Source organism: Piliocolobus tephrosceles, chromosome 9, assembly GCF_002776525.5.
Source record: "Piliocolobus tephrosceles isolate RC106 chromosome 9, ASM277652v3, whole genome shotgun sequence".
NCBI lineage: Eukaryota > Metazoa > Chordata > Mammalia > Primates > Cercopithecidae > Piliocolobus > Piliocolobus tephrosceles.
In genome coordinates, this window is record NC_045442.1 from 17,122,092 (window position 1) to 17,194,180 (window position 72,089).

At 39.5% G+C, this 72,089-nt stretch overlaps 1 protein-coding gene and 1 pseudogene across 1 annotated transcript; both read right to left on the reverse strand.

Moving 5' to 3' along the window:
* Window positions 1-14,217: 14,217 nt before the first annotated feature.
* On the reverse strand, window positions 14,218-36,812 carry PNLIP (pancreatic lipase). Its single transcript, XM_023224322.2, has 13 exons — window positions 36,788-36,812; window positions 36,608-36,653; window positions 35,006-35,160; window positions 34,250-34,372; window positions 31,488-31,622; window positions 28,369-28,480; window positions 26,862-26,981; window positions 26,652-26,771; window positions 26,041-26,159; window positions 23,011-23,140; window positions 21,751-21,859; window positions 20,647-20,811; window positions 14,218-14,336 (listed from the first exon to the last, which is right to left on the reverse strand). Exons 2-13 carry the CDS (start codon window positions 36,651-36,653, stop codon window positions 14,273-14,275), a joined length of 1,398 nt encoding a protein of 465 aa, XP_023080090.1. The 5' UTR covers window positions 36,788-36,812; the 3' UTR covers window positions 14,218-14,272.
* A 7,471-nt stretch (window positions 36,813-44,283) lies between these two features.
* On the reverse strand, window positions 44,284-44,375 carry LOC111550827 (annotated as a pseudogene).
* Between the last annotated feature and the right edge of the window lie 27,714 nt (window positions 44,376-72,089).

Sequence of the window (72,089 nt, forward strand, 5' to 3'; positions counted from 1 at the left end):
TCTTTTCTTGAAAGAGAATTCAAAGAGCAATGTGTATGGGTTTTTGTACAACTTGAGGATAATTACTTGAAGAACATCAACAAAATATGCCACTTCTGCTTCTACAATCCAGATGTTTTGTGAGGCTTGTGTGTATCCAGTTTGGGAGCCACTTTTCCAGTCCACACAGATACAATTCACACTTTCCACCTGGAACAGATTCTGGTTAAAAAGCCAATAAATGGATATATAATTTGGGATCTTTATTAATGACTAGTTAACACATTTGCAGATCAGGATAAATTCTCTTCTCGGCCTACACAATATCATTTTAACCCCAAAGCAGTTGACAAAACTTGTAGTCTTTTATGGATATGGAATCCCTCTTAAAGTTTAACATTGGCTCTAAGCTAGAGGTTTGACCACAATGGGAACTGGAATCTTGAGATTTCTATTGTAACAGATACATAGACATTTACTTCAAACAATGTACAAAACGTGGTATAATGGGTTGTTCCTCAGGTCATCTTAAATGTCACAAGACATTGTCCCTTACTAGGATGCAACTAAGGACATTGTTTGCCTTGTTCACTGCTATATCCAATTCTTATAACAGATTCTTGCATACAGTAGGTGCTCAGTAAATATTTACTGAATGAATAAAATATTATTTTAGGTTCTCTTATATAAACATACTGAAGGTACGGAAATAAGCTTTTCGATGATTGAGACTAAGCAAAGCTTTTGGATGAATGTATTTTATTGTACATCACTAAAGAGTTATTTCAATAGAAAATATAACCTACTATATGTCTACTGGAAGACTTGTTTGATGAGGGTCAGTTATAGTTTCATGAATGTTTCTTTGGTCAGGAGTTTTGTTTATCTGACTATGTGTTTATATATATCCTCATTTTTTTCCAAAAATAATTTGGAAATGATAAAGCAAGCTTGGAAATGATCTCCAACTTTTTCATTTTACAGCAGGAAATATCCAAAGCAAGGAAATGATTCTCTTGAATCCAGTTTGGCTACTCTTGAATGACAACATAAAAGTGTGCATCGGGCACAGCACTTCTAATATCCTGGACTGAGTTTGATTTTACTAATATCATGGTTGGCTAAGGAGAGAATCAGAATGGGGATCTAGGACCTTTATGCTTCTAGTTTAACCTCCTTGTTTCTTCATCTAAATACAACAGTGTTGTCAAAGCCAAACCAAATACAAGAAAAATATAACTGCTTTTGGGATCTCAGAAATAAATTGTATTCGCTATCTAACAAAGCTATATTCCTTTTGAGCTAAGAATCACATTTCATTTTTCACTGTTCTATAAAAATCTATTACTTCCTCCAGTAATCATCAGCTTTAAATTATTCTGGAAGACAAATTGTGGTTTTACTGCTTGTGTTTAAACTTGCAAAATGTATGAACTCTAGGGTGCTCATCTGTCTTCAGGATCAATGGATATGCTCTGGAGTTGACTCATTCTGCCCTTGGTTTGAGCCACAGGCAGACCTGAGATTGTATGGGTTTAGAAGGACTTTTGTGTCTTTCTTCTTGACACCTGAAGAAAGGGCTACTCCCTTTGTGCCACAGTAGGTCAAAGAAATTTGATGAATACATGAATAAACACTTGAATAAATGAATCAATAATAATGTTCCTCAAGCACTAGCAGTTACTAGGAAAATTTATTGTATTTGATTTTCTTTCTTTTCATTCTTTATAATAGGCACATAGCCAAAGGTAAATTAAAGAAAATAGGATCACTGCTGTTGAAACAACAGAAGCCAAAACTGAAAACCTACACAGTTTCCCAAGATATTGCTATCAGAGGAGATCAAAGAGTAGCAAGTGAAAATCTAGGAAAAGAATTCGTTCAGGCAAGATGAGATCTCTTAGTGCATCACATGAAAATTGAAAAGTAATGAAAGAGAGGCAGGTGCAATGGCTCCGGCCTGTAATCCCCGCTATGGGAGAATATCCCTTAAGACCAGGAGTTCAAGACAAGCTGGAGACAACATAAGGAAAGCCTGTCTTAAAAAAAGAATTTTTTATTTTTTATTTTTTTTTTAATTAAGCAGGTATGGTGGTGTGCACCAGTAGTCCCAACTACTTGGGAGGCTGAGGTTGGAGCATCTCTTGAGCCCAGGAGTTTGAGGCTGCATTGAGCTTTGTGGCACTGCACTCCAGCCTGTGCATAAGAGCGAGACTCCGTCTTTATTTTATTTTTATTATTTATTTATTTATTGAGACGGAGTCCCGCTCTGTTGCCCAGGCTGGAGGGCAGTGGCACAATCTCTGCTCACTGCAACCTCTACCTCCCGGGTTCAAGCGATTCTCCTGCCTCAGCCTCCTGAGTAGCTGGGATCACAGGCGGGCGCCACGATGCCCAACTAATTTTTATATTTTTAGTAGAAACAGGGTTTCACCATGTTGGTCAGGCTGGTCTCGAACTCCTGACCTTGTGATCTGCCCGCCTTGGTCTCCCAAAGCCCTGGGATTACCGGCGTGAGTTACCGCACCTGGCCAATTTTTCTTTTTCTTTCTTTCTTTCTTCTTTCTTTTTCTTTTCTTTTCTTTTTTTTTTTTTTTTTTTGAGATGTTTCGCTCTCGTTGCCCAGGCTGGAGTGCAATGGCACCATCTTGGCTCATTTCAACCTCCGCCTCCTGGGTTCAGATGATTTTCCTGCCTCCCCCTCCCCCTCCCCAGTAGCTGGGATTACAGGCATGTGCCACCACGCTTGGCTAATTTTTGTTTTTTGAGACGGAGTCTCACTCTGTCGCCTAGGCTGGAGTGCAGTGGCGCGATCTCAGCTCACTGCAAGCTCCGCCTCCCGGGTTCACGCCATTCTCCTGTCTCAGCCTCCAGAGTAGCTGGGACTACAGGCGCCCGCCACCACGCCCGGCTAATTTTTTTGTATTTTTAGTAGAGACGGGGTTTCACCGTGTTAGCCAAGACGGTCTCGATCTCCTGACCTCGTGATCCACCCTCCTCGGCCTCCCAAAGTGCTGGGATTATAGGCGTGAGCCATCGCGCACGGCCAATTTTTGTATTTTTTTTAAGTAGAGACAGGGTTTCTCCATGTTGGTCACGCTGGTCTCGAACTCCCAACCTCAGGTGCTCCGCCCACCTCAGCCTCCCAAAGTGCTGGGATTACAGGCATGAACCACTGTGCCTGGCCCACCGTGTGTCCAAAAAAAAAAAAAAAAAAAAAAGAAAAAAGAAAAAAAGTAGTGAAAAACAGGGTCCTGGGACATGCTGTAATGCATCAGTATGGTAGGAACTTTTGCTGAAATTTTGAAACATCTTAGTATTAGTTATTAAATAACCACTGCCTGGACCCAGGAAATGCCTGATAGTTGATGGATCTGCAGTGAGTTCCTGTTTAGGCAGAAAAGTGTTTCTTGTCAGTTTCTTATAGTAGCCAACAGAGCCATTTGTACATGGAGAGAGGCGGTAAGTAGAAGAGTGCTACCATTCAGGGATCCTTCTGAATAATGATTCTCCCATTACAACCACGCTATTCTCAATCATCACTATGTTGCTATTTCCTGGTCATCAGAACATGTTTGCATTTGTTCAACTTGGGATAACTTATCTGTTATAATCTTGGTGGTAAGGATCTTCTCTTCACACAATGGAAGGCTTTGTGCGTTTGTGTGTATGTGTGTGTGTATCTATATATATCTGTACTCTACTCATCTAATATAGAGATACATATATATATATAATTGGGAGATTATATAAACATATAATATTGGGAATTTTTACTAGGTATAGAGTAAATATATATATGTATAGAGTATAAATCTCCTCATACTATGTATAGAGTAAAATATATATAAATTTCCTCATACTTAGGTACCTCACGGTACCATTTGTTAAATGGTGATCTTATGGGGTAGATTTTAGAAACAGTAGCCTGTATGTAACAGTGGCATTTTCTGTGAGTGTTTGGCTAAGAGGGTGTTTGGGGAAACAGAGGAGGAAAATCTGCCACAAAATGTAAATTAACTCACATTTTGGCAGACAGGCTATTAAAAAGAGTGTTCTGGTTAAACTAATACCCTTGAAACACATCTAGGAGACTGCAGGAACAGAAATCTGTTACCCAAGACTCGGCTGCTTCAGCAATGATGCCCCGTGGTCAGGAATTATGGAAAGACCTCTCAAAATATTGCCCTGGGCTCCAGATCACCTCCCTTTCCTTGTGTCTCTGTCCAGTCCCAATCTGAGACTCCTTTTAGCCTCTAAACTCAAATGTTTTCTTTGGCCCTTGGTACTTTGGACTTTGGGCCCATACAACTTTGGGCTTTGAATGGAGAGCTTAAGTTTTATGGAAAGGTCGCAAAACCCGTGTGTCTCCATCCTTGCTGTACTGAAGGTCATCTCCATTCCTGTGATGAAGAAGCTGTTCACAAACAACCAAACAAAAAAAAATCCATAGTTTAACACAACTCTAGGCTTGAATGTCACTCCATAAAGGAACAATCTAAAGAAGGGTTCTCTTTCCTGAGTAGGATAAATCTAGATTAATGGTAGGAGTAAGAGTAGTAGCTGTTGTGGGCGCTGCTTTTCTCAAAATCTTACCATGTGCCAGGTGCTAGGCAAGATGGTTTACTAATCTGACCTAATTCTCACATCGTGGGAGAGGGGGAATCCTATTCTTTACATTTTACAGACAAAGATTCTGAAGCACAGAGGGGTTAATGATTTTGCTCAGGATAATCAAGTTGTAGGTGGCAGAACCTGGGTTCAAACCCCTCACTTGACCCTAAGCTAAAGTGGCTAGATTTAACAACAACAATAAATATATTCAAATTTCACTTGCATATATATATTTGAATTTCAAATAAGCAATAACATGTTCAATATAAATATATCACATGTTTGTGGGAAACAGTTGGCATTTATCTGAAATGCAAATTTAACTAGGTGTCTTAGATTTTATCTGACAACCCTACTCCAAGCACCGGTGCTGTTAGCCATGCATCTCCCTCTCTTCACTTGTCATCCACATCATGGCTTGAATTCAGCTGCCGTAACCCTCTTGACTGTTGAACAGTGAATCTTTCCCAGGTCCATATTCATATTTTTCTTACCTGCTACTGCTCCCAGCAGCAGTGAAAGAGTCCAGAGTAGCAGCATCTACACAAAATTAAAAACATGATTGAATCTGGCTAAGTTTTTTTTTTTTTTTTTACAAGATTGGCATAATTCATATTCATTTAGCCCTCTCTGGGAAAATGGGTACATCCTGATAAGTTAGGCCCGGAAAGCATGTCCCTGACTCACCATGGCAGTTCTGTCAGGTTCTACACACAACCAGATAGCAACGAAAAGTCCTTTTGTAGGTAAAGCTTATCTTTTTGAGGAGTACCATGGAAAAGTGGCATGCAAAGAGAGAAAGTTCCAAGAATGTATTTCTAATTTTAATTGTGGGTAAACCAAGGTTAACAGAGTAGGCAGTGTTTTCCACAGCAGTTGTGAGAAGGTGAGAAAGGCGGTGGATATGTGATTATGTAATGCTAAGAATCACTATAATTTCCTTGTAGTGAAGGTTCTAGTTTCCCTGCCCATTTTTAGTTTACAATTCTCTGTGCAGGTCTGTGGGCATTGTTTTTACAGATGTGATGACAATAGCCTTATGAACAAATACCAAGAGCCTACCAGGTCGTGCAGTTTTTGTATAACCTTGCTTTTCCCTCAAAAACAGTGAAATAAAAGCAATCCTTCAAGAGTTTATTCCTTCTAGAAAAGCAGTTGATATGTTACTTTGATAGTCTGTAGAACTAATTTATTTCTCAGCAGTATCATGGAGGAAAGAATAAACAAGCTAACAAAAGGAACTGGGCGGGGGGTGGGGGGTCTAGCCAAAAGCGCAGAGGAGGAATCAGCGACCCCACCATCTGATGGAGTTATCAATAAGAAAGGAAAATATGATTCAACTTGGAAAAAATGGTCTAGAAAAAATAGTCTGAAAGGGAAATGTTTGATAGAAGGAACTAGGATGATTTTGTTATATATTGCTTCCAATACATTTTTAAAAGACAACAAAATGATACTATACTTTACAAGACCAGAGTCATTTAGCCTGACAATGTCATAGATACAGGTCGAATCATTGAAACTGCCATGTTTGTAGGTCAAAAGTGGTCAAAAATAATTTAGTCCCCTGCTCAAGTTTACAGGTACAGAGAAAATCAACAAAATTATTGGTGTACAAGGAAAGTTCCAAGAAAGTTTGGCAAGGGAATTGTTAAAATAAGGAAAGAATGCATAAGAGACAAGGGAGGAATTCCAATGGATAGACACCATGGCAAATTCCCATACACTCCTTCACGTCTCAGCCCTGATTAGATTGGTAACCCTGTTCCCTCGAAGAAAGCCTTCTCTTTGAGCTTCCCTCCCTTGAGACCATCACCATCATTTGTGGGTCATAAACTCAGAGAAATCTGGAATTTTCTGGGCCTCATTGTGACACGTTAGCATCTTCCCCAGTGGTTGGTACGTTGGCTCTCATCACATTCGTGTTGAATGGATAAACAAACAACTGAAGGAGTGAATATGAAAAGCATAACCAAGAAGTTGGACAATCCAAATCAGGATAAATCCAATGAAAATCACACAAAGGCAAAAAATAAGTCCAATGATAAAAAAAAATTATCAAAGTTTGACAGAGAGACCAAAAGATACATTACCTACAGGAAAAAGAAGATAAGAATAACCTCAGACTTCTCAATGGAGACAGAAGACAATAGAATAGCTTATTTAAAGTGCTGAAAGTCGTAGGTCTAAATGTAAAGAGCAACCCAAAATCTTCTAATAGAAAACATAAGAGAAAAATCTTTGTTACCTTAGAGTAGACAAGGATTTCAAAGCAGGACATAAAATTTACTCTATAAAAGTATGATAAACTGGGTTTTATGAACATTAAAACTCTAGTCTTCAAAACACATTGTTAAGGAAATAAAAGGCAAGATACAGACTGGGAAAAAGTGTCTGCAATAAGCACATTAACAAAGGACTTATATTCAGACTATGAAAAGAACCCTCAGAACTTAATAAAACAAACAGCCTAATAAAAGTAAGGCAAAAATTTTAATCAATCACTTCACCCAAAAAATTTATGAATGGCCAATAAGCATGCAAACAGATGCTCAATATCTTTAGTCATCAGAGAAATGTACAATCAAATCACAAGGAAATATCATTACAGGCAAGTAAAAATGGCAAAAATTGACAATACTGAAGATGTGGAACAATTGGAACTTTTATAAACTGCTAGTGGGAGTATCAAATTAACAATCACTTTGGAAATAAGTTGGCAGTTTCCTATAAAATTAAAGAATCACTTACATATTAACCAGCAATTTCATACTTAGGTATTTGCCCGAGAGATATAAGCATGTGTCAACACAAAGACTTTTATGTGAATATTTGTAGCAGTTGCTATGGTTTGTATGTATCCCTGAAAGTTTATGTGATGGAAATATAAATCCCCAATGCAACAGATGGAATCTTAGATAGGTGATTAGGTCATGAGAGCTCTGCCCTCATGAATAGATTAATGTCTTTGTTGTGGGAATAGGATTGTCTTTTTGAGATTAGGTTTGTTATGAAAGCAAGTTCACCCATCTCTTTTGTCTTGCATGCTCTCTTGCCATGTGACACACTCCACTGTGTTAGGATACAGCAAGAATGCCCTCATCAGATGCAGCCACTTGATCTTGAACTTCCCAGCCTACAGAACCATGGGCCAGATACATTTCTATTGTTTCTATATTACCCAGTTTGCAGTATTCTGTTATAGCAACACAAGATGAACTAAGACAGCAGCTTTATTCATAGTAGCCCCAAGATGGAAGAAATGCAAATGTCCACTGACTGGTGAAGGGAAAAAAGCTATGCTATATTAATACAATAGAATACCACTCATATATAAAGAAAAGAACTATGAATAAATGCAGCAACATGGATGTATCTCAGGGATCTTAAACTAAATAAAAGAAACACAATAACAAAGTATGCATACCACATTATTATCCTTACATGACATTCTAGAACAGGCAAAACTAATCTATAATGACAGGGAGCAGGTCAGCGTCTGCTTGGGTTGGGGGTGAATTAGAGGAATGTTTTCAGAAAATAATGGAAATGTTTAATTGTACACGTAGACATATACATTTTTCAAGAGTTTGATTGTATACATGGATATATACATTTTTCAAAACTCATTGAATCTTACTCTTAAATTGGGTGCATTTTCTTGTATGTAAAATTCATTTCAATAAAACTGAAAAAATTTTACACGCCTGGCCCATGCTAAGTGCTCAGAAACTATTCATTGAATTGAATTCTGTTAAGGGTGGCTGACAACTGGATGACTCTATCAATTCACCTTCTCTTGATATTTTGATCCTGGTAATTCATTCATTCACTCATGCCTTGTTTCATTGTCAGTTGTATATTTTCTGCATGACTCCTAGTTGCTGTCATAGGTCCTGTGAATAATTAAGACTCGGAACTCTTTCATGCTAGCAGCAGAAATAATAAGAATTGCCCAAATTCCAGATATATTTTGAAGATAGGACTGACAGGATTTGGACGGGAGTTGGGGAAATGGAGATGAGTTAAGGATGACCCCCCAAATTTTGGTTTGAGCAACTAGAATGCTGAAATTGCATTAACTAAGATGGGGAAGGCTGCATGTCAGTGGAGCAGGTTTGGGGTAGAGATCCAGAGTTCAGTTTTGGGAATGGTTAAAATGAAATGTCTTCTTATAGTCTAAGTGGAGATTGAGAGTAGGCAGTTATTCTGTAGTTCAGAAGAGAGGTCCAGGTAAGAAATATCAACTTGGGGTTCATCCGTCTCACATAAAGCCATTAGTCTAGATGAGGTTTAAGTACTAAACCCTAAGGCCCTAAAATGTTACAAGCACAGGGAAATGAGGAAGACTTGAAAAGGAGCAGCCAGTGAAGATGGAGGAGAACCAAGGGAAAGTGGTATCCTGGAGACAAAGAGAAGAAAATATTTCAAGGAGATGAGATGATCAGTAGTCTCTGAGGTAAGAATGGAGGTGACCATAAGAATGGAGAAAATGAGTGAAAACAATGATTTGGCTAGGTAGAGGCTAAGAGAGATTTCTATTGAAGTTACCATTTTCACTCTTCCAACATTTTTTTTTTTTTTTTTTTTTTTTTTAGATGGAGTCTTGCTCTGTTGCCCAGGCTGGAGTGCAGTGGCGTGATCTTGGCTCACTGCAAGCTCCACCTCCTGGGTTCATGCCATTCTCCTGCCTCAGCCTCCAGAGTAACTGGGACTATAGGCTTCCGCCACCACACCTGGCTAATTTTTTTTTGTATTTTTAGTGGAGATGGGGTTTCATCATCTTCGCCAGGATGGTCTCAATCTCCTGACCTCGTGATACACCCGCCTCGGCCTCCCAAAGTGCTGGGATTACAGGCATGAACCACCGTGCCCGGCCTCTTTCAACATTTTATTAGGAACATGCAGCATTTAGCTGATCACCCAGCAGTTATTCTCTGAAATTTAGAATTCTTTGCCACCTTTTATATCTTAACAGCCACACTCTTCCCTGATGCAAACACAGTTGCGGTTCTAACCCTGTAGATCCCAGTGCCTTGTTTTTGGTTTGTGTTATGGCTCACAAAACAATGTTCAATGAAAATTAAGTGATCAAGTAGACAAAAAAAATGAAATGTGTAAAGCACTCTTCCTTGTGCCTTGTGTGCCGGGAACCAATTCCAAGTCTGCACATGAATGGGGCCATCCGACTGTAATGTGAGACATCTCTCCAGCACACTCCAGATAGTAAACAATATGCCAGTGATACTATGTAACATCTAAGGTGGTCATCTGATAAGGGAATTTGGCTGATAGCATATTCTTCGTTTTCTCCCCCAGTATAACAGGTATCATTATCATTTTGGCTTGTTTTTGGGCTTCTGTGTGACTGTGTGATTTGCAAGAGTTTTTACTACAAGAAATGTAATTTTGAATAATGGCTATAGCTGTGGGTTTATTTCTACCTTTAATTACAAAATTAATTGATTTCATCCTGGAAAGCATTATTTGTTGCTTGTTTTAGAAAAAGATAAATTATTTATCTGAGCATACAAAGATATTATTTGAAAATATTACGAAAACAGCAACATCATCAACTCTACTTAGGGCAAATATTCATGACTAAAAGCAATGAAGACAGGGAGTTGGGTACAGGATACTGTATAGGAAAATGATCTCGGATCTAGCATCAGCCAAGTCTAGCTGATCGTTGCTGTGTATCCCATTAGCAACACCACATTTTCCACTTGTTTCAAGATACAAGGATTGATAGGGAGGAGTTTCATATGAGTCTTATCCACTATTTCAGTTACGATCTTACTCTGAGATATTGTATTTGTGTTAGTATTTTCATTGCTGTTTTTTCACTTCAATGAACCACTTGAAGCCATTGATTTTTTTTCACATCTCAAAATGAGAATATAACTTAATAGAATGGGAATAATATAAAATGCACATTTAACACATTAGAGTAAGCAACTACTTGCAAATGATGTGAAAATATATTCGCCCACAAGAAATGTTTTCTCGATCAAGGAAATGATGCTGAGGCAAAATGTCAAGGGCCTCTGCACCACATATGACCACAATTCAAGAAAGGAAATGAATTTCTGTGGAAGTATTAATAGATTTTATAACTCAAATTTGTCAAAAGTGAGAGAAAGAAATGTTTCCATCACATTCCTTACTAAAACTGAGAAATCCCCTAGACTGATTACAAAAATGGTCCCAGTTCCCTACCACTCTCCCTAGCAATGCCTTTTGCAATATGACTTTTTAGCTCCTCTCATCAATTTTTGTATTCATCTTTGAATTTGTGCTTACTTTGTGACTTGCTTTGTTCAATAGAATGTGGGGAAAATGATATTTTGCTATTTCTGAGCCTAGCCCTCAAGCAATCTTCCTTGCTTATGCTCATTTCCTTGGTCCCTTGGGAGTTCAAGTTCAGTAGCACAGGCTAGCATGCTGAAGAATGAGAGATCATGTGGAGGAAAGTCAATGCACACAGGCCCTACTAAACCATCCAGCCCTCTGCCAACCTACAAGCTGACCACCAATACATGAGTGAGACCAAGCAAGATCAGCCAACTCCGGCCGAGATCAGCAGCTCTGTCTGTTGGCCCACAGGCCCATAATACATGATTATTGTTTTTAAGTTACTGAGTTTTGGGGCGATTTGCTGTGCAGTGCTAGTCAACTAATTCATCACCTGTCTTCTCTTAGGTGGATCACAATTTGAGAAACATCAAATAAGACAGAAAACTCCATGAGGGTAGGGATGATACCTTTATTTTCAACTTTAGTTCTCTGATATTAGACTAGGGGTTGGCACATTGTCAACACTCTCTAAGCACTTATTGAATTGACAAATTCATCAATTCTCTGCCATTGTCTCCACTACGATCTTACATCATGCATTCTGAACATTATCAGCATCCTTTCACAAGTGTTCATCTCTAAGGGGAAGAGAAATTTGATTTAGGGTTCTAAAAGTAGTATTTTCAAAAAATTCACTAAGTTTAGAAATATGTAAATAATTTGAGTAAACCATTCATTTGAAATGATTAAACTAACTTGGAAACAGCTTCATTATGATGAAAATGGATATCTTTCTTAACAAAAGGTTTTTAACTGATTTTGAAAAATTAAACTCCTTTGTTTCATCTTATTAAATGAGTAAATTTGCACATAATCCTATTGTTTCATGGATTTTTATTATTTATTATCATCATTAATGTTTAGGAAAATTTCATGAGGTCCTTATAGTAATTACAAGTGTAAACATTTATTAAGCACTCACATGTGATAAACATTGCATTATTCTCTTTGCAGAGAAGTGCAGTGCTTAAAAATGACATCTATAGACTAAAGATGCCAAAGTTTGTATGTCTCATCCAGATTTCTGTCCTCACCTCTGTGCTTATATATCCAAATGCCTGCATTCCATGGCCAGTTGCATGGCTGATGAGCTTCTCAAATTTGACATGACTAAAACTGACCTTCTGACCTGCCTCTTCAAAATAGTGCCTCTCAAAGCATGTCCATTTCAGGCAATGGCAACTCCATCCTTCCAGTTGCAATGATGACCCACGAGTCATTCTTAATTCCCTTTTTCATTTAGATATCAATTCCTTCTCTATATAGTTCATGTACATTGAGGATGCTGGCCTCGTCAAAGATTGACAAAGATTGTCCAGGAGTGTTCACTGATTTACTTAAGACAATCAACACATTCTACTTCCCTGGTCAGAGGCCCGTAAGAGTGAATCTCACAAGTTTTGTGAGGAAAAAAATAGGAAAGGAGATGCACTTTCTCTCCTTGTATGTGAAAGAAATGTTTATAGCCTCAATCGTGGGAGACAGCCTTTCTTCAACAGAGAAGGAAGCCAGAGTTGGTGTAAAACTAGCACCATAGATATCAGAAGACAGAAAAAGAAAGTGGTTCTGAAGAGGTCATTGAGTGACTGGGTCATCAAAACCTGAAGCTTCCTCCACCTCTGAACTTTCCAATCACGTGAGTCAAATATTGCCTTTTTGTTTAAGCAACTTTGAGTTGGAGCTTTTACTTCATGCAAGTGAAAGCATCTTAATTAATATAAATGGATGGCCCTTTAACAAGTCTTTGTGTGTTAACTTTATATATTTTGATGAAATACAGAATAAATGGCATTTTCAATTTTTCATAGCCCTGTGCCTTTGGCTATGTTGTTCCTTCTCTCTGGAGTGCCCTTCCCACCATATCCTCTTAGCAAATCCCTACTCAACTTTTAAGACCTAGCACAAATATCCCCTTCTTTCTTAGGATGTTATTGTTTAGACATGGCCTAATTTTAAGTACCTGACCCTAGTGGATTCATTCGTTGCTTCCATTAGTGGGAAAGTCATTTAAAAAATGTGTATTTGTATTTTCTCTTCTACTACATGCCAGGCATGTGCCAGGCACATACAATGGGCAAACTCCTTAAGGAGTTTAGAAATGGGCTAATACAGAGAAGTGAGCCAGCAAGCAATTACAATATGGGAAGTTCAGTGTTGAGATGGCAAAATGTCTGGGTGTGGTAGGAGCATAGTGGTAAGCCTCTAATCAAGTCTTAGTGGGTGCGGATAATGGAGGTGAGTCCTGGAGGAAGTGATGTCTACAAAGAGATTTAAGAACCAATAGGAGTTTAACAGAGAAAAGAACATCCCAGGGAGAAGAGTTCCTGACAACATCCAGCAGCATCAGAGATCAAGACCCTCTTGGGGGACAGGGTCAGAATGTAGAGTTCCAGAAGGAACATAGTGAAAGATGAAGCTGGAGTCCAAGGAGACAACCAGACCAAGAAGGACCTCACAAGGCTTACTAAAGAATATGGGGCCAAGTGCGGTGGCTCACGTCTGTAATCCTAGCACTTTGGGAGGCCGAGGCGGGCAGATCACGAGGTCAGGAGATCTAGACCATCCTGGCGAACATGGTGAAACCCTGTCTCTACTAAAAATACAAAAAAGTTAGCTGGGCATGGTGGCGGGCGCCTGTAGTCCCAGCTACTTGGGAGGCTGAGGCAGGAGAATGGCGTGAACCCGGGGGATGGAGCTTGCAGTGAGCAGAGATCGCGCTGCTGCACTCCAGCCTGGGTGGCAGAGTGAGACTCCATCTCAAAAAAAAAAAAAAAGAATATGGATTCTGTCCTGGGGACAACTGGGAGGATGATTTATTTGTACTTTAGAAAAATCAAAGAGGCTGCAGGAGAAGTGAGAGGTTTTGGGGAGCCCCACACAGACCAGGTAGACCTGTTAGGGAGCATTGGATCTGTCTAGTCCTCATCTCCTTGTGTGTCATTTCCCCTGAGATGTCTGATTAGGAGCAGACACAGAACTTAAAGATTATGGAAAACGTGGCAGTTGTGAGTTTTTCCATGTGAGCCCACCAAGAGGGGGTCATTTTGGACATGGAAGACTGCCTTAAGTGACAAGAACGGCATAAGTAATATTAATAATGAACATGCTGACAGTACCCTGTAAACAGCATTCTTAAGGTCAAATATGCAGCAAAATTTAACAGTCATTAGTGGTTCTTTTGACCAACTCCAAATTTTGGAGTTTAGTCACTTTATCCAACAGATTCACTTGAAACAATGGAGGTTTTGGACAAAAGAAACAGGCATGTAATGCATCACCACCAGATTTTATTAGAAGTCAATTCATTGGTAAGAGTAGTCTCCTAACACGGTGTGAGGGTGAGCAGAACATCCTCCCTGACGGTTTCTGTACTACAGAAGTTGAACCTGTGGAGAGAAAACAACACAAAGTCACCTCCTCTTCCTGGCACACATCTGGAGTGTGACAATGAGGACAACCTCTGCCCCCAACCTCCCAGTCTGAGGGAAGGGCACACCCTATGCTGGAGATCAGACAATGGCCTAGGGAAGACCTCTTCTACATAAAGGAATGGATTCTCCTTTCCAGTGTAATTTTCTGGTTGTGCAACAGCAGAGAGAAAAGCTGTCAATAGACACCCCAAAGAAAAAGAAAGACTCATTTGTCATGAGCAGTCACTGAATACTTAGTCCATGTCAAAACATGCAACTGAGGAACAGCAGAGTCACCATCATAAGAAATCAGCCCAGTGTATAAAAACTAATTTCTGGTATTATGCTAGCTAACCATTATTTTAATTCAATATTGGAATTGAAATGACAAAATTTTCTCATTAAGACTGAATAATATGCCTTCTTTTCATGTGTGCATCAAATAAAGAAAAGAAAAGAAGGAAGGAAGGAGAAAGAAAGAGAGAGAGAAAGAAAGAAAGAAAGAAAGAAAGAAAGAAAGAAAGAAAGAAAGAAAGAAAGAAAGAAAGAAAGAAAGAAGGAAGGAAGGAAGGAAAGAAAGGAAGGAGAAGAGAAGAAGGAAGGAAGGGGAGGAAGGAAGGAAGGAAAAGAAAGAAGGCAGGGAGGGAGGGAGGGAAGGGAGGGAGGAAGGAAGGAGGGAGGGAGGGAAGGAAGGAGGGAAGGGAAGGAGGGAAGGAAAGAAAGAGGGAAGGGAAGGAGGAAGAGAGGGAGGGAGGGAGGGAGGGAGGAAGGGAAGAAAGAAAAGGCTGAACAATACTTAGGATGCTTTGGAATATTTTTCTTTAATAAAATACCTTAGCATATGTAAACTATCAGGCATGGAAAAAGGTGCTCAGAAAATGTTTTTTTTTTTCCCTTCATGCTCACTTCCTCAATGACTGGCAGCCTCACAAATAGGAAGTTAAAGGTTAAAACAGTTATCAATCAGGGACACAAGAAATGAAAGGCACCAATATTTATATATGATTAAAGGTGAACTGAATTTGTTTTGTAGTAGTTAAGAATTTTGTAGAGTCAAGCTTCCTGCACAGAAATTCAGAAATGGTATCTTCATTTAGTTATCCATTAAAAAAGGATAATGAAACTACCTCATAGGATATACATTTTTGTTTTAACAGCTTTATTGAGCTTTAATTTACCTGGAATAAACTGTACATATTTAAATTGATACGTTTTCACACACACATCATACACCTCTGAAACCATCACCAAAATCAAAGTTATAAACATATCTATCATCTCCCCAATTGTCTTTCTTCCCCTTTGTAATTGCTTCTTCCCATTCCCTCCAATATTCACTCCTCCCAGGCAACCACTGCTCTGCTGTCACTACAGAGTAGTTTGAATTGTCTGGAATTTTATATAAATGGAATCTAAGGTGTATGCACTCTTATCTAGCTTTTCATTCAGTATAATTATCTCAAGATTCATCCATATGGTTGAGTGTACCATTAGTTGATTCCTTGTCACTGCTGAGTAATATTCCATCGTATGGACAGACCATAGTTTGTTTATCCATTCCTCTTTTGGTAGACATTTGGATTGTTTCTACTTCTCGGCTGTTACAATAAAAGCTGCTATAGGCCCAGGCGCAATGGCTCACCCATGTAATCCCAGCACTTTGGGAGGCCAAAGCAGGTGGATCACCTGTGGTCAGGGGTTCAAGACCAGCCTGGCCAACTTGACGAAAACCGGTCTCAACTAAAAATACAAAAATTAGCTGGGCATGGTGGCGCATGCCTGTAATCCCAGCTACGGGGGAGGCCGAGGCAGGAGAATCACTTGAACCCAGGAGATGGAGGTTGTGGTGAGTCAAGATTGTGCCACGGCACTCCAGCCTGGGTGACAGAGCAAGACTCTGTCTCAAAAAAAAAATTGCTGTAAATATTCATGTACAAATCTTTTGTATAATCATATATGTTCTTGCCTCATGGGTAAAGAGCGAAGACTGAAATCGCTGACTCAGCTAGATGCATGTTTGGCTTTTTAAGAAACTGTTAAGGTGCTTTCCAAAGTAGTTGTATCCTTTTTATATTCCCATCAGCACTGTATGATAGTCCTTCACAAGAGTTGGTATTATCAATCTTAATTTTGGCCATTTAAATAGGTGGTATCTCATTCTGTTCTTAATTTGCATTTTTCTAATGATTAACAGTGTATCACATTCGGTTCTTTCACATTGAGAAATCTATTTGTGTTTTTATGTTTAAAGTGCATTTCAGGCTGGGCACAGTGGCTCACGCCTGTAATTTCAGCACTTTGGAAGATCGAGGTGGGTGAATCACTTGAGGTCAGTTTGAGACTAGCTTGACCAACATGGTGAAATCCTGCCTATACTAAAAATACAAAAATTAGCTTGGAGTGGTGCTGCTGCCTGTAATCCCAGCTACACAGGAGGCTGAGGCAGGAGAATCACTTGAACCTAGGAGGCAAAGGTTGCAGTGAACTGAGATCGTGCCACTGCACTCTAGCCTGGGTAACAGAGCAAGACTCCATTTCAAAAAAAATAAAAATAAAAAAGTACATTTTATATAGCCAGAATACAATTGGATATTGAGTTTTTAAAAATACAGTAGAGTAAGTTTTGTCTTCTAATTGTGGTATTTAGACCATTTTTACTTTATACGATTATTTATATGGCTAGGTATGAGGCTATTGTCTTTTTTTTTTTTTTTTTTTTGAGACAGAGGAGTCTTGCTCTGTCGCCCAGGCTGGAGTGCAGTGGTGGGATCTCCACCTCCTGGGTTCACGCCATTCTCCTGCCTCCAGCCTCCCAAGTAGCTGGGACTAGAGGCACCCTCCATGATGCCTGGCTAATTTTTTGTGTTTTTAGTAGAGATGGGTTTCACTGTGTTAGCCAGGACGGTCTCAATCTCCCGACCTCGTGACCCACTTGCCTCGGCCTTCCAAAGTGCAGGGATTACAGGCGTGAGCCACCGCACCCGGTCCCTTTTAGTTCTTTTTATACTCTATTTTGGATTATATTTTATTCCGTTTTATCTCCTTGTTTGGGTTATTTGCTATCCTGCTTTGTTTCATTATTTTAGAATTTATAGCACATATTTTTAATTTATCACATCTTACTTTCAAAAGAGAGTATACCAATTTATAAATGGTATAATAACCTTCCAATAGCATATTTTCAGTTCTCCCCCCGTGCCCTTTATGTCGTTGTTACATTTTACTTATACATATATTATATACTCCCCAAAATACTGTCATTATTTTTTAAGTAGTCAATTTTTTCAAAGAGAATTTAGTAATAAGAATTAAAAATATTATGTATTTATCATGTATTTCCTATTTCCTGGGTTCTTAATTTCTTTTAGTGAATTCTTTTCTACCTGGTATCATTTTCCTGTGCCTGAAGTTCTTCCTTTGACATTTCTTTTAGTGTTAACCTGCTGGTGAGGAATTATTTCAGTTTTAAAAGTCTTTATTTCATCTTTGTCTTTGAAAGATATTTATGGGTATAAATTCCAGGTTAACAGATTTTCCTTTCCATACTCAAAGATGTTGCTTCACTGTCTTCTAGCTTGCATTGTTCCTGATTAGAAATTTGCTGTAATTTTTTTTCTTCACTGTTCTAATGTGTCATTTTTCTCTGACTGCTTTCAATATTTTGTCTTTATAATTGTGTTTCAACATTTTTTTATTTGTGGAAATTTAAGGGAACAAGTTAAGTTTTGTTAGACGGATATATCATATAGTGGTGAAATCTAGGTTTTTAGCGTAATCACCTGAATAATGTACATTCTACCTGGTTTTGAGCATTTTGATTTTTATGTGTGTTGGTGCTGTGCTGTTTTCTTCATGTTTCTTGTGATTTTCTTTGATCTGTTGGTTTATAGTTTTCACCATGTTTGAAAATTTTCAAGGTATTATTTCTTCACATGTATTTTTCTGTCCCTTCTTTGTTAGGGTCTTATTTCCAATAAATAAGCCTTATTGTTATTGTCCTACAGATCACTGATATTCTTTTAAAATTCTTTTAAAGATGTTTTCTCTGTGTATTTCATTTCAGAAAGTTTCTATTATGTATTCAAGGTCATTAACCTTGTCTTCTATAATGTCTAATCTAGTGTTAGTTACATTCTGTGCATGTTTTGTTTGTGACATTGTATTTTTCATCTCTAGAAACTCAGTGTGGGTCTTTTTCTATATAGGTTGAGCATCTAAATCTAAAAGTAAAAAATCCATTCCTAAGGGAAGTAACTCAGGAATGGAAAACCAAACATTGTATGTTCTCACTGATATGTGGGAGCTAAGCTATGAGGATGTAAAGGCATAAGAATGATACAGTGGACTTTGGGGACTTGGGGAGAAGAGTGGGAGGGGGGCGAGGGATAAAAGACAACATATATGGTGCAGTGTATACTGCTCAGGTGATGGGTGCACCAGGATCTCAGAAATCACCACTAAAGAACTTACTCATGTAACCAAATACCACCTGTACCGCAATAACTTATGGAAAAATAAAATAAAAATAAATTAAAAATCCAAAATGCTCTGAAATTTGAAATGTTTGATTGCCAACATGATGCTCGAAGGAAATGCTTATTGGAACATTTCAGATTTTGGATTTTTTTTTTTTAATTTTTCATGCTTAACTGGTACATATAATGGAACTATTCCTAAAGTCCAAAGAAATTCAAAATTGAATCACTTCTGATCTCAAGCATTTTGGATGAGAAACACTCAACCTGTATATGCCACACCTTTACTGACCTTTTAAGCAAATGGAATACAGATTTAAGAATTGTTTTAATTTTCTCCTCTGCTAATGTAACATCTGTGTCAGTTTCGGTTTGGTGTCGATTGATTATTCTCCTCATTATAGGTTGGATTTTTCTGCGTCTTTATATACCTGGGAATCCTTGAGTCAAAGTCAGATACTGTGGATTTTAGATTTTTAGGTGCTTGATAGTTCTGGATCTTTATAAATATTCTTGACCTTTTTGTTCTGCAACGCAGTTAAGTTATTTGGAAACAGTTTCTTTACAGATCTTGGTCAATATAGGTAAATTATTTTCCACTATAAAGCAAGACTTTCTAAAATACTCTACCCTGTGTCCTTTGAATTATAAACTTTTCTAGACTGCTTGGTGGAAGTAAGCACCATTCCTAGTCCCGCAAGAGTATGGGAACTATTTTCTCTAATCCATCAAATGGATATTTCAATGACCTCCAGCTGGTTTGTTCTCATACATGGGCCAATCAGTACCTTGATGAATATTCAGGGGGACTTTTCATAACCTCTGGGATTCTCCCTCGGCAACTCACTCCTGTCTGGTATGCTGTCCTGTGAAATCTACTTCCCTGGATCTTCTGATTCTTAACTCTGATTCTTTAACTTAAGGAGTCCACTGAACTCTGCCTGGGTTTCTCCTCTCTGTGACACATCCTGGAAATCTCTCAGAGCAGTAAGCTGGGGCAACTGCAAGGCTCCATCTTGTCCGTTTTTGTCTCTCAGGGATCACTATCCCTTATTCCTTGATGTTCAGTGTCTGGAAAACTGTTTTTTCACATACTTTGTTTGAATTTTTGGTTATTTCAGTCAGGACAGTAAATCTGGGTTCTGTTACTCCATCTTTGCCAGAAGCAAAGTCCCCTCATTTGGTTTTTATGAGGATGGAAGGAGAGAATGACAGAAGCACAGGGCTTGCCTCAGCATTTGGCCTAATACTCAGAAATACTTGGTGTAGTGTTGGTATTGTCATGATTATCATCAGATCACCTTTCCTGGTAGTTCACCTTCCTTTGGCTCCCACACCCTCCAGTCCTGGTTGAAACCAAGGATTATCTCCTGGACCTTCATCTTCACTAAGAAGACCAGTGATTCGGAAAAGCCTATTTCTATTTCTTGATACATTCACTGTGTTCCTAGCAACTTAAACAGCAATTAGGTGAGCCCGGGAAGTTTGGAAGATGCACACAAGAAGCACTCACATAGCACAAAACACAGCTGCCAAAGGAAACATTCCTCTCACCTTAGAATCATGAAGCCGGATTCTCATTCTAACATTTAATTTGTATCAGCTATCACATATTTGTCTACGAATTGATCAAAGCTGTTTCCTAAAGTTCTACCCTTTTTCCTAAAGAAACAGAAGGCATTAGGAAGCAACTGTAACTAGGATGTAGGTGATCCCCTGTAGGAGGTTTCACTTAAGTTAGACTTTTAGAAGGAATAGAACTATAAATACAGATTCGATATTTCACATCTCCTGGGATTTTCATTACTTACTGTTTTCCATCATTTGTCTCCACTATAATCTTGGATGCTCCCACACTGGGTAAACTTAGGTTGATCACATTGTTATACCAAATAAATTTAACCTTCTGCAAGTCCCCAACGTCCACATCTGAGTCAAATTCATTGGAATGAGTATCATCTGGTTTGAGAGTGCCCCTGAGGATTTAAGAAGTGAACAAAAACATACATGAGCATACATATAAATATATACATATATATTTGTATGTGTGTGTGTGTATATATACATATACATACACATTTATGTTTCTAAGACCAGCTTATAGTACATTTCTGGCTAAGGTGATTAGTAGTACATTTTTCATTCTAATGTATTAAACAAATTCAGACATGCATGCTAACTCACTGGTAGTCCATTTGCCATGAATATCTCACATTAGTCACCTTTGCTTTAATAAAACTTCAAAATGTATTAGTCACAATTCCTCCACAATTTAATAAATGATGAGAGTATTTCATCATCTTTTTGCATGTGTTTTGTAGACAGACTAATTAATTACTGATTATAAATCAGATGCCAGTCATCAAAGCAAACATGAATGGTTTTATCAGGAAATAGCATGAAAATATTTAGAAACTGAATTCTGAATAGTATTAAGGCATAAGGATGACACAATTTCTTCCTTTTTCCTTATACATGTCAGTACTCTACTTCCATATAGTAATGAATAGACAAACTCTTAAGTTGATGGCATACATTATACAGGTGCAGTATTCCAACATTAAGAAGTATTGGCTGGCCACCATGGCTCCTGCCTGTAATCCCAGCACTTTGGGAGGCCTAGGTGGGCAGGTCACCTGAGGTCAGGAATTTGAGACCAGCCTGGTCAACATGGTGAAACCCTCTCTCTATTAAAAATACAAAAATTAGCCAGGCGTGGTGGTGGGCGCCTGTAATCCCAGCTACTCGGGAGGCTAAGGTAGGAGAATTGCTTGAACCCTAGAGGCAGAGGTTGTAGTGAGCCAAGACTGCACCACTACACTCCAGCCGGGGTGACAGAGCGAGACTCCAGCCTGGGCAACAGAGCGAGACTTCAACTCAAAAAAAAAAGCATAGAGCAATATTATTTTACTCACTTGAAAATTTCATACTGCCTAGAGTTTCCTTTATTTCCAAACAAAGAAACTAGTACATGTCCTGTAACCTTCTTTCCAGACAGTGTGACAGATACCTTATACCTCCAACCTGCAAGGGAGAAAAATTGCAAAATGTCAGTTTGGAGACAAAAGACACTAAAAACAAGTTAATTCGGATCCCACTACTGGTGAGTTTTGAATAATTTATTTATAATGTGTGTGTGTGTGTGTGTGTGTGTGTGTGTGTAATTTTATAATCAAATAGTCATAGATATTCCTTTATATGTGTTTAGGGGATAGGCATTAGGTAGCAGGGGCTTTGCAGAATTTTTTCAAAGTTAAGACAGATTTTTTTTCAAGCCAAGGGACTAAATAATACATTTAGTTTTCAGTTTCCAACCTGACAATTTATCCTTGAAAGTTATAAGAACGTTATGTTAAAAGGTAGTTGTAAAATTGTGAACTGTGACATTTTTTCAGTTTAATTTATTTTCATAGATCACCAAATTTCATAGATCACCAAAATTTTAGAGTACTGCCATCTTTTTGTCTAAATATCTACATTTATTTTCAAAATTCCATAATTCAACTTTTCATTGCCTTTGGGATATATTAATTTATGAAAACCAAAAGAACGTTTTCTTGGTACTAGCCAATAGTTTGCCATTTAGAGATAGCCTGAGCAAATTGTGGAGGAGATAAAATTTGTCATCAGTATTAAAAAAAAAAAAAACTGTACCAATTGACTCTCATCCAAATAGTTTTCTTCCTCTATTAGTAAGAAAAGAAACCCAGACCCTGTTCCCATTCCTACCACTCCTCCATTCTCTAATTCCCATCACCCATGGAGCCTACAATCCTAAACATCTCTTAAATCTGTCAATGTCTTTCCATTCTCACAACCTCTGCCATCTCTCTCTCCTAGATTACCCTTCTGCTTTTACGAAAATCTCAGAATTTTGTTCAGTGAAACTTTTGAGTGAATATAAAGAGGCTGGAGCAGAGAAAGCCTTCTGAATATAGCACCAGAACCAAATGTGAAGAAACTTATTTTTGCAGCTCTAAGAGTCCAGGACCCAAACTCTGTTCTGCCACCCTAATTAGCTATAATTACCTTGAACATAGCATTGAGCATTTTTCCACATTGCAGAAGGGGTGTTTAAAACTTTTGTATAGAAAAGCAAGTATGCACATTTTCAGTGGACATAATAATAAAATATATAGCAATACGAATATAAGATACAGAAAATAGAAACTTACGTGCAAAATTACTGGCATCACCAGTATCTAGATAAAATTCCTGGCCCACATCATTTGTTTTCCCAGGATATCTATCAGCATAGTGACCCATCTGTGGACAGCCTTCACTTGGACAGGGGAAGCACTTGTTCTAGTGAAAACAAACAAATGATGAATAAGGATGCCCTATGTTTTAATTGTGTACTATATTTCCTACATGTTGTTGCCATTCAAATATTCTAAAGCCAGTTCTGTTCTGATGGTAAACGGGGATTTTAATAGTGTTTCAGCAGCAAAGATTAACAACGCATTTCATTATTCACAACAGTAAGTCACCAACTTCACTGTTAAACAACACAATACTATAAAAATCATACAGTGAGCCAGGTGCGGTGGCTCACACCTGTAATCCCAGCACTTTGGGAGGCTGAGGCAGGTGGATCACCTGAGGTTAGGAGTTCAAGATCAGCTGACCAACATGGTGAAACCCCGTCTCTACTAAAAATGCAAAAATTAGTTGGGCTTGGTGGCGGGCACCTATAATCCTAGCTACTCTGGAGGCTGAAGCAGGAGAATTGCTTGAACCCAGGAGGCAGAGGTTGCAGTGAGCCGAGGTTGCGCTATTGCACTCAAGTCTTGGGCAAGGGAGCAAGACTCCATCTCAAAAAACAAACAAACAAACAAACAAATACAATGAGAGAATATATATAAGTATGTGTGTGTGTCTGTGTGTGTGTGTGTGTGTGTGTGTGTATCTATCTTCTATTTTTCTTCTTTTGCCTAATTTGTTCCCAAGACATTCATCTACTTACAGCTAGAATTTATTTTAGAAAGATTGCATAAGTAGAATAGAGGTTATAATCAGCTTCTGATAAACAAAATCAATTATTTTCCTTTTTTTTTTTTTTTTTTTTGTTTGAGACAGAGTCTCTCTCTGTCACGCAGGCTAGAGTGGTACGATCCGGCTCACTGCAAGCTCTGCCTCCTGGGTTCACACCATTCTCCTGTTTCAGCCTCCAGAGTAGTTGGGACTATAGGCATCCGCTACCACGCCCAGCTAATTTTTGTATTTTTAGTAAAGACAGGGTTTCACCATGTTAGCCAGGATGGTCTCGATCTCCTGACCTCATGATCCACCCACCTCAGCCTCCCAAAGTGCTGGGATTACAGGTGTGAGCCACCACGCCTGGCTTTTTTCAATTGTTTTAGCTCATGTTTAGCATATCAAGCCCTGAAGGATTCGTATCCTGGAATTTTCTCTATGTGAAGAGAAAATGCCCCAGCTAGCCTAAGGCTTACTGTGAGGCTGATACCTGGAGAAGACATATTCATACAGGAAAATACTCCTTGTTTCTGAACCAAGGACTTATGAGAAAAAGAGATGGAGAGGGAGGAACCAAGTTGGCAGGACAAGTGTCCCAATTCCCACTATGAGGGGCAGGGCTACTCTACAGTAAAGGCAAGTGGTGGACTCCTGGCTCAATGGACCACATTATGGGCTTATCACGGTCCCAGGGTTGGCATTCAACAAAATCCAGGTGTTGCCTAAGCCAGCCAGGAAGAAATAGCCAAAGCCCTCTGAGGGCATTGCTAGAGCCAGAAGAACAGACAAGCCCAAGACTCCATCTCTAAATACAGCAGTGTGACCATCAATAAAAGACAAGGCTATTACCCAGCGTCCAAAGGAGCGCAAAGACTTTGCACCCACAGACTCCCAATTCATTTCCTCTGCTGAACACACATTGACCACCACCACCAGATCACCTGGCCCCAGCACTCACTTGGAGAGAAGCTTAGAAGGGAGTGCAAAGGTGAAGACATCTGTAAGACTGAGACATTTTTTCTTATACAAGTGCTGAGTATCACTTAAAAGAACTGTTTATATTGTTGAATTAGACTAAGTTTTAACTGGATGAAACCTGAGGCTTTTGTGTTTGCTTCTTTATTTTTTCCCCATTACTTATTGTTGGGTATTGGGGAAGAAAATTAAAATAAAGTTAAAATAAAGAAAGAGGAGGGATATTCTGTCTCATTGTATATGGAAGCTGTAGTGTGAATAATATATGCACTCCCTCTCCCATAATAGCTAACATTAATTGAATGCTATTATATTTTTTGCTCTGAGCTAAGCAGTTAACATATGTGTTCTCATTAAGTCCTCTCACCAAATATGTTGAGCTTACCATTAGTATTTACATTTACAGATGAAGAAACTTCTTGGAGAAGTATTTTGCTCAAAGATATTCAGCTATTTAATGGTGAAACCGGGATTTGCATCCTCTCTCCTAATCACTAAAGTATATATCCGGGGTAATTATGACTTCAGTTGGCACATTTGTTACTGGAAATTTTCTTATTAAATCCATAGGTTTTAAATTTTAATTTCAAAACTTTATGGTGCAAAGAAAATTCAATTTTATAAAAAAAAACACCCAGAGAATAGATATGTCATAGCTGAGATGACATATAAAGAATTCAACCAAGAGCAAACCGCTACAGCACACATTTACCTGTGTAACAAACCTGCACATTCTGCACAAGTATCCTGGAACTTAAAGTAAAATTAAATAAATAATTCAACCAAGATATCAAGAGAATACCAAATAAAATGAAAACTCAAAAAAAACTTGGCAATTATGAAATTGCACAGAAACATCCACACATGTCTATAATTATATATTAATAGTTTAAAAGGTCAGCATTTAAGAAAATTTTTCCATGTTCATCAGCATCCTATAGATATTTCTCAGATTTCCATAGACTAATTATTTTTTGTTTGTTTAGGGTTATTTCTAAAACAAGTTTGAATATTTACCCAATGAATACAAAAGTAATACAAATGAAAGTAAACATAGGACATTTCCATTTACAAGCTCATTTCTCTAAAGTGCTCTAATTTATCACTATTTAAATACATATCTATAATTAAAGGCATGTATAAGTTTGAAAGTATAAAAATATTCATTGAATGAGGTCATATATAGGAAACCATACCAGTCATGTGAAGTGACAGTCACAAAATTCTTTATGCAGAAGGTGGAGTCTACTTACTGCAGTGAAGACGCTGTAAGAGGCACAGGGAAATCCAGCAAAGCCATCAGGATTGACAATGCTATCAGCGTAATATTTGTAGCTTCTTAAGTGATTACAGGCCACAAAGTCTCGCGTCCCTTCGAATCAGGCACAATTACACATCAAGGACAGATTGCATTTTTCCGAGTTAACGTCATATTCAGAATATAGTGGTTGAATAGATTTCTCTAATTAATGTGAGCTCATGCGGGTCACAGAACAAAGTCATTTGTAAAGTACATTTATGATTTGTGATGTAATCAGAAGTTGAGTACTATTTAAGATTATAATAGATAATACTGTAATTAAATGAAAGGTTTAACATACTGTAGAAGAAAAAGATTGGTCTAAATAAATAAAAGCTCATTCCCTGAATTAGGTGCTCGGAAGTTGACTGAAAATCCACTTTCTTTCCCAGTCTCCTCATGCCCACTTATTCCAGTGAAAACCTACATCTCATGGATACAATTAAAAGTCTTTTGTTACATAAAATGCGAGACTTGTACAATTCCAAAGAACTTAGCAAGTTTAGCAAAACAAAACGCAAGCTTTCCCCCAAGAAGATCTCTTTGTACACATAATAGTTCTACCTTCCCAGATTCCATCTATGTCCACAATCTGAGAGAGAATGTTCTTCTGACATCCAGGCATTTCCACTCCTCCATTTGGAAAGAAATCTAGATGGCCCACAACTTGGCTCATTCCAAACCCTGAAGAATCATAAAAGTAAATGAGGGTTTATGCTAATGTATAGACTCAGACAATATAACACCCTTTGGGGGACAGGTTGAGGAACTCACCCAAATTGGGGATTATGGGGGCACCATCCGTGTGAATTACATCCACAAATTGGGCATCACTGGGGTCCAAGCGTACTAATTCAGGTGTGCCCTGAAAGCAAGGTTCTGCTGGGTCCAACCCTAGAGTAAAGAGTATGTGTCATGAATTATGACAAGTCCTGAGTACAGTCCTGAGTATAAGTATTAAGAATAAAATATGAGTTATGCATGGAAAGGGATGAACGAGTTCTTCCTTACCTGACCATTTGCTGAAGGGGAATCTGCTTCTAGCTATTTGCTTTAAAGTGAATTTTCTCCAAACCAAAGAATATGCCTTTCCTCATGGCCGTGTAGTCAGTGGGAGAGTCTTGGTCACTAGCGCAGTTACAAGAAAAGAGGCAAACTCTGGGACACACTGGACTAAAAACCACTCAGGGTAAAAGAGTCCCCAATAGACTGTGAACTTCCACAAGAGCAAGGACCTTGGCTTCCACAGATGTCACTGAGAACACAGGCTTGCACTGCACAGCACCTGGCTGAGCAGGCTATGGGAAAGAAACATTTACAGACTGTGGAAAAGAAAATCCTGTGCAGAACTCCCCTTCAGCAAATGAACGGATAGGCATTCCAGATTATTCCAAGTCCAGATACAGCTGACTTATCCCAAGGGTTAAAAAGAGAATCAACAAGTCAGAGACAAAAAGGTTGAACACTGATGGAAGAGGAAAGTGGTCCTTCCTTGAAATAATCACCTCTCAGATCCAGGATGGTAGAATCTTTCTTATAACCTTACAGAGGTTTTAGAACCTGGATATCCAATATATGAGCTCACTGGCTGAATGGAGCCAGCCTCAGGTTTGTAAAATACTATTTGTTATCTCATTAGCAGCACACAGAACTGGCAGCCCAGGGCACCCTGACCACATTTTCCCTGACAACTCTGGGGTTACGTTTGAGGTTTAAGCACATTAGCAATTGCTACTGAAGCAGAATATAATCAGTTATACAAATATAATCAGTTATACAAAGGAACCCAGCTCCCTGGGTTTAATTGTATTTATTCTACTATTTATGAAGTGTACTCTATTCATGAAACTTGTCCTTTGTGAATGTTGGTCAATGGGGAAATAGGCATGAATAAAATCTCTAGATGTCCTTAACTCACATTTTAGTCACGTGCAATATAAATACGTTAAACAGAGTGCTGTAGACCAAAGACTGGTATCAGTGAAGACTTTACAAAGCCTCAGAACAGAGTGATTTCCGATCGTGAGGCCCAATTCAGAAAACATGAGAAGGTAAAAAGTAGAATTGCACCAAATTTCCATCTTGTATTTCCTTTTAGACCACAGACAGTCTACACATAGTCTAATTTTGTAGCTTTATTTATTTACTTACTTACTTACTTACTTTTTATTTTTTTAAGGAGATGGGAGTCTCACTATGTTGCCCAGACTGGCCTCAAACTGCTGGGCTCAAGAGATCCTCTTGCCTCAACCCCCTAGCATCTTTCACTGTTTTGACCAACCTGTGATGCGTCCAATGGTCCCATTGGTTCTCCTTCCAGCCTCCCCAGCAGCGTGGGCACCCAGGCTGTGGCCAATGACGTGCACGTTGGAAGGTGAGTAATCGAACGCCGACTGTAAGAAAGAAAACCTTTTTAGAATGTTTTCAAGTACAGTCACAAGTTGCTTAACAACGGGGATACATTAAGAGAAATGCATCGTCAAGCAATTTTGTTGTTGTGGGAACATCATAAAGTGTATTTACATAAACCTAGATGGCATAGCCTACTACACACCTAGGCTATGTGGTATAGCCTGTTGCTTCTAGGCTACAAAGCTGTACTGCATGTGACTGTACCATGTACTGTAGGCAATTGGAACACAATGTAACTAGTTGTGTATCCAAATATATGTAAACCTAAAAAACATGCAGTAAAAATACAGTATAAAAGATATTAGGCTGGTCTTGGTGGCTCAGGCCTGAAATCCCAGCACTTTGGGAGGCCGAGGTGAGCTGATCACCTAAGGTCAGGAGTTCAAGACCAGCCTGGTCAATCTGGTGAAACCCTGTCTCTACAAAAATAAAAAAATTGGCCAGGTGCAGTGGCTCATGCCTGTAATCCCAGCACTTTGGGAGGCCGAGGCGGGCGGATCACGAGGTCAGGAGATCGAGGCCATCCTGGCTAACACAGTGAAATCCCCTCTCTACTAAAAATACAAAAAATTAGCCGTGCGTGGTGGCGGGCGCCTGTAGTCCCAGCTACTTGGGAGGCTGAGGCAGGAGAATGGCATGAACCTGGGAGGCCGAGCTTGCAGTGAGCCGAGATCGCCCCACTGCATTCCAGCCTGGGCAACAGAGCAGGACTCCGTCAAACAAACAAACAAAACAATAATTATCTGGGCATGGTGGTGGGTGCCTATAATCCTGGCTACTAGGGAGGCTGAGGTGGGAGAATCACTTGAACCTGGGAGGTGGAGGTTGCAGTGAGCCAAGATCGTGCCACTGCACTCCAGCCTGGGTGACAGAGTGAGACTCCGTCTCAAAAAAAAAAAAAAAAAAAAAAAGTCCCAAAGTGGTACATCTGTAGAGGCCACTTACCATGAATGGAGCTTGCAGGACTGGAAGTTGCTCTGGGTGAGTCATGGAGTAAGTGGTGAGGGAATGTAAAGGCCTAGGATGTTACTGCACACTGCTGAAGACTTTATACACCCTGTACACTTACTCTACACTCAGTTCATTTAAAATATTTTTCTTTCTTTATGCAATTTTTATTTTTATTAATTTATTTATTTATTTACTTATTTATTTTTTGAGATGGAGTCTCCCTCTGTCCCCCAGGCTGGACTACGGTGGCCGGATCTCGGCTCACTGTAAGCTCCGCCTCCCGGGTTCACGCCATTCTCCTGCCTCAGCCTCCCGAGTGGCTGGGACTACAGGTGCCCGCCACCACACCCGGCTAAGTTTTTGTATTTTTAGTAGAGACAGGGTTTCACCATGTTAGCCAGGATGGTCTAAATCTCCTGACCTCGTGATCCGCCTGCCTCGGCCTCCCAAAGTGCTGGAATTACAGGTGTGAGCCACCGCGCCCAGCCATTTTAACTTTTCAAAATTTTTTTGTTAAAAACTAAGACACGAACACCTGCATTAGCCTAGGCCTATACAGGGTCAGGATCATCAACCTCACCGTCTTCCACCTCCACATCTTATTTCTTGGAAGGTCTTCTGGGGCAATAACATGCATGAAGCTGTCATTTCCTATGATAACATGTCTTCTTCTGGAATACTTCCTAAAGGATCTGCCTGAGGCTGTTTTTCTTTTTCTTTTTTTAATAAGTAGAAGGAGTATACTTTAAAATAATGATAAAAAGTACAGTAAATATGTAAACCAGTAATGTCATCATTTATTATCATTATCATGTATTATATATTGTACATGATTATATGTGGTAGAGTTTTATATAACTGGGAGTGCAGTAGGTTTGTTTATACCAGCATGACCACAAATCCATGAGTAATATGTTGTGCTATGGTATCATGATAGCTATAAGTCACAAGGCAATAGGAATTTTTTAGCTCCATTGTCATCTTATGGGACCTCCATCATATCTGAAGTCCATCATTGACCGACTGTGTTGCAGAATTCGTGAGGGGCGCAGGGGAGAACCTTCAAAAACTTCAGTGTCAAGAAGATACACTGCCTTTCCAAAGCACTTGACGTCCGTGTTTTTTAAAATAGTTATAATGAAAAATGGAACTGGGTTTAACTTTTAATCTGGAGGAAGTAGGGCTGTATTTTGTTGGAGAGATAAACCTTAATGAATATGAAGAGCTGTTATCCAGAGATGATGAAGCAAGTATTTGGATTAGAAAGTAAAAATAAAAACAGTTATTTAAACACATTTGAGTATAACATTTTCTGTGTTTTTTTGTTACCAAATGAGGTTAGCTTGTTATCACTGTGCTTCTCTTAAGAAAACAAAACTAAAATCAAACAAAACTAGATTAATTTTAAGGTTCACATAGGTAATAACTAGTGAAATTAAAACAAATACTCGTGGAATTTATTAAAAACAACCTACCAATTGCTTGAATAAGTTAAATTTTAAAAACTAGTTTATTTTTATTTTATTTTATTTTATTTTATTTTATTTTAGACGGAGTCTTGCTCTGTCACCCAGGCTGGTGTGCAGGCGCAATCTCGGCTCACTGCAAGCCCCACCTCCTGGGTTCAGGCCATTCTCCTGCCTTAGCCTCCCGAGTAGCTGGGACTACAGGCGCCCACCACCACGCACAGCTAATTTTTTGTATTTTTAGTAGAGGCAGGGTTTCACCGTGTTAGCCAGGATGGTCTCGATTCGCCTGTCTCAGCCTCCCAAAGTGTTGGGATTACAGGCGTGAGCCACTGCACCCAGCCAAAAAGAACTAGTTTATTAACATAATGGGTTATTGATGAAACCCAAAGCTAGATTTTTTTAAAAAATTTTCTTTGTAACCAAGGGAAATGTCATATCTGAGTAGGGAAATGTCATATCTGAGTAGAGAAATGTCTTTATCTATGATTAAATCTACAGACTTTTTTATTTGGAAAGACAATCTGGAAAACCATGTGTACAGGCTTTTATACAATCCAGGGGTAATTACCTTCAGAACGTCAACAAAATATGCTACTTCTGCTCCCACAATCCTGATGTTCTGTGACGCTTGTGTGTATCCAGTTCGGGAGCCACCTTTCCAGTCCACACAGATACAGTTCACACTTTCCACCTGGAACAGATTCTGGTGGAAGGGGCACAATAAACAGATACATAATTCAGGATCTTTATTAATTACTAGTTAACATATCAGAGGACTAGGATAAATTCCTTCCTTGACTGACACGACATCATTTTAACCCCAATGCAACTGACAAAACTTATAGTCTGTTATAGATACATCATCTCTGCTAAAGTTTAACATCATCTCCAAACTGGAATTTGACCATAGTGGGAACTGGATTCTTGGGATTTCTGCTGTAGCAGATACAGAGACATTTAATTCAAGAAAAAAATGTATAAAATGTGGTACAATGGGTTGTTCATTAGGTCATCCTAAATGCCACAAGGCTACATTGTCCCTTACTAGAATGCACCCAAGGACATTGTTTGCCTTGTCCACTGGTGCAGCCTCAGTGTCCAGAAGAGATTCTGGTACACAGAAGGTGCTCAGTAAATATTTAATGAATGAATGAAAGACAATGTTAGGACCCCTTATATAAATACATTGAAGGTGAATAAGTTTTTCCGCAATGGAAATACCAATCAAAATTTTTAGATGAACATGTTTTATTGTACATCACTAAAGAGTTATTAATATTTCACATGAAAACACTGCCTACCAGATATCTACAGAAAGCCTTGCTTGATGGCATTTAATTATGGCTTCATGGAGGTTAGTTCTGGAAGGAATTCTGTTGTCTGAGTGCGTTTATGTATACCCTCTTTTTATTCCAAAAGAATTTGAGAATAGGCCAGGCACAGTGGCTCACGCCTGTAATCCCAGCACTTTGGGAGGCCGAGGCGGGTGGATCACGAGGTCTGGAGATCGAGACCATCCTGGCTAACACAGTGAAACCCCATCTCTACTAAAAATACAAAAAATTAGCGGGGCCTGGTGTCAGGCACCTGTAGTCCCAGCTACTCAGGAGGCTGAGGCAGGAGAATGGAGTGAACCCGGGAGGCGGAGCTTGCAGTGAGCCGAGATCGCACCACTGCACTCCAGCCTGGGTGACAGAGCAAGACTCCATCTCAAAAATAAAAAGAATTTGAGAATAATGGAACAATCTTAGAAATCATCTCCAACTTTTCCATTTTCAAAAGGAAAAATCCAAAGCAGGGAAAAGATTTGCTAATCATAGCTACGGAAAGAGTCAGGACTGGAATGTAGAACCTTTATCCTTCTAGTTTAAACCACTTGTTTCTGCATCTCAAAGCAATAGTGCTGTCAAAGCCTAATCAATGCAAAACAAAACAAAACAAAAACAAACCACAATTGCCTTTGGGATCTTAGAAATAAATTACATAGCCATATCAAAGGAAGCTATATTCCTTTTGAACTGAGAATCACATTTTTTTTTCTTCGCTGTTGTGTAAAAATCTATTACTACTCTCCAATAATCATCAGCTTTAAATTATTTTGGAAGACAAGTTGTGGTTTTACTGCTTGTGTTTAAACTTGCAGAGTGTACGGACTCTAGGGTGCTCATCTGTCTTTAGGATCAATGGATATGCTCTGGAGTTGACTCATTCTGCCCTTGGTTTGAGCCACAGGCAGACCTGAAATTCTATGGGCTTAGGAGGACTTTTTTTGTCTCTCTTCTGTTTTTTTTTTGTTTTGTTTTGTTTTTGTTTTTGTTTTTTTTTTTTTTTTTTGAGACGGAGTCTCACTCTGTCACCCAGGCTGGAGTGCAGTGGCGCGACCTTGGCTCACTGCAATCTCTGCCTCCCGGGTTCAAGTGATTCTCCTGCCTCAGCCTCCTGAGTAGCTGGGATTACAGGCATGCACCACCACGGCCGGCTGTTTTGTAGTTTTAGTAGAGACAGGGTTTCACCGTGTTAGCCAGGATGGTCTCGAACTCCTGACCTTGTGATCAGCCCGCCTCAGCCTCTCAAAGTACTCGGATTACAGGTATGAGCCACCACACCTGGCCTGTGTCTTTCTTCCTGATACCTCTGAAGAAAGGACTACTCCCTTTGTGCCACAGTAGGTCAAAGAAATTTGATGAATACATGAATAAATACTTGAACAAATGAATCAATAATAATATTCCTCAAGCACTAGCAGTTACTAGGAAAATTTATTCTATTTGATTTTCTGTCTTTTCATTCTTCTTTATGACAGAGCACATAGGCAAAGGCAAATTAAAGAAAATAGGACCACTGCTGTTGAAACAACAGAAACCAAAATTAAAAACCTACACAGTTTTCCAAGTTATTGCTACCAGAGGAGATCAAAGAGTAGCAAGTGAACATCAAAAGAAAATAATTCATCCAGGCAAAATGAGACCTCTTAGCGCTTCACATAAAATTAAAAACAAATGAAAAATCAGGGGCCTATGACTAGCTGGTGTGCATCAGTATGAGAGCATCTGTTGCTAAAATTTTGAAACACCTCCATATCAGTTGTTAAATAACTAGTGCCTGGATCTACCAAATGCTTGCCAGCCTCACTGCTCTGAGCATCCTAAACCCCCTCTTCCCACCACCACCTCCTTGACCTCCCTTAGGAACTCTAGGCCCCGCAGGGGTCTGAAGATCCTTCAAGACTGTGGGTACCAGCACTGTCCTCATTGGTTGGGGCCAGTGCCTTACTGGTTGTTAATTATCACTTTGGAAACAACCTTTCCTTGAGAGATGACTACATCTCACCTTGCATATATCGGACAGCCAGTCTTCTTCTCCCTTGTCTATGAATCCATGAATAATAAAGCGAGTTTTTCTGTTTGTTTCGAAATTGGAGTTACTGATGGTTGATGAATCTGCGACAATTTCCTGTTTAGACAGAAAAGTGTTTCATGTCAGTTTCCTATAGTAGCCAATAGAACCATTTGTGGAGAGGGTTCTACGTGGAGAGGGGCGGTAAGTAGAAGACTGCTAGGATTCAGGATCCTTGTGAATAATGATCCTCCCATTATAACCACAGTATTCACTATGATCACCATGTTGTCATTTCCCAGTCATCACAACATGTTTGCAGTTGTTCAACTTGGGATAATATGTCTGTTATAAACTTGGTGGTAATGATCTTTTCTTCATACAATGGAAGGCTTCGTGTGTATGTGTGTGCATATGTTTATGTATCTTTATCTAATATAGATATACATACATAATGGGAGATTATATAAATATATAATATTGGGAATGTTTATATACTTTATATATATAAATATAGCCCTATATTTACCATATTTATTAAATGTTATAGAGGAAGGACAAGAATAATATGAAGTTAATGAACCTTTTATAAAGAATTTACATTAAGAAATACCTAAGCTCAGTGCCCTGAATATCTACAAAGATGCAAATTTCACAGCCTGATTTGTTTCTCTTAAGAACGTGAATATTCAGTATCCTTATTACATAAAACAGGTGGAACTTAGTTCTAAACACAGTGATAGTTCTTACTTGAAAGTTGTTTGGGTTCTCATTAGTATATAGGAGGAAGCGGGTGTTGACATCTTCTGGATCCCAGGGCAATATATGGAGGGGTCTTTCCACAATTCCTGACCATGGGGCATCATCGCTGAAGCAGCCGAGTCTTTCATAGCAAACTTCGTTTCCTGCAATCCCCAGAAGGATATTAGTTTTACAAGCATGCTCTTTTTAACGATCTGTCTGCCAATATATATATGAGAGTTAAATTACACTGTGTGGTAGACATTCCTCCTCCACTACTCTCAACACCTTCCTAGCCACACACTCACAAAACAGCTTCAAAAGACAACACAACTGTTCCAGACAGGCTGTTGGTCCTCAATTCTACCACATAGGATCACTTCACTCCCCTTGTGTCTCTGACCAGTCCCAATGTGGGACTCATTTTAGCCTCTAAACTCAGATATCTTCCTTGGGCCATAGGTGCTCAAGAAAGGGACAACCCTGTGTCCCTAAGCCTTAACTTCCTGTAGCCACCGTTTAGCTGTGGGCTTTGAAAGGAGCGCTTACATTTTATGGAAAGGTCAAAACCGTATATCCCTATCCTTGCTGTACTGAAGGTCATCTTCATTACTGTGATGAAGAAGCTGTTCACAAACAACAAAACAAAAAATCCATGGTTTAACACAACTCCAGGCTTGAATGTCACTCCATAAAAAAACAACCTAAAGAGCCTGTAATCCCAGCACTTTGGGAGGCCAAGGCAGGTGGATCACAAGGTCAGGAGATTGAGACCATCCTGGCTAACATGGTGAAACCCCGTCTCCACTAAAAATACAAAAAAATTAGCCAGGTGTGGTGGCAGGCACCTGTAGTCCCAGCTACTTGGGAGGCTGAGGCAGGAGAATGGTGTGAATCCAGGAGACGGAGCTTGCAGTGAGCTGAGATGGCACCATTGTACTCCAGCCTGGGCAACAGAGCGAGACTCCATCTCAGAAACAAAAACAAAAACAAAAACCCAGAGAAGGGTTCTCTTTTCTAAGGAAGATAAATCTAGATTAATGGTAGGAGTAAGAGTAGTAGCTGTTGTGGGGGCTACCTTTCTCATAGTCTTACCATGTGCCAGGTGCTGGGCTGGAAGATTTACTAATCTGACCTAATTCTCACAATAATCCTAGGAGATGGGGTATCCGACTCTCCCCATTTTGCAGACAAAGATTCTGAAGCACAGAAGTTAAGAATTTTGCTCAGAGTAATATAGCTGTAGGTGGTGGAGGAGCCAAGGTTCAAACTCCTAACTTGACTTAATGTCAGGGTTGCTAGATTTAGCAAATCAAAATAAAAGTAAATTTGAATTTCAGATAAATGATAATGTTTTAGTATACATATGTCACATATTTGTTGTTTGTGGGAAATATTTGTTGTTTATCTGAAATTCAAATTTCACTGGGCATCTTAGATGTTTTCTGACAACCCTACTCCACATACCTGTGTTCTTATGCATCTCCTGTGCTTTACTCCTTGAAGTAATGCTTCATGTTATTACTGTGGCCTGAATTCAGCTGCCATAGCCCTCTTGACCGTGCTGAAAAATGAATCTCTCCCAGCTCAACGTTTATATTTTTTTCTTACCTGCTACTGCTCCCAGCAGCAGTGAAAGAGTCCAAAGTAGCAGCATCTACACGAAATTAAAAACATGATTGAGTCTGGCTAAGTTTTTAAAAGATCGGCAAGTTTTAGTTCATTTAGATCTCTGGGGGAAAATGGATAAATTCTGATCAATTAGGCCTAGAAAACATGTTCCTGACTCACCGTGGCAATTCTGTCAGGTTCCACACGCAACCAGATAGCAACAAAAGGTCCTTTTATAGGCGAAGCTTATCTTTTTGAAACCGTGGAAAAATGGCATGCAAAGAAAGGCCCCAGGATGTGTTTCTAATTTTAATCATAGATAAACCAAGGTTGACAGAGTAGATAAAGTTTTCCATAGTAGTTGTGGGAAGATGAGAAAGGGGGTAGATATGTGATTATGTAAAGCTCAAAATCACTTTAATTTCATTATAGTAAAGGTTCTAGTCTTTCTGTCCCTTTTTTAAGTTTACAATTCTCTGTGCATGTCTGTGGGCATGTGTGAAACTAAATTGTTTTCACAGACTTAATAACAGCAGTCTTAAAAGCAAATGCTAACAGCCTACCAGCTCTTGCCATTTTTGTATAACCTTGCCTTACCCTCAAAAACAGTGAAATAGAAGCAATCCTTCAAGAGAGTTCATACCTTCTGGAAAAGCATTTGATTTGTTATTTTGATAGTCTGTATAACTGATTTATTTCTCAACAATATCATGGAGGAAAGACTAAATAAGCTACGAAAAGGAATTGGGGGTATAGCCAAAAGCATAGAGGCAGAATCAGTGACCTCACTATCAGATGAAATGATGAATAAGCAGAAAAAATATGATTCAACTTGGAAGAAAATGGTTTAGAAAAAATAATCTGAAAGAGAATTGTTTGATGGAAAGTAACTGGGGATGTTTTCAGTTAAGGACGGATTGCTTACAATAAATGTTAAAAAGAGTACAATGTGCTACTATAATTTTAAGAGAACAGAACCTTTTAGCCTGGAAGTGTCACAGCTATACATTGAGTTATTGAAATTGTCACATTCGTAGGTCAAAAGTGGTCAAAAATAATTCAACCCCCTGGAAAAGTTTATAGGTATAGAGAAAAGCAACCGAATTATTGTGTACAAGGCAAGTTCCAGGAAGTTTAGCAAGGGAATTGTTAAAATAAAGACAGAAGGCACAAGGAAGGATCCATGGATGGACACCATAGCAAATTTCCACCTAATCTTTCAAATATCAGCTTTTCATCCCCTCCTCAGGCAGTCTTCCCCAGTCATGGTTAAGCTGGTTCCCTTGTTCCCTCTAAGGAAGATTCTCTTTAGAAATTCTCTCACTTGAGACTGATCATTTGTATATTATAAACTCAGAGAAGGCTGGAATGCTCAGGGCCTTGTTGTCACATCCTAGCACCTAGCCCAGTACTTGATACACAGCAGGCCTTCAACACATCTCTGATGGATGACTGACCAAATGAGGGAATGAATATGAAAAGCAAAGCAATTTATTTTGCATAATTGCTGCAATAATAATTGTCTCCACAATCTCATAAATAAAAAGCTGTTGAAACTTCTTTTATTCAAAACATGCAAAAGAAGAAAAAAAAAATCCAGAAGCTTCTAAGAACAGAAATCTTGCATCTCTCTCGTATTTAGCCATGGTAATACTGTTTTGATCTCAGAGTCATATCCTATGAGAGTCATTGTTTACTCTGGTTTTACCATGAAGTCATTTACATTTTGTGTGAGTTACCAAGTAATGCACACAAAGTTTCTAAGTTGGCATTTTAGATGGTACAAAATGTGATCCATAATTAGGAGGACATTTGTTTAATATAGTTTAAAGAATTAGGATCAATAGTCACCAAATTCTGAAATAGAGAGTAAAATCTGTGGGGATATTTTGCAAACTAAAATAAGTTCAAATTTTACAATATCTCAAGAAGATTCAACTTCTCAAATTTATAAAAGCTAAGAACGGAATGGTACATAATCAGCCGTCTATTACATCTGCTCTGGTTGAATGACTTCCTCTACACATAATCCTGCTGAACTCTTAAGCTGGGTTGTGAAGTGTTATAAACCGCATTGTTTCATTCAGACGACAATGTAGTATCTAGAAGCGTCTATTTACATAGTATGTGTGGCAGAGTTGCTAGCATCTTTTTTTGTTTTTTAGACGGAGTCTTGCTCTGTCGCCCAGGCTGGAGTGCAGCGGCACGATCTCCTGACCTCGTAATCCGTCCGCCTTGGCCTTCCAAAGTGCTGGGATTATAGGCGTAAGCCACTGCGCCTGGCCTTGCTAGCATCTTTCTACAGGGAATAGAACTAGACTCTATTCTCTGTCTTCCCTTGCAGGGAGATGGGGTCATGTAACCAATTTTCTGGCTAATGAGATGTGAGTGCACGGATGTGCACCCCTGTCCAGTCCTGTTCCTAAAATCCCACGCATGGGCCAGGCGCAGGTGGCTCAGGCCTGTAATCCCAGCACTTTGGGAGGCCGAGGCGGGAGGATTACAAGGTCAGATTGAGACCATCGTGGCCAACATGGTGAAATCCTGTCTTTACTAAAAATACAAAAAAAAATTAGCCAGGTGTGGTGGCACACACCTGTAGTCCCAGCTACTCGGGAGGCTGAGGCAGGAGAATCGCTTGAACCTGGGAGGTGGAGGTTGCAGTGAGCTGAGATCACGCCATTGTACTCCAGCCTGGTAACTGAGCAAGACTCCGTCTCAAAAAAAAAAAAAAAGAAAAAAACACACATGGTCCTCCATGTGCCATGCCTTCTGTGGCTTGATGCAGACAAAGACAAATCCTTAAAGGCCGTGTATTGAAGCTGGTAGAAACACAAGATGGAAGGAATCTGGGCTCCCTGCTTAAAGGAACACTACCCACAATCACAAACATCCATTTTAAATTGTATGTGAGAAATAAATGAATGATTATTTTAAGCCTTGAGATTTAAGGGTTATAACAATTAACATTATCTTAACCAATAGATTATTTATTACATAATGCTTCTCCTACTTCCATGAACAGTCCATGTACCAAACATTAAATACTGGGTTAAACATTTCAACACGAGATTTGGATGATACTTACGGATAACACTAATACTTGGACAGGTTTTTTCTAATACTTGATTTTTTGAAAATCCCTTTCCTGCCACTTCCCATGTCACAGAAAATAAGTGCTCAAGTATTCACTTTATTTTGGTAAATTTTAAATTCTAATGGGCATTTTTCAGTTCGGTCCCTAGTGGTGACCATTGTTCTATAGACAATCGGAGCCCGTATAATACCCACGGTTGAGAGAAAATTCACCCAGTGTTGCTTGGGTCCCTAGACACAATTGATGTGAACTTGGAGCAGCTCAATGTTCTTGATACACAGGAGATCCTCAAACACCAGAGGCAGATTGGAGCTCCCATCAAAACCCTACTTTCTACCAGCCTCTGTCACTCCTCACATCTCAGGACTGCAGGCTGGACTAGAAGCTGTTCAAATGGTAATAAAGCATTGAGAGTCCCCACCCTACTACCTCACGGCATTGACAGCCAAGACATCCGGGATCTCACTGAGAATTAATTCCATGTGTCCTGTTTACCAGTGCATTATATAACATCAATTCAACTTTGCCCCAGAAACCTTGTACATTTGAAAATAAAAATGCCACACTTGGATGCTTCTAATCAAGTTGCAGCAGAGTTAAATATTGGTTTAAGTTTAGGCTCTGCTTCTGACAACCTTGTGATACTAAACTCCTGGTGAGGGAAAGAAAGGTTTCAGAACACCTGTGTGGCCAGATAACCAGCATGTTAGCCAAAGGAGGTCTCATTTACTTAACCTTCAGAGAGCCCGGCCTGCTTCCCTTTTTCTAGCTCGGCCTCTTTCCAAGTTCATTGAAGGTAAGGAAGACATGCTGTCTGGGGCATCCCAAACTTCCCTGAGCAAAAACAACACTGAAGTTCTGGGGGTGGTTAATTGCTTTACACCTTCTAGAGCTACTATCCTGCCAAGTGTGAGTGGGTCACACATTCACTATCCAGGCCCAAAGCGTGAACGTAGTCAACCCTCTTGTGTTACACATAAAGATGGTTTTCTTTGTGGCCTAGAATAACAACCATACCTAAAATTTTATAGCATTGATTATTTAGGTTTCCATACTTTTTAAGTTTTTGCCTTTAATCTCCCACCAAACTTAAAGGATTAGCTGTTTTCCTTATGAAGTCAGTGAGACATGAGTTTAATCAATGTGCCCAGGAACACACAGTTGGTAAGTAGCAGAGCTGTCAGGAGGGACAATTTCTTCCCACCATTTCCAAATGACTTGTTTGTGTCAATCCAAAGAAGGCCATGTTCTCCCAGGCTGTGTTAGTTTAGCCTTGGACTAAAATATAGTCAGGAATGAATACCAGGGGGCATTAGTACGTATATACAGGTGTGTAAGACTAGGTATTTGCTTTCCAAAACAAATTCATGCAAATACGCTTTGTATAGCCTATTTTTTTGTTTTATTTATAGTCTGCTTCCCAATACTAATGCAGTAAATGGTAATTTTATCAAACAGAAATACAACTTTTGTGATACTAAATATGACAAATCATGTCTTTCCTGAGCCATCACAGTAGTCTAACTGCCTTCCTTGCCCTCAGACTGTTCCTCTTCTGTCTGTTCTCTATACACCGTTAGAAAGTCAGTTCTAAAATGCAGACTGGTCATTGTACTGTCCTTCTTAAAACCTCACTTCCCTTCCCCTCTCCTGTACTTTCTAGATTAGCACTGCCCAATAGGAATATAAGCAAGCCACATTTAAAATGCAAAAAGAAACCAAGGAAAATAATGTTAACAAGTTTTATAATTTAATACATACAAAATATTATATCAATATTAACATGTGGCACTAGCCTCATTTCAACTGATCAATGGTCATATGTGGCTAGTGGCTGCTGTAATATATCGCACAATTCTAGATTAACTTTACTCTCTTTATATCACAAATACAACTTTACAGATCTGATTAGCTTCTCCATGGTTTATATTCCAGTCAACCCTGCTGTATACCCGCTTAGCCCATCTTCCACCCCTTCTGAGCTTCTTTCAAAATATGGACTCTCAATGGGTTTGGAATGGGAGACAACTGAAAGTACTAAAGAATGGAATAACAAGATTTTTCAGGTGCCAATGAACAAGAAGAGAGAGTAAATAGGAAGAGGTGCAAAATTCAACAGACCCAAAGATCACAGCATGAATATTGAGAGGTGTGATGAAAGTGGAAAAAGAGAGAGAAAGCACAAAAGAGAAAAGTAAAAAAGAAAGAAAAAAAGACTAACAATAATTGGCACCATATATATATATTTGTTCCATACCTAAGGTGTTTGAGGCACCAAACAATTATGAATTATACAAGCAGCCCCACAAAGGGGCAGGCTAAGCCAGAGGTTGTTATACATGTGCATTTCACAACTACCCTTGTAAGGCAGGAAGCAAAGTCTCTTTCAAAAATTACAAGCTGAGGGATTTACACCTCTAGCCATGATGGGGCAAGTGGTTTCAGACTTGCTCTTTTACCATAAATAATTAAAAGTCTGGAAAATATATATGAAGCAATAGTTCTCCAAGATTGGACAATGAGCAATGCAAGATTATAATAAGTGAAAAAGGAAAACAAATGAGGTGAGATCACTAATTACTTCAGCTATATGTCTGGAGACATTTCCAGAGCCCTAACAGAGAGAGGGAGAATCCAAGAAGGGAAAGACTCATCAGGCTGAGGAGATGAAAATCAGAGTTTAGTGAGGCCAAAGTATTTGGAATGGGCAGAGCAGAGTACGGAAGAGAAGAAGCTACAAATATGAAAAGTTCCAGAAATTGGCACAGGAGTCCACCTGAGTCTTCAAATAGTAAGATTCCATGAGGCTGGTCAGATAATAACCATATGAGAAAGAATAATTCGCTGATGGAATTTGTAGTCCAAACAACTCCTGGAGCTCACACATGATGGGAGACATTCAGTCCAACAGAGTAAGATATTTTATTGAATAATCAGAGCATTTAGTAGACACCCCCAAAAGGCCATGCTTTTGGAGGACTAAAATATCCCTGGAGTAAAGATTAATCTCAATGTGCCATAAGAAAGCATAAAAACAAAGCTTCAAGCATCAAAAATGTAAAATTATTGGTATTCAGCATCCAATATCAAATTATTAGGCATACAAAGAAGCAGAGAAATATGACTTACTAGTCAATAGAAGGAGATCTAGAATTGATAGGGATTATATTAGCAGATGAGTACTTTAAAACAGCTATTATAAATAAGCTTAAGAGCTAAATGAAAACATAGACATAATGAGAAGACAAATAGAAACTATTAGGCAAGATTAGCATATTAAGAAATACAGAAGAGAAGATCAGAAAACTGAGACATGGCAATAGAAAAGCCATTCACACTGAAGTTCAGAGAGGGGAAAAAGGGCTGAAAATTTGCAGAGTCTTGCTGATATCTGGGGTAATAATAAGCAGTTTCACACACACCTAATTGTAGTCCTAGGCCAAATGTTAAATAAAATAGGAGAAATCATGGCTGAAAATGTCCAATATTGTTTGTAAAAATGAATCTATGTATCCAAGAAGTTGAACAATATCAAGTAGGATAAATCCAATGAAAACCAAACAAAGGCAAAAAATGGTAACACCGTGAAACCCTATAATAGAGAGAAAAAAACACAAAAACTTAAAGGCAGACAGGGTAAAAAGATACAGGGAAAACAAAGAAAGAATGACTGCAGACTTTTCAATGGAAACAGCAAGCCAAAAGACAATGGAATGGCTTACAGTAGTTCCCCTTTATTCATGGGGAGTATATTCTAAGACCCCCAGTGGATTCCTAGAACAGTCAATAATACCGAACCTATATATACTATGTTTTTTTCTATACATACATACCTATAGTAAAGTTTAATTTATAAATTAGGCACAGTAAGAGAGTAACAACAACTAATAATAAAATAGAACAGTGTATGTTCATAAAATTGATGTACACGTGGTCTCTCTCACTTTCTTTCCCTCCCTCTCTCTCTGTCTGTCTTAATAACTTATTATATTCTACTCACCCTTCTTGTGATGATATGAGATGATACAATGCCTATGTGTGGCGATAAAGTGAGGTGACTGACATAGGTATCACTATTCTTGTGATTGAGGGCCATTATTAAGTAAAATGGGGCTTAACTGAAAAACAGCACTGGATACCACAACAGCTGATTGGATAACCAGGACAACTGACTACCAAGTGACTAATGCCTAGGTAGCATGTCCAGCCTGGAAATGCTGGACAAAGGAATGATTCATGTCCCAGGGAGGAGGGAGTAGGGCACTGTGAAATGTGGTCATGCTACATAGAACAGCATGCAATTTAAAACGCATGAATTGTTTATGTCTGGAATTTTCTAATTAACATTTTTGGACTGTGGTTGACCACATGCAACTGAAGCTGCAAAAAGAGAAACATGGATAAGAAGAGATTACTGTGTTTAGTGTGCTTAAAGTCACAGACCTAAATGTAAAAGCCAAAACTAAAACCTTCTAGTAGAAAATAGAGGAGGAAAATACTCGCTACCTTACAATAAGCAAAGATTTCTTAGACAACACATAAAAAACACTCCATAAAAAAAAGAGAAACTGGACTTTATGAAAATTTAAAACCCTACTCTTCATCCTTGTGCAGGGTCATGCTAATCTTCTCTGTGTCATTCCAATTTTAGTATATGTGCTGCTGAAGCGAGTCATAAGAGTAGTGCCATAGTTGTTTGTGTCCATGTGAAAACTACATAATCATCCTGATAGATGCAGAAAATGTTTTGATAAAATTAACCATCCATTCATGTTAAATACCCTCAACAAAATAGGTATTGAAGAAATATATCTCAAAATAATAAGAGCTATCTATGACAAACCCATGGTCAACATCATACTGAATGGACAAAAGCTGGAACATTTCCCTTGAAAAATGGAACAAGACAAGGATGCTCAGTCTCACCACTCCTGTTCAACATAGTTCTGGAAGTCCTAGCCAGAGCAATTAGGCAAGAGAAAGAAATAAAAGGTATTCAAATAAGGAGAGGAAGTCAAACTATGCTTGTTTGCAGAGGATATTATTCAATACCTGGCAAACCCCATGGTCTCTGCCCAAAAGCTCCTTGATCTGATAAACGACTTCGGAAAAGTTTCAGGATACAAAATCAATGCACAAAAATCAGTAGCATTCCTAACACCAACCACATTCAAGCTGAGAGCCAAATCAAGAATGCATTCCCATTCACAATAGCCACAAAAAGAATAAAATACCTAGGAATATAGCTAACCAAAGACGTGAAAGATCTCTCCAACGAGAATTAGGAAGAATCAATATTGTTAAAATGGCCATATTACTCAAAGCAATTTACAGATTCAATGCTATTCCTATCAATATTATTCACATAATTAGAAAATTCATATGGAGGCTGGGCGTGGTGGCTCACGCCTGTAATCCCAGCACTTTCAGAGGCTGAGGCAGGTGGATCATGAGGTCAGGAGATCAAGACCATCCTGGCTAACACGGTGAAACCCCGTCTCTACTAAAAATGCAAAAAATTAGCTGGGCGTGATGGCACGTGCCTATAGTCCCAACTACTTGGGAGGCTGAGGCAGGAGAATGGCATGAACCTGGGAGGCAGAGCTTGTGGTGAGCAAAGACTGCACGCCACTGCACTCCAGCTTGGGCGACAGAGCGAGACTCCGTCTCAAAAAAAAAAAAAAAAAAAAAAAGAGAGAGAAGAAAATTCATATGGAATCAAAAAAGAACCTGAATAAACAAGTAAGTCCTAAGCAAAAAGAACAAAGCTGGAAGCATTACATTACTTGACTTCAAACTATACTACAAGGCTACAGTAACCAAAACAGCATGGTACTGGTGCAAAAACAGACACATAGACCAATGGAATGGAATAGAGGGCCCAGAAATAATGCTTCACGCCTACAACCATCTGATCTTAGATAAAATTGACAAAAACAAGCAGTGGGGAAATGACTCCCTATTCAATAAATGGTACTGGGATAACTGGCTAGCCATATGCAGAAGATTGAAACTTGACCCCTTCCTTATACCATATATAAAAATTAACTCAAGATGGATTAAAGACTTAAATGCAAACTATAAAAACCCTGGAAGACAACGAAGGACATGTCATTCTGGACACAGGACATGGCAAAGACTTCACAATGAAGATGCCAAAGGTAATTGCAATGGAAACAAAAATTTATAAATGGGACCTAATTAAGCTAAAGAGCTTCTGCACAGCAAAAGAAACTATCAACAGAATAAACAGACACCCTACAGAATGGGAGAAAATATTTGCAAACTATGCATCCCACAAAGGTCTAATATCCAGAATCTATAAGGAACTTAAACAAATTTACAAGCCAAAAACAAATAACTCCATAAAAAGTGGGCAAAGAATATGAACTGACACTTTTCAAAAGAAGACATACATGTGGCCAACAAGCATAGGAAAAAATGCTCAACATCACTAATCATTAGAGAAATGCAAATCAAAACCACAACAAGATACCATCTCATACCAGCCATAATGGCTATTATCAAAAAGTCAAAAATAACAGACAGATATTGGAGAGATTGTGGAGAAAAGGAAATGCTTACACACTGCTGGTGGAAATGTAAATTAGTCCAGTCATTGTGGAAAGCAGTTTGGCAATTTCTCAAAGAACTTAAAACAGAAGTACCATTCGACCCAACAATCCCATTACTGGGTATATACCGAAAGGAATATAAATCATTCTACCATAGAGACATATGCATATGTACATTCATTGCAGCACTTTTCACTATAGCAAAGACATGGGATCAACATAAATGCCCATCAATGGTAGACTGGATTAAAAAAAGTGGTACATAAACACAATAGAATACTATGCAGCCATAAAAAAGAATGAGATCATGTCCTTTGCAGCAACATGGATGCAGCTGGAGGCCATTATCCTAAGCAAACTAACAAAGAAACAGAAAACCAAATACTATTCATAAGTGGGAGCCAAATTTTGAGTACATATGGATACAAAGAAGGGAACAACAGACACTGGTGCCTATTTGAGGGTGGAGGGTAGAAGGAGGGTGAGGATCGAAAAACAAAGTGTTCGTTACTATGCTTACTACCTGGGTGATGAAATAATCTGCACACCAAACCCTTGCAATGCAGTTTACCTACATATTAATAACAAACCTGCACATGTACCCCTGAACCTAAAATAAAAGTTTAAAAGTAAACAAATAAGAAGTAAAAAATAACAACCATAAAAAGGAATGAAAACATGTCCTTTTTAGCAACATGGATGCAGCTGGAGGCCATTATCCTAAGTGAATTAACACAGGAACAGAAAACCGAATACCACATGTTCTCATTTATAAGTGGGAGCTAAACATCAGGGACTCATGGACATAAAGATGGCAAAAATAGACACTGAGGACTATTAGACAGGGGCATGAGAGAGGTGGGGCAAGGGTTGGAAAACTGACTCTTGGGTACTATGCTTAGTACCTGGCTGACGGGATCAGTCATACCCAAACCCCAGCATCATGCAATATAACCAGGAAATAAACCTGCACATGTACCCCTGAATCTAAAATGAAAGTTGAAAAAAATCATGCAATATTCATGCAGTAGAATACTACTCAGTTATATAAAGAAATGAAGTATGAGTACATGTAGCATCATGGACAAATCTCAGAGATATTAACCAAATACTACTCATAAGTAAATGAAAGAAACCCAACAGAAAAGAGCATAATTAGGCTTCCATGAAGTTCTAAAACAGGCAAAACTAATGTTAACTGCAAAGAACAGATCAGTGTCTGTCAAGGGTTGAGGGTGAATTAGCAGATTATTTACAGGGTGCCTGTAGTCCCAGCTACTTGGGAGGCTGAGGCAGGAGAATTGCTTGAACCTGGGAGGTGGAGGTTGCAGTGAGCTGAGATCGTGCCACTGCACTCCAGCCCGGGTGACAGAGTGAGACTCCGACAAAAAAAAAAAAAAGAAAGAAAGAAAGAAAAAAGACTGATAGGATTTGGATGGGAGAGTTGGGGTAATGGAGATGAGTTAAGGATGACCCCCAAATTTTGGCTTGAGCAATGGGAAAGCTGGAATTGCATTAACTAAGATGGGGAAGGCTGCATGTCAATAGAGTAGGTTTGGGGTGGAGATTCAGAGTTCAGTTTTGGGCATGGTTAAAATTAAATGTCTTCTTAGAGTCTAAGTGGAGATGGAGAGGTGGCAGTTTTTCTGTAGTTCAGAAGAAAGGTCCACGTAAGAAATACCAACTTGGGTTTTACATAAAGTCATTAGTCTAGATGAGATCTCTTAGAAGATGTTTCTAAGTACTAAATACTAAGTCCTGAGACTCTACAATGTTACAAGCACAGAGAAATGAAGGATTTGAAAAAGAGCATCCAGTGAGGACAGAAGAGAACCAAGAGAAAGTGGTGTCCTGGAGACAGAAAGAAGAAAATGTTTCAAGGAGGTGAGACAATCAAAAGAGTCAAAGGTAAGAAAGGAGTTGATCATAAGAATGGAGAACATGAATGAAAACAGTGATTTGGGTAGGCAGAGGCTGATTAAGAGAGATTCTATTGAATTTACCATTTTCACTATGTCTTTCAACATTCAATCAGGAACATGAAGCATTTAGTTGATCATCAGCTGGTCTCTGAGATTTAGAATTCTTTGCCACCTTTTATATCTTAACAGCCACATTCTTCTCTGATGCAAACACAGTTGAGGTTCTAACCCTGTAGATCCCAGTGCCTTGTTTTTGGTCTGTGTTATGGCTCACAAAACAATGTTCAATGAAAATTAAGTGATCAAGTAGACAAAAACATGAAATGTGTAAAGCACTCTTCCTTGTGCCTTGTGCGCCAGGAACCAATTCCAAGTCTGCACATGAATGGGGCCATCCAGCTGTAGTGTGAGACATCTCTCCAGCACATTCTGGATAGTAATTTTAAAAAATATGCCAATGATATTATGTAACATCTAAGGGTCATCTGATAAGGGAATTTGGCTGATAATTCATTCTTCATTTTTTCTCCCAATATTGTATCATTATCATTTTGGCTGGTTTTATAGCTTCCGTGTGACAGCATGATTTGCAACAGTTTCCACTACAAGAAGTGTTAAGTTTGAATAATGCCTGTGTACTCTTGGGTTGAATTTCACCATTAGCCACAAAATTAATCATTCTTACTGAGCTTGGGACCCTTCCAAACCTTGTCCTGTGTGTCTCTTCATTTAGCTGTTTCATTTGTATCCTTTAAATTATCCCTTGTAATCAGTGGGTAAACTAGAAAAAAAATTCATTTCTTTTTGCAAAGCATTATTTGTGCTTGTTCTGGAAAAATAAGTGACTAAATTTATTTATCTGAACAGTCTCTAGTATTATTCAAAATATTATGAAAAGAGCAACATCATCAACTCCATTTAGGACAAATATTCATGAGAAAAGCAAGGCAGACTGGCGGCAGGGGACAGGACACTAGAGGACAAATGAATGTGGATCTAGTGTCAGCTAAGTTTAGCTCATAATTGCTGTGTACCCTGTTAGCACCATCCCATTTTCTGCTTGTTTCAAGACATAGAGATTCATATGGGGGATTCTCCTTTGAGTCTTGTCCATATTGTTTACTATTTAGGTTTATGAGCTATGGTATTTTTGCTACTGTTTTCATCACTGTTTTTTCATTTTAATGAACCACTTGAAGCCATTGATCCTTTTTTTTTCTTTTTTTTTGAGATGGAGTCTTACTCTGTCACCCAGGCTGGAGTGCAGGGGCGTGATCATGGCTCACTGCAAGCTCCGCCTCCCAGGTTCACGCCATTCTCCTGCCTCAAACTTCCAAGTAGCTGGGACTACAGGTGCCTGCCACCACGCCTGGCTAATTTTTTGTATTTTTAGTAGAGACGAGGTTTCAGTGTGTTAGCCAGGATGGTCTCGATCTCCTGACCTCATGATCCGTCTGCCTTGGCCTCCCAAAGTGCTAGGATTACAGGCATGAACCACTGCGCCTGGCCTATCCTTTTTTAAAATACCCCCAAATAAGAATATAACTCAGAATAAGTAAAATATAAAATAGAAATCTGACAAATGCGAATGAGCCAGTACACAAGGGTTATGAAAGTACATTGGCCCATGAGAACTGTTCTCAGGTGAGGAAATGGTACTCAGTCAAACTGTCAAGGGCCTCTGCACCATGTATGGCCACAATTATTAAGAAATGAAAGGGATTTCTGTGAAAACATAAGAAATTTCACAACTCAGATCTGTCAAATGTAGGTCAACGAAATGGTTTCATCACATTCTCTACTAAAACTAACAAGCCACCCAGATTGATTCCAAAAATGCTCTAATTGCCTATCTCTCTCTCTATCCATGTCTTTTGCAATATGGCTTTTTAGCTACCTTCATCAATAAGTAGAATTTATCCTTGAATTTGAACTTGCCGGGTGACTTCCTTGTACAGTAGAATGTGGGGAAAATGACACTTTGCTTGTGAGCCTAGGCCTCGAGAGGTTATTCTTATTTATATTCATTTTCTTGGACCTCTGGAAGTCCAAGTTTAATAGCACAGGCTAGCATGCTGAAGGATGAGAGACCATGTGGAGGAAAGCTGATACACACAAGGCTGCCCTAAACCATCCAGCCCTCTACCAACCAGCCAGCTGACCACAAACACATGAGACCATGCAAGATCAGCCAACCCTGGCCCAGATCTGCCAAACCATCTAGTTGACTCATAGAACAATAATAAATGATTATTTTTCAAGTCACTGAGTTTTTGGGGTGGCTTGTTATGCAGTGCTAGCCAACTGATTCACCATCTATCTTCTGTTTGATGGACCACACTAAGAAAAATCAAAGAGGCAGAAAACTTCATGAGTATAGGGATCACATCTATATTTTCAACTTTTAGCTCTCCAATATCTAAATTAGGGTTTGGCACACTGTCAACACTCTCTAAGCACTTACTGAATTAATGAATCTATCAACTGCCTACCATCATCTCTATCACAATTTTACATCATGTATTCTGAACATTATTAGCATCCTTTCAAATTGACATAAAGCTCATCTCTTCAGGAAGGAAAAAAATTTGAGTTAGGCCTCTAAAAACAGTATTTTCCAAAAAAAAGTACCAAGTTCAGAAATAGGTAAATTATTTGAGTAAACTATTCATTTGAAACAGTTAAACCAATTTGCAAATGACTTCATTATGATAAAAGTAGATATCTTTCTTAACAAAAGGATTTTTAACCGATATTTTTAAAAAATAATATACACTCCTTTGTCTTATCTTAATGAGAAAATTTGCACATAATCCTGTTTCTTTATTGATTTTTATTATTCATTTTTCATCATTATCATGAATGTTTAGAAAATTTCATGAGGTTCTCATAGTAATTATAATTGTAAACATTTACTAAGCATTCACATGTGGTATTGTGCTGTTCTCTGCAGAGAAATGCAGTGCTTTAAAGAAAGCCACCTGAAGTCTTGATTCCCTTTTTCCACATATTCACAGATTCTGCAGATTAGGATGCAGACATCTGGGCAGAGGGGACTGTTATGCCGCTGACCACTGCCTTTAAGTACTGAAGGGGGAATCAGGCCTCTCTGAGTAGGTGTTGGGAAGTTTCTTCTTGAGGCTATTAGGATTTTATTAGCTATTATGAGTTTTTGAGTCCATTATGACAGATTTCTCTGAAAAGGTAGGGTTTGTCTTGCTCACACATAGCTTTATATAATGTATCCAATAAGGCTTTGCGAAAACAAGAGGCACATAAATCAAAAGCTCCAAATCTGGGGAACTTCTGTAAAGTCTGGATTCCTGGGACGCACTCTTATCTATTAAATCAGACTCTCTGGGGGTGATACTGAGGACTATATATTTTTCAGAACCTCCCCTGGTGACTCACGGCACACACACTTGGGGAACACTGATACAACATATTGGGTTTGGGGTGTTGACTGAAATGTTTTTTCCTCTGGGCAGGATGCCCATGGAGCTGCAGAGTTGCTGCTTGGGGATTCCACAGAGCAATGCTGCACTGCATTTTCCCCAGTGGATGCTTCACCTTGCCCACACAGACATCTCAATGTGTTCAGTGAAACTGCTGTGTATTTCAAAATCTGTTCCAAAAAGAAAAGCCTAGAACCTCACCAAACCAAACTTGAATGTGAAGACGTTCATTTTTGTATCATCTAGTGTTGTGGTCTTTCTGCTCCTTAGCTCAGCTAGGTTCAGGCTTTCGTCTTGCAACCAGGAGGAATTAGGCATGCAGACACCAGAGAGTGAGTGGAATAGAATTTATTAAGCAAAAGGAAAGCTCTCAGCCAAGAAAGGACGCAGTTTGGGGGGTTGCCCTACCCAATGGCAGGAAAGTCCCCCATGTGGCTGGGTGTGGGGCCTTTTATGGACTCAGAATTGGGAGTGAATGCTGATAGGTTTATGAGTATGCAAAAAAGTTTGAAGTGAAGACACCACTCAAATGTGGGCGTGACAGTGTAGAAAACCAATTAGAAAAGGGTAAGTATATATAAAATAGGTGAAGGGTGGGGGACGCACCAAACAGGAAGACAAGTTCTCAATTCAGTCCGAAGATTTAGCTTGTATCTTGGCTTTCAGGCTTTAAACCGTCTTCAGCTTGGAGGTGGGATTTCAACGGGGACCCACCCCATCTGCCGAGGCATTTGGCTGCTTCCTGCCACTCTCACTAGTAGTTTAAGAACCCAAATCCTACTGTGCTATCTAAGCCAATGATACTAGCTTTCGACAGACATATTTTTATCCATAAACATGATACTATAGAGCACATCTTTCATCATGGCACAGAACTTCATCATTTGAGAAAGTATAAAGGAACTTAGGAACAAAATGACCAGTATCTCCAGCGTTTGATAGCTGACCTGACTCACTTCACAGGCCTCAATCACAGTCCCATCTGGGCAACCATGCCTGGTGTGGGAAGTTCTTGTCCTAATGAAAATAAATAAATCTTTGGGATCTTACCTTTTCAGGAACTGGAATGGTCTCAAGTCATCGCTATTTGGGAGGTAAAAAGTGATCTTAATAACATTTTTAAAACACCATCTCTTGAAAGACCATTTTCTTGGCAAAACACATATAGAATGAATAGCTTTCCAGCAAATACTGCCACTTTTATAACAGGGGCACATGAGTTTAGTGCCTAATTTGAGACACAGGAAAGTTCCCTGCCTTCCTTCCCCCATGATCAGGCAGTCTGCACTCAAGCCCATGTACCCCCCATCCCACCCTAACCCAGCCCTAACCTGGAAATACTCTGCAGGTCTCCAGTCCAAAATCCCTTCAGACAGTGAAATCCCTTCAGACAGCGAAGACAACAGGTAGAAAAAATTAGACTTTCTCTTTCCTAGATTTACTGGCTCTGATTTTTACCAAATCAATAGAAGAAGTGGCAGGTGTGTCCTGTATCCAAAAACTTGAGACATAACTCTGCCCCTCTTGATCTTATTTTGCCCAGACACCTCCCAAATTCCTTCCCACACCTACACCCCAGGAAAAAGCAGCCTAGGCAGCCACTTTTTTTTTTTGCCTCTAATTGCTACTTACTCAATTGTATGTAGTTTTTCTCATTATACTATCATTTTTATAACATGAGGTCCCATTGCCAGGTAACCTTGCACAACACAGAGGTCATTTTGGATGGACCCTCTGTTGCATTTGCTCAGATTCCAACTATGTTCTTAGTTCCCTTCACCTCTGTGGTCTATGGCAGAGATTGGTAAATTTTTTTCTCTAATGGGCCAGAGAGTCTCTGCAGCTACTACCCTACCTGGCTGCTGTGACATGAAAATAGCCATGGACAATATGTAAACAAAAAAGTGTACTGTGTGTCAATAAAACTTATTTATGGGCACTGAAATTCTAATTTCAGATAATTTTCGTGTTTCACAAAGATTTTTTTTCAATGTTTAAAAAACGTAAAAACCATTCTTAGCTTGCAGGCTTAAGGTGCAGACCCCTGGCCTAAAGAATGCAAAATCTTCTACAGTTTCGTGGTGATGTATGTGGGATTAGAAATCAGATTTCCTTGGTATAAATCCCAGCTCCTCTACATGCTAATGTGTTCTTAGACTTGTTGCTTAAGCTCCCTGTGTCTCGGTTTCTTCATCTATAAAAGACGAATGTTATGGAAGCTACCTCACTGGTTTCCTGTAAAGAATAAATGAGACAGGAAAAGCATACAGAATAAGGCATGGCACATTGCAGGTACATAATAAATAGTATTATCATTATTGGTATCATGATTAATTTTTCCTGTTTTGTATTCCTATAAGATCTTGCAGAATTTACTAACTTAATCTATTTTATTTCTTTGAGTTAAGCTCAATCCTCCCCTCTTCTAAGTGAATAGACCTCACCTCTGATTAATACCACACACTTAACGTATAACTTGATATTTTCATTTTGAAATGATGTGTATCACCAAGTCTGAGTTTAATAAATACATATTTTAAAAAATTGATTATAAGAAATAACTGATAATTAACATTGCATAATGAAAATTACAACAGATGAAAATGAAACCAATTACATTATTTTTGTTTATTTTGTGACTATAACTTTGTCTAGAGTATCAAACATGTAGTTGAAAAGTAAATATTTCAGATGAGCCAGTAACTTGAATAACTGAAGTTAAATTAAATTTAAAGTTAAATTAAATTTTCTCTAAAATATCCTTTCCTGTATAAGCAGTATGTAAGATAGTTCTTAAATGCATAACCTGCAGAAAATTGTATGAGTCATAAAAATTACTGAAAATAATATCCTATTTATTTATGGGTGACATTATTCCTAGTCACTGCCATGTCAAGACACTTTCCCTTATGAAACTTTACAGGAAGGGCAAGGCTATCCTGCAAAGATATCTGTGTTGAGAATATTACTGGAAAAACCATTTAGCTGTTGACACACTATAAATTCTCTTATAAAATCAGATGTGATTACACATTAATGATCTTTTTTTTTTTTTCTAGTTAGTATCCTGCTCAGGAAATAACGAGATATGCATTATTGTAACTGGATCAGAATCACACTGAGACATTACGGCCCTAGGATTCATTTTGTAGTTCCCAAGAGCTGTTTCAAATAGGTCATAGATAAAAGTGCAAAACAAATTTAGAGAAAAAGATTGATTCATTTAGATGAGTCTTACTCATTAATGGATACTCTCGATTAGCTCAATGAAATGTTTATAATAAACATTCTTTCTCCAACAGTTTTCTTCATTCACCCTGGCAGAATACTCACAGAACACTGGCAATCTTTGGAACAATGTTTGAAATCCTTATACATTAAATAAAATAAAAACTAATAATATTCAGCAAGTTTGGCAAAACAACATTTTCCTGGAAAAAATCTTTCTACACACAAAATGGTTTTGTGGTCCCAAACTCATTCTCTGTTTACAGAATAGAAGAGAGAATTCTTTTTTTATATGATATATTCCTTTACTTGGAAGAAATGTAGATTCTTGCTATTCAAAGTGAGATCTGCAGACCAGCAACCTTGGCAGTACCTGAGAGCTAGCTAGTTACAAATGCAAAAGCCACTTGTTCCTGCTGAATGGGAATCGGTATTTTAACAGGATCTCTATAGGGCTTTGTGAGCACACTGAAGTTTGAGAGATGCTGATCTGGATGGCCCCAATTTGACTTATCCCCAAACCTAATACACTTGAAAAGGGGCTGGGCGCGGTAGCTCACGCCTGTAATCTCAGCAGTTTGGGAAGCTGAGGCGGGCAGATCACCTGAGGTCAGGAGTTCAACACCAGCATGGCCAACATGGCAAAACCTCGTCTCTACTAAAAAATACAAAAATTAGCTGGGCGTGGTGGCAGGCGCCTGTAATCCCAGCTACTGAGGAAGCTGAGGCAGGGAGAATTGCTTGAACCTGAGAAGCAGAGGTTGCAGTGAACCTAGGTAGTGCCACTGCGATCCAGCCAGCCTGAGCGACACAGAGACGCCATCTCAAAAAAAAAAAAAAAAAAAGAAAAAAAGAGAAGAGGAAGTTAATAAAATTGCCATCTAAGCAATAATAGCTGATCACCTTGGAAACTAGGGTCCAGAAGCTCCTCTGTTTGGGGGTTATGCTACCACCTTCTACGTAGTTTGCATCTACAGATACAGCATCAGCAGCATCTTTAGGCTTCTTCAAGCTGGGCAGATCCAATTCTAAAGAAATATTTACACGCTGAGTAAAGCAACCGTCATGGGAACTGCCTGTCTCTCTCTGGGATTGCTCGATCAGAGCCCTGGGTGTGGAACATTCCTCTATATGGACGCTGGGTGCTGAGCTGTTGCTTGTTCTATGATGCTTTTTCCTAATCAGGAGAAAACTCGCCCCTGTTCTGGGTACTGAGCGAGCTTCCTTGTATTGCTCAAGTGTGTGCTACATGGCCAGCCTTACCAATATATCTTCCACCACCACACCTCCCAAGGGAATGTGGGTGTTCTCCAGCAGCCCAAGAGGTCTGTGTTCAGTCCATCACCCTGCGTTGGCTACTGGGAAGGACTTCTGGCCATGGGAGGTGGGTGCACACTACAAGGTACCGTTCATGCTGGTCTCTTCTTCCTGTCAGTAAAGCATTGCTCCAACCAGTGTCTTGTGTGGTGAGCCCTCCTTGGCGTCTCCAAACCCATAGAAGATGCAGTAGGCTCTGATTTCTCGTGGTTGGCATTGCTATGGTCTTTGGTGTCCTTACCTGAGATTGGGAAGCTGGATCTTCCTGTCAGACACACTCATCATGTTAATAGCACAGATGTGAATGCCTAGGGGCATTGCCTCTGTGGGTGGGAATGTGCACCAAAATCCAGCTTTATAATTGGGTCTACGTATGGGATAAGACTCCCCTGCCATTTTTCGTTATTGTTGTTGTTGAGATGGGAGTCTCGCTCTGTCACCCAGGCTGGAGTGCAGTGGCGCGATCTCGGCTCACTGCAAACTCCACCTCCTGGGTTCACACCATTCTCCTGCCTCAGCCTGCTGAGTAGCTGGGACTACAGGCGCCCGCCACCGTGCCCTGCTAATTTTTTTTGTATTTTTAGTACAGACGGGGTTTCACCATGGTCTCCATCTCCTGACCTCGTGATCTGCCCACCTCGGCCTCCCAAAGTGCTGGGATTACAGGCGTAAGCCACCGCACCCGACCCTCCCCTGCCATTTTCTTAAGTGAAATCGCCTAGATTGCCATTTACTTCACTGAAAAAATCCACAAAATTATCTCCTATAGTGTCCGGAATTGGTGGGTTCTTGGTCTCCCTGACTTCAAGAATGAAGCCGCGGACCCTTGCTGTGAGTGCTACAGTTCTTAAAGATGGTGTGTCTGGAGTTTTTTCCTTCTGATGTTCGGACGTGTCCGGAGCTGACTTCCTTCTGGTGGGTTTGCAGTCTTGCCGACTTCAGGAGCGAAGCCGCAGACCTTTGCAGTGAGTGTTACAGCACTTAAAGGCAGCCAGTCGGGAGTTGTTCAGTCCTCCCAGTGGGTTCATGGTCTCACTGGCTTCAGGAGTGAAGCTGCAGACCTTCACTGTGAGTGCTCAGCTCATAAAAGAGTGAGCAGCAGCAAGATTTATCGCAAACAGCGAAAGAAAAAAGCCTCCACAGGACAGAAGAGGACCGGAGCAGGCTGCCACTACTGGTCGGGTGGCCTGCTTTCATTCCCTTATCTGGCTCCACCAACCTACTGATTGGTCCATTTGAACTGGGCACTGATTAGTGCGTTTACAAACCTTTAGCTAGACGCCGAGTGCTGATTGGTGCATTTACAATCCTTTAGCTAGACACAAAAATTCTCCAAGTCCCCACTAGATTAGCTAGACACAGAGCACTGATTCGGTGAGTTTACAAACCTTGAGCTAGACACAAAGTGCTGATTGGTGCATTTACAAACCTTTAGGTAGACATAAAAGTTATCCAAGACGACACCCAACTGAGGAGCCCAGCTGGCTTCGCCTAGTGGATCTCGTGTCAGGGTCGCGGGCGGAGCTGCCCGCCAGTCCTGTGCTGCCTGCCCACACTCTTCAGCCTTTGGGCGGTCGATAGGACCGGGCGCTGCGGAGCAGGGGGCGGCGCCCATCGGGGAGGCTGGGCTGCGCGGGAGCCCACGGGAGGGGGCGGGGAGGCGGGTGTGGCGGGCTGCAGGTCCCCAGCCGTTCCGGCGGGGAGGCAGCTGAGGCTTGGCTAGAATTCGAGTGCTGCGAGGGCGGGCCGGCAGTGCTGGGGACCCAGCGCACTCTCTACAGCTGCTTGCCGGAGTGCTAAGCCCCTCAGTGCCCGGGCCCGGCGGCGCCCGCTGACAGCTCCAAGTGTGGGGCCTGCGGAGCCCGCACCTACCTGGAACTCGCGCTGGCCCGCGAGCCGTGCGCGCAGCCCGCGTTCCCGCCCTCGCCTCTTCCTCCACACCTTCCCGCAAGCAGAGGGAGCCGGCTCGGGCCTCGGCCAGCCCACGGTGCAGCGGTGGTCCGAAGGGCTCCTCAAGTGTGGCCAGAGTGGACGCAGAGGCCGAGGAGGCACCGAGAGCGAGCGAGGGCTGCTAGCACATTGTCACCTGTCACTGTCTCTCTAAACCTCGGTTTTCCTCTGTAGAGTAAGAATAATGGTAACTTCATCACAGTTATTGTGGGGAATATATAAAATAATGCATGTAAGGGCTTATCACAGCCCCTGCTAAATGCCCAAGAAGGGGCAGCTGCTGCAAATGTCTAAGGCTGCTTGACTCTGAGGATTATCTCCTCTGGCAATTACTAAGATTGTGCCAAAGGTGGGAGATGCTGATTCCATAAAAGCAGCTCAGCTGTGATGGAGAACGCCTCTTCAAATAACCTGCTAGAAATTATAAATATCAAATATCTCTTCTGGGATATCTGAAGACAACCAAATTTCCTGAAGAACTGATGAATTTTAGGTAAGCCACAGAGAGGAAGTAACAGGAAGAGGGTTACTGGTTCCCGAAGTGTCCCTCATCCACTGGGGGATTATGGGAGTTGCATCCATGTGATTTTTATCTACAAAGTTGACCTTGTTAGCCAGAGTAGCAGATAGCACGTGCCCCCGGTTGCCTACAGATGGCCCAGGGATTCTGTAGCCCACACCATTTTAATGTCATTATTGAGGGAATAAGAATCAGAGGGGTCTGACCTCCTTTCCTTCCTCCTTGAGTAAGTGACACTACCTGGAGTCCAGCTGGTAGCTCTGCATCTATGAGTGATTGCAGTGGAAGCTGGCTGTGAAGAACTACACACTTTCTAGCTCTACAAGTTTAATTCCACTGAAATTACATCATGGAACTGGGACACTGGGTGGCCAACTGAGTGGGCGTGGATGCAGATGAGGTCCGCAAAGCACTTTTGAGTCTCAGTATTTATGTGTGAAACATGTTCTGGCAACCCCGCTATCGGTATCAGTAAAACACAATCATGCTCACTATCAAACCTTCAAAACTGGATCTTGTGTTCCTATACTGAAAACACCTGGGAACCACTCTCCCAGGCGAATATGTAACTATTTGAATTTAAATGTGCTGCCTGTTCTGCCCTGGGCTGCCAGATGGACAGGCTATGAGTTGCCTGATGGCCCCATCTGCCTTCCTTCCAGCCTCCCCAGGAGTGTGGGAGCCCAGTGGTCTCTAATGATGTGAACCTCAGAAGACCAGTGCCCACTTTTGGAGAGTAAACGGTTTCAGAATGTGCCAGAATGAGCCAGTAATAAAATAGTGTATGTAATGGGAACCTCTGGCTCCTTGATTTGCCAAGATAAACTGACAATAACATCTACGGAGAAATAATGGGATTTGGGTCCAATTAAAGGACGATATAAACACTATTCATTAGCCATTTTTCTTCACAGTCATATGAGAAAATAACAGTACACTTAACTCTTAAGGTAGTTGTCATGGGTTATTATCTTGTCCCTCTGCTATGAAGAAGGAGTTAATTTAATAAGAATCATTGCAGGAACTTGCTATTAGAAAGAATTTCTTCAAGAAAATAATAATGAGAATAATGACTTAACCCCATGAAATTCAAGCATATCTGTTTCTTATAGTAAGTTTAGCTTTTCATTTACTCCATGAGTTTCTTATAACACAACCTATTTAATATTTTGGATGAATTACACCAATTTGTCAGAAGTGACACTGATAACACATGAAAATCAGTTTAAAGATGAGATTAATTGCTTAAGTTGCCTTAGCTATATTTACATTTTAAAACCAGAAAAGACTAGTAAATGAGGTCAAATTGGCTTCTGACTGAAGCCAAAAATAGTTGTCATTCACAGTATTTTTCTGTTCAATAATGGGTAAAGTCAATGCTCCTGGGAGAGTGACTGTGGCACCTAGAGCATTGCTTTGGGGAAAACCCCAGAGAGCAGAGCCTGTGGGTTCCCATGTAACTTGGAATATAGTTACCTGGCAAACACTCATAAGAAATGCCACATTGCCTCCCACCAGCCTTTGCTCCAGCCCACAAAAGATGAATGTGTTCATCTTTTTCACCTGAAAAACGCAGGAACCATCTACAAAAGTGGGAAATCATTCAGGACCCAGGTGTTTTCTCCTCTAATGCATTTTGAGGATAAGATAACATTTCATCAATTTACCACAAAGGTAATCTAACAGTAACAACCAATAATCGGGATAAAAAATTAAACGTCATATTCCTATATATGTAGTCTCTGATACATTTTAATACAGAATCCTAACTAGAAGTTCAACCTGAGTGAGAACTTGAGTACTGAGAATTTTACTGTAATATAGGCATAGATTTTTTTAAATGAATAATATGTATCACTGGCTATTGAATGTGTAAGCAGCCACTGTTGTCATGCTATGTCCACCTTCTTCCACTAGAGGGCCCCTCAACTAAATACATTGAAAGGATGTGAATTTTTTTTTTTTTTTTAAACGATGAAAAATCAATATTCTTTTGAATCAAAAAGACTTTTGAATCTATACCACTATGGTACATCAGTGGAAAGTTGTCTTACAGAAAAGCATGCAGATATTCGATTAGAGCTTTATAAGGCAGAGAACTATGACCAGAAGACAATGTCAACAAAATAAAAAATAGAAACATACAGTGTTAATGATGAACGGAAACTTTTAAAAGAATAATAACATAACTTACAAACACTCTTACCTGTGTAAATATTATATTTTAAGGGCAAGAGTCTTATAAATAATCATAAACATTCTCAGTTTTATAGATGGAGAAACTGAGGCTCAAGGAGGGGAAATAGTTTGCCCAGGACAAGATCACCAGTTACTCTGTGGGGGCAGAGCCAGGTGCCCTAAGCCCCAGCTCAATGCTTTCTCCACTATTCTCTAATATAACAGTATTCTCTATCTCTACCTATCCATCTATCCACCATCTACAATAAGTAATTTTACCTCTGATTCTCTAGTCTTGGGAAAAGTCCCATACCACCTGACTTTTGGGTAATACTGCAGGTAGGACAGCCATTTTCTTCACTGTTAGGTGGAACTATGTTCCTACTGCCACACACCTCTGTTCTTCCATGATGTCCCTGGCTTCTCCAAAAAGTCTGTCAACAGGTGAGCCGATGAACAAATGTGGCACATCCATGCAATGGAATAACATTCTGCAATACAAAGGCGTGGCCTATTGTGAAATGCAACAACATGGACAAGTCTTGAAAGCATGATGCTGGGTGAAAGGAGCCAGACATATAAGAATATGCACCGCGATACGATTTATCTACAATCCTAGACAATGGAAACGGATCTTTTTGCACCAAAAGAAAATTGAGGTTGCCTGGAACCAGGTGGAGGAAAAAATGGACTGCAGAGGGGCAAGAGGAGACTCCTGGGGGTCAACCTCGGTCATGGTGATGGTTTCACAGGCTAACACACTGTGCGAACTCATCAGATTGGACACTTTAAATGGGTGCCATTTATTTTAAATAAAGTTTATAACAAAGTTGATTTTAAAAAATAACCCCATGAGGCAGGTGCTATTAAAATCCCTATTTCATAGAAAAAGGCAAATAATAATGGAATATATTTATTAAATGGGAGGATAAGAATAGTATCAACTTAAAAATAATAACATAATACACTAATTAAAATTAAATTATATAACGTGGCACTCGAGTTTACTTATTCTAAAGATCTCTAAATATAAAATCTCATCTAAAGCCATCTAGATTTTTAAAAAATTAATATATTTTAAAATTAAGGGCTAAGTACAGTAAAGTACCCAAATATTAAATGCATCCCTTGATTAATTTCTATGCATGTATACACCCATGTAACTATCACTGAGATAAAGATACAGAAGAGTCTAACAATGAGAAGACCTCCTTAGGACCCCTCGCAGTCAGTAACCACTCCCAGGAGTCATGATTCTGAAACCTGTATCACCTTTGATTATTACTTTTATCTCTTTTTGAACTTCATCAGATTGGATATTTTAAATAGGTGCCATTTATTTTAAATAATAAAGTTTAAGGGCCGGGCGTGGTGGCTCAAGCCTGTAATCCCAGCACTTTGGGAGGCCGAGACGGGCGGATCGCGAGGTCAGGAAATCGAGACCATCCTGGCTAATATGGTGAAACCCCGTCTCTACTAAAAAATACAAAAAACTAGCCGGGCGAGGTGGCGGGCGCCTGTAGTCCCAGCTACTTGGGAGGCTGAGGCAGGAGAATGGCGTAAACCCGGGAGGCGGAGCTTGCAGTGAGCTGAGATCCGGCCACTGCACTCCAGCCCGGGAGACAGAGCGAGACTCTGTCTCAAATAATAATAATAATAATAATAATAATAATAATAATAATAATAAAGTTCATAACAAAGTTGATTTTAAAAAGTAACTCCACGAGGCAGGTGCTATTAAAATCCCTATTTCATGGGGAAAAAAGCAACTAATAATGGAATATATTTGCTAAATGGGAGACCAAGAACAATATCAACTAAAAAAGGAATAATATCAACACAATAAATCAATTAACATTAAATTATATAACACAATACTTGAGTTTACTGATTCTAAAGATCATACGATTTGTGCTCTTTTGTGTCTGACAGTTTTCACTCGATATCATGTCTATGAAAATCATTCCTGCTGTTGTGCATATTAATTAGATGCTTCTTCTGGATGCTATGTAGTATTTCATTGCATGAATATACCACAATTTATTTAGCCACCTATTACTGATAGATATGGGTTGTTTCTGACTTTGAGCTATTAAAATAAAGCCACTATAACATTTTTGAACATATCTTTTGGTGAGAATGGGATCATAATTTCTGGTGAGTAAATATCAAGATTAGATTGTGGTGTCATAAAATTTTTAAAGTTGCACGTTTAGCTTTTTGTTGATTACATAAAATATACAGGCATAAAATATAAGACTAATTAGTAGTTTTCCTTGAAAATTGTTTTTGTTATCATTAGGTAAGCAGGTGTTAATATCTTTCCCACACAGGGGTCTTTGGAAAAACCTCCCAAAATGAATTTCAAGGATAACAGTTTTCCAGAATGTGACTTTGTCAAATGGTCCATGATGAGTTAAAATGAAGTTCATAGCAGGTATTTCTTCCCCTCTGGCTTTTCTCCCAGGACCCCACATACAATCATCCAAACCAGTGCTTCAACAATTTCACTTCTGCATGGGTGGCAGGAATGCTTTTCTAAGGAAGTAAGCTGTTTTTTTCCTGCCACTTCTCAGATCAGTCATACTTTCAGACTCATTTTTACCATTCAAGATAGATGGCCATAGCCATTAATTCATTCAGTTCATTAATTGGCCTAGGCTTTACCTTGAGAACTTAAGGTTCCCATTGTGACCAGAAGTTTTTCCTTTTCATCTATGTCTGAGCTTTTCCATCTCTGGCTTGAGTTTGAGGGTTCCCTGGATGCAAGTGCTACTTATGAGCAAAACAATATGAGCAATTCTTTCGAGTTTCTAAAACTATGAAAATAGTTATCAAAGGAAAATACTCAGTATATTCAGTTTTATCCATTAAATAATTTGAAATCATATATTTTGGCACTTTACAAAAGCTTTTAAAAGTTTTTATTTATTTATAATTTTAGAGGCAGGGTCTCACTTTGTCACCCAGGCTGGAGTGCAGTGGCATGATCATAGCTCACTGCAGCCTCAAACTCTTGGGCCTAGGCAGTCCTCCCCCCTCAGCCTCCCAAGTAGCAGGCACGCACTACCATGCCTGGCTTTTTTTTTTTTTTTTAGAGATAGGGTCTTGCTATGTTGCCCAAGTTGGTCTCAAACTCCTGGCCTCAAACTCCTCCCGCCTCAGTGTTGGGATTACAGGCACGAACCACTTAACCTGGACACAAAGATTTTTATATAATATCTCTTTCAACACAGACACAAGTACAGGCATACCTTGGAGACACTGGGACCATGGCAATAAAGGGAGTCCAAAGTATTTTTTTGCTTCCCAGTGTGTATAAAAGTTATGTGTTTGCTACACTGTAAGGGTGCAACAGTATTATGTCTAAAAAACCAATGTGCATCCTGTAATTTAAAAATACCTTGTTGCTAAAAAATGCTAATGATCATCTGAACCTTCAGTGAGTCATAATCTTTTTGCTGCTGGAGATCTTGTCCCAGTGTTGGTCACTGACTGATCAGGGTAGTGATTGGCAAAGGTGGGAGGCTGTGGCTGATATCTTAAAATAAGACAACAATGAAGTTTGCTGCATCAGTTGACTCTTCCTTTTACAAAATATTTCTGTATAGTATACAATGATGTTTGACAGCATTTTACCCACAGTAAAACGTTTTCCAAATTCTAGCAAGTCCTCTCAAACTCTGCTGCTGCATTATCAACTCAGTTTATGCAATATTCTAAATTCTTTGTTGTCATTTTTTTTTTTTTTTTTTTTTTTTTTGAGACGGAGTCTTGCTCTGTCACCCAGGCTGGAGTGCAGTGGCACGATCTCAGCTCACTGCAACCTCCACTTCCTGGGTTTACGCCATTCTCCTGCCTCAGTCTCCCGAGTAGCTGGGACTACAGGCTCCTGACACCCCACCCGGCTAATTTTTTGTATTTTTACTAGAGACGGGGTTTCACCGTGTTAGCCAGGATAGTCTTGATCTCCTGACCTCATGATCCGCCTGCCTCGGTCTCCCAAAGTGCTGGGATTACAGGCGTGAGCCACCGCGCCCGGCCTGTTATCATTTCAACACTGTTCACAACACATTTACCAGGAGTAGATTCCATCTCAAGAAACCACTTTCTTTGCTCATCTATAAGAAATTCCTGATTCGTTCAAGTTTGAGCAAGAGACTGCAGCAATTAAATCACATCGTCAGGCTCCACTCTAATTCTAGTTCTCTAGCTATTTCCACCACATCTGCAGTTATTTCCTCCTCTGAAAGTTGAACCCCTCCAAGTCATCTGTGAGGACTGGAATAAACTTCTGAATTCCTCATAATGTTGATATTTTGACCTTCCCTCATGCACATGGATGTTCTTAATGGCACCTAGAATGGTGAGTTCTTTCCAGAAGGTTTTCAATTTACTTTGCCAAGATCCATTAAAGGAATCACTATCCATGGCAATTATATCCTTATGAAATGTATTTCTTAAATAATAAGACCTGAAAATTGAAATTACTTTTTGATCTAAGGGCTGAAGAGTGGATATTGTGTTAGCAGGCGAGGAAACATTAATCTTTTTGTATATCTCCATCAGAGCTCTTGGGTAACCAGGTGCATTGTCAATGAGCAGTAATATTTTGAAAGGAATGTTTTTTTTCTGAGCAATAGGTCTCAACAGAGCGCTTAAAATATTAAATAAGCCATGCTGTAAAAAGATGTGCTATTTACACACAAGCTTTGTTTTTTCATTTTTAGAACACAAGCAGAGTAAATTTAGTATAATTCATAAGGGCCTAGGATTTTTGGGATGGTAAATGAGCATTGGCTTTAATTTCAAGTCACCAGCTGCATTAGCCTCTAACAAGAGAGTCAGCCTATCCTTTGAAGCTTTAAAGCCAGGCATTGACTTCTCTCTAGCTATGAAAGTCCTAGATGGCATCTTCTTCCAATAGAAGGCTGTTCCATCTATAAATTGAAAATTTGTTGTTTAATGTAGCCACCTTCATCAGTTATTTTCACCAGGTCTTCTGGATAACTTGCTGAAGTTTCTACATCTACACTTGTTGCTTCACCTTGCATTTTTATGTTATGGAGACAGCTTCTTTCCTTTAATTTCATGAGTGAACCTCTGCTAGCTTCAATGGTTTCTTCTGCAGCTTCCTTCCCTCTCTCAGCCTTTGCAGAATTGAAGAGAGTTAGGGCCTTGCTCTGGATTAGGCTTTGGTTTAAAGCAATGCTGTGGCTGTTTTGATTTTCTCTCTAGAACACTCAAACTTTCTCTGTATCAGCAATAGGCTATTTCACTTTCTTATAATTTATGTGTTCACTAGAGTAGCACTTTTAATTTTCATCAAGAACACTTCCTTGGCATTCAAAGCTTGGCTGTTTTGTGTAAGAGGCCTACCTTTTGGCCTATCTTGGCTTTCAACACGCCTTCTTCACTAAGCTCAATCATTTCTAGCTTTTGATTCAAAGTGAGAGATGTGCAACTCTTCCTTGCACTTCAACTCTCAGAAGTCATTTGAAGGGTATTAATTGGCCTACTTTCAATATTGTTGTGTCTCAGGGAATAGCGAGGCCCAAGAAGAGAGGGAGATACAGGAATGGCCACTGCATGAAGCATCAGAATGCACTCAACATTGACTAAGTTCACCATCTTCTACGGGCATGGTTTTTGGCAGCACCCCAAATCAATTATAATAGTAACATCAAAGGTCACTGATCACAGATTATCACAACAGATATAATAATAATGGAACAGTTTAAAATATTGAGAGAATTACCAAAATATGACACAGAGACACCTGCTATAGAGCACATGCGATTGGAAGAAATGGCACTGATAAATTTGCTCAACACAGGGTTGCCACAAACCTTCAATTTGTAAAAATTGCAATTATTTGCAAAGTGCAATAAAGTGAAGCTCAACTAAGTGCAGTATGCCTGTGTTTGCATTTATCTGTCAGTGTGTCCACAAACAGATGCTTTAAAAATGAAAAAATAACTGAAATAATTCACTTTTTAAAATTATGGTATAATACACAACATAAACTTTACCACCTTAACTATTAATAAGTTTACAGTTTAGTGGTAATTAAGTACATTCACATACATGCAACCATCACTACCACCCTTCTCTAGAATTCTTTCATCTTGCAAGTGGGAAACTCGTTACCCATTAAACAATCACTCCCCATTCCTTCCTCATCACAACCCCTGGCAATAACCACCCATCTTTCATTTCTATGAGTTTGACTGATTACTCTAGGTACCCCATATCAATGGAATCATACAATATTTGTTCTTTGATGACTGGTTGATTTCACTCAGCACAATGTCCTCAAATTTCCTTCATGCTGTAGCATGTGTCAGAATTTCTTTCCTTTTTAAGGCTGAGTAATAATCTGTAGTATGTCTATACCACATTTTATTTATGTATTCATTCATTGATGGACATTTGGGTCATTTCCACATTTTTGGCTCTTGCAAGTAATGCTGCTAAGAACGTGGGTATAAATATCTGACTGAGTTTCTGCTTTCACTTCTTTGGGGTATATACTCAGAAGTGGAATTGCTGGGTCATGTGGCAATCTTGTAAAATAATTCGATTTTTTAAACTTAAAAATATTTGTAATAATATTGTATGACTCTTATGATACAAAGGTTTAGAACAGGAAAAAGTACCTTATGATGATTAAAGTCAGAAAAGTGCTTACCTTTGAATGGGGAAGGGCTGTCTGGATATGAACCTGAGGGAACTCTCTAGGGTGATGGAAATGCTTGACATCTTGATCTGGAGAGATGTTACATATTATACATAAAAATGCACCCATCTGGACATTTATGTTTTGCGTGCATTGTTATATGTAAATTATACCTAAAATCCTTCATTCTCAAAGGATGTTTAACAGTGATCTTTTCTTTTCTTTTCTTTTTTTTTTTGAGACAGAGTCACGCTCTATTGCCCAGGCTGGAGTGCAGTGGTGTGATCTTGGCTCACTGCAAGCTCTGCCTCCTGGGTTCACACCATTCTCCTGCCTCAGCCTCTGGAGTAGCTGGGACTACAAGCACCCGCCACCACGCCTGGCTAATTTTTTGTATTCTTAGTAGAGACGGGGTTTCACTGTATTAGCCAGGATGGTCTCCATCTCGTGACCTCCTGATCTGCCCACCTCGGCCTCCCAAAGTGTTGGGATTACAGGCGTGAGCCACTGTGCCCGGTCTAACAGTGATATTTTTAGGGGGCTTTAACTCAGAAATTTCAGTGCCATGGTAATACAGTCAGCTCTTCATGTTGGTCAGTGCCACATCTGCAGATTCAACAAACTGCAGATAGAAAATATTTGAGAAAAAAACAAAGTGACAATACAACAATAAAAATAATATAAATAAAAGCAATAAAACATAGCAACTACTTACATAGCATTGACCTTATGTTAAGTATTTTGAGTAATCTAGAGATGATTTAAAGTATGCTGGAAGATATATGTAGGTTGTATGCAAATACCATATCATTTTATATAAGGGACTTGAGCATCTGAGGATTTTGATATCCTGGGTGGAGGGAGCCTGGAACCAATCCCTGAGGTTATCAAGGGACAACTATGTCTCAATTTAATATGAATATAAATAAATAGATATGAAATAAATTTTATATATTAAAAGAACATTTATCATTACCTAATTAAGTACAGCACATTTTTCAATTCACCAAGTAGCTCCAGGAGGTTTTGGATATCATGCCAGAGTATAAATGCCCTTTTATAGGTAAATGTTTGCTTTTTCCTGTAATTCCATAGAAAAGGAACAAGAAAAGAGAGGTTTCCAGGATATATTTCCAATTTAAACCTCTGAAAAGCTTACATCAATAACAATTGAGGAAAGGTCATAAACGCACACATAAAATTTATTTTTAAAACTGGGTAATCTGTGTTTAAATGAGTCACTTTTTCAGTGTGGTTGTATTTTTATTCCACAATTTCAAGTATATATATCCTTGTGGCTGAAAGGGTTTTGTGACCACAAAGCCCATTAGGGTTGCCTGGCAAATAAATATGAAGAAATTACCTGCCCATACTTTTTCAATGAACAGCTTGTCTAACACACAGTAAGGTCAAAAACAGAAAATTAGCAATAGTTCTTCACTCACTGCTAACCCAGCAAGATCATTTAGTCATTCTAGAAAAGCAGGTGTTATTTTAGCTTAGAATAACATATAACCAGTCCATTTATTTACCTCTCAGCACTAATGTAGGGAAAAAAGTGAGCTAACAGAAGGAGCCATGGTCAAATAATAAAGGAAAAATAAGTTACAGGCTGCCCAATGAAATGATGAGAAGGAGAGTAAACTGAGATTCAACTTGGAAAATTCCATCTAGGAAAAATGGAATCTGAAAAGATCTTCTGGAGGAGAGAATTAGAGATTACGTGTACAGAGTCTGTCTTGTCCATCAGCTCCTAAGTTCTTGAGGCCAGGAGCAGGGCCTTGTGGTATGTTAGGAAGAAATAGTTAGTGCCATTGAGGCTTGCCTGTGTGTGCCTAAAAGAAATATTCAGTGCCCAGGTAAAATGGCAGGTGCAGAAAATAGAAAGCAGGACCAACAAGAAGGCAGAGACCTTTGTGTGTAATGACTGACCAAGAGGCTCGGGTGATGTTCTTGTAATGACACAACACAAAGAAAAGGACCAGTTCTCATAAAAATTAGATTAGTTATGGTATAGAATACATTATTTTGTCTAGTGGGCCTGGTCACATCAGCTGTTTGTACAGTCTTACACTGGGACTTTAATGAGCTCTCATTCTCTCAAAACTGGGCTAAAACATTGGAGAACAGAAACTTCGGAGAACCAGAGTCCTAATTCTTCAAGGCATGTGTTCATACCCGTGTCAAGTTAACCCTCTGGTCACAGCCACAGCAGCTCCTGGCTGCTATTTAGGAAACACAACATTGATGCCTAATTACTGCAGCCTTTGCTATTTATAATTGAGTTCTAAGCTTATTTACTAATTGAAACACTTGAATTGTAAGCTCGCCTGCTTCCTCTTCTATAAACCCATGGGAATAAAGTGGGCAGATGGAGGTGGGAGAAAACCCACTTTTGTCTTTAAATAGCTTTATAACAAGTTAATGTTGAATTTTCAGAAAAGAATACTTAGTCCAGTCAGGCTGCTATAACAAAATAGCATAAACTGGGTGGATTTCAAACAACAGAAATTGATTTCTCATACTTCTGGAGGCTGGGAAGTCCAAGATCAAGGTACCAGCAGATTCCAAATCTGTTGAGGGCCCCTTTCCTGGTTCAGAGATGATGTCTTCTTGCCGCATCCTTACAGAGTAGAAGATTGAGGGGTATCTCCTAGGCCTCATTTGTAAGGGCACTAATCCCATTGATGAGGCCTCTGCCCCCATGACCCAATGACCTCCCAAAGGCCTAGCATCCCTAATACCATTGCCTAGGGTGTTAGGATTTTAATATATGAATTTTGCTGGGACACAAACATTCAGACCATAGCAAATACTCACAAGCTATGTAAGGGTAGAAAGAATCATGTTGCAGTGACTATTGCTCTTTTGCTGAAAACCTCCTTAGAGTGTCACATATTCCTCAGAGGAAAAGCCAAAGTCTTTGTCATGATCTACTCTCCAACCCACCACCTCAGATCTGGCCTCCTCCTCACCCTTCTCTGACTGGGCTCCAGTCACCTGCCTCCATCCTGTCCTTACAGCAGAGCTGACCGCTGCCCCCTTCCCCGGCCCTCAGACTCAAGGCCTTTGCCCTGGCCCTTTCTCGGCCCGCAGCTGTCTTCCCCACACAGTCACAGGGCTGAACCTCAATTCCTCCAGAGATTCTCCCAAATTCCTGCTACCTCTGCAGTTAGCCCTTCCCCTGCCACCAAATATACAATTTCAGCACCCATCCCAGCCAATGCCTCCTCTCCTCCTCCTATTCTTCATTTAAAAAATTCTTAGCATTTATCACTATAGAGCATACATTATTTATTAATCAATGTGTTGTCTATTTCTCGGCATCAGAAGTCAACTCCGGTGGGCAGAAGAGCTGCTCTTTCTCCTGATACAGGGGAGGCTCTGAACAAATACTTGTCAAATGCATGTGTGAAAAAACACTCACAAATCTACCACCCAGTCGAAGGATCAGGACAAACCTCCTGAGTGACCCTTCTCTATTCTACCCACTTCCCTGCCTGATCAGAAGTGGTCACAAATCTAAATATGTTTATCTCTCCCCTGCTGTCTTATACTTTGTGTGTTTTACAATATGTTTGTATCTCTAAAAACATACTGTTTGGTTTTGCATATTTCTGACTTTCTGTAAATGGAGCAAACTACATGCATTCTTCTGTGACTCAATTTTTTCATTCAACACAGTGTTTCCAAAACTCATCCATGTTGTGTGTCCATGTTGTGTGTAGCTTGGATCCAGTATTCACCACTGTATAGTATTCTGTTATATGATTACATCACAACTAATTTGGGGATATGTGGACGTTCGTAGTGTTCCTAGTCTTGGCACAAAACGTGTTGCTGTGAACATTCTTATACATGACCCTGTGCAATTGTATATATTTTTTCAGGTTACATATCTAGGAGCGAACTTGATACGTAGGGTCTTCCTAGGTTGGCCTTAGTTTTTACTGGATAATGTCAAATTATTTCCAAAAAGGTTGTTCCAACTTACATTCCCATGAGAACTGTGTAACTGTTTCAGTTGTTCTACATCCGCACAATAACTTGATGTTATCAGGCTTTTAAAAGTTTTGGGGCCGGGTGCGGTGGCTCACACCTGTAATCCCAGCACTTTGGGAGGCCGAGGCAGGTGGATCATGAGGTCAGGAGATCAAGACCATCCTGGCTAACATGGTGAAACCCTATGTCTACTAAAAATACATCAAATTAGCCAGGCGTGCTGGCAGGCGCCTATAGTACCAGCTACTTGGGAGGCTGAGGCAGGAGAATGGCATAAACCCGGGAGGTGGAGATTGTGGTGAGCCGAGATCAGGCCACTGCACTCCAGCCTGGGTGACAGAGCAAGACTCTGTCTCAAAAAAAAAAAAAAAGTTTTGGTCATCTGTTGCCAGTAAAACAGTCTGGTCATTTCAATTAGTTTCCCTGGTTGCCAATGACCTTGAATTTCTTTTTGGGTTATTTGGAATTGTTCCTCAACGAAGTGCCTTTTGACCGTTTTTTATTGGGTTGGTTGTCTCCTTTTTATTAATTTGTAAACATCCCTTATATATTCTGGATG

Coding starts and splice junctions, on each gene's coding strand:
- PNLIP (XM_023224322.2), bottom strand. CDS start 36,653: ATGCTGCTACTTTGGACTCTTTCACTGCTGCTGGGAGCAGTAGCAG. Junction 21,860..23,010: donor TGATGCCAGTAATTTTGCAC/GTAAGTTTCTAT, acceptor TCTCCCTTGCAG/GTTGGAGGTATAAGGTATCT. Junction 14,337..20,646: donor GAGACAAATGATGGAAAACA/GTAAGTAATGAA, acceptor TTCTCTCCACAG/GTTCAACTTCTGTAGTACAG.